The 72,089-nt window shown below is 37.5% G+C and overlaps 1 protein-coding gene, 1 long non-coding RNA gene and 2 other non-coding genes across 5 annotated transcripts; 1 reads left to right on the forward strand and 3 right to left on the reverse strand.

Annotated features, from left to right (window-relative positions):
• Window positions 1–45,463: 45,463 nt before the first annotated feature.
• Window positions 45,464–46,994, reverse strand: LOC141594359 (uncharacterized). Its single transcript, XR_012522147.1, has 2 exons — window positions 46,835–46,994; window positions 45,464–45,864 (listed from the first exon to the last, which is right to left on the reverse strand). It is a non-coding gene; the product is annotated as an uncharacterized LOC141594359 (long non-coding RNA).
• Window positions 46,070–46,167, reverse strand: LOC141598055 (small nucleolar RNA snoR69Y). Its single transcript, XR_012523257.1, has one exon. It is a non-coding gene; the product is annotated as a small nucleolar RNA snoR69Y (small nucleolar RNA).
• On the reverse strand, window positions 46,367–46,462 carry LOC141598057 (small nucleolar RNA snoR69Y). Its single transcript, XR_012523259.1, has one exon. It is a non-coding gene; the product is annotated as a small nucleolar RNA snoR69Y (small nucleolar RNA).
• Window positions 46,995–49,283: 2,289 nt separating the features above from the next.
• Window positions 49,284–56,480, forward strand: LOC141596844 (shaggy-related protein kinase epsilon-like). Of its 2 annotated transcripts, none has more exons than XM_074417099.1 (13): window positions 49,284–49,556; window positions 51,248–51,502; window positions 51,819–51,911; window positions 52,378–52,437; window positions 52,535–52,807; window positions 52,958–53,032; window positions 53,590–53,646; window positions 53,736–53,876; window positions 54,218–54,268; window positions 54,372–54,467; window positions 54,577–54,660; window positions 55,793–55,895; window positions 55,977–56,480. In XM_074417099.1, exons 1-13 carry the CDS (start codon window positions 49,497–49,499, stop codon window positions 56,036–56,038), a joined length of 1,410 nt encoding a protein of 469 aa, XP_074273200.1. In that variant the 5' UTR covers window positions 49,284–49,496; the 3' UTR covers window positions 56,039–56,480. The 2 variants fall into 2 exon arrangements, with proteins under 2 accessions (XP_074273200.1, XP_074273201.1); XM_074417100.1 differs by having other exon boundaries at window positions 51,248–51,397.
• Window positions 56,481–72,089: the final 15,609 nt, after the last annotated feature.

Here is a 72,089-nt window from a genome sequence, read left to right on the forward strand (position 1 = left end):
CACCATGCCTCGACGGACAAGCTGTCACTCTCTTCTTTGGGGAAGATAACATCAACCACCTCGACTATGAGGACATCATCAACATCGCCCTGAAGGACAACCAATTTGACCCAACCGCCTTAATCTCCGACACTAACCCGGAGAAAGTTACACAAGGCTGCAGGAAGACCGTCAAGTGGACCGATCGCCAAGGCCGCATTCTCAAGATCATAATTGGAGAAGGCCCTATGTTCAAGGAGGGAAGTGAAGAAGGATCTGAGTCTGAGTCCGAGTCGGAGTCAGAGTCTGTCATAACTCCTGATGTCCCAGTCAAGGTCATCTTCCCACTGTTTTATCACAAAGTCGTGGCTGATTCAGAGGCTGAATCTACTAGGGTCACCCCCACTCCCATGAAAAGTGACAACCTGGAGCCTGTTCCAAGGGCCACCTCCTCTGTTGTGTCGCCTCTGACTGACCACGAGATGTCTGTCCTCTCCGAGATTTTCGCTCGTGTCAACTTAATGAACGCTAAGTTTGCTTATGACTCATCTCAATTTAACTACAATGCAATTCTGAATGACTATGAGGAATCTGACTTGAGTGACTACCCACCTCACCTAGCCAAAGAACTTGACAAACGGGAAACCAGAACCTCCATCATTGAGGAGACCAAACCTATTAACGTAGGAACCGACAACACACCTCAAGAACTTAGGATAGGGACAACCCTGGACCCCTCGGAAAGACAGAAGTTCATTGATCTCCTCCACGAATACAAGAACGTGTTCGCCTGGTCCTACAAAGATATGCCTGGGATTGACAGGGAAATTGCAGAGCACTGGATACCCATTAAACCCGGAGCTAAACCCGTGAAACAGAAGCAACGTCGGATGCGTTCTGAATGGGCCCTGAAAATCAAGGAAGAAGTGGACAAACAGTTCAAGGCCGGTTTCATCAAAGTGTCTGAATACTCTGATTGGGTGGCCAACATTGTGCCCGTACCAAAGAAAGACGGGAGAATTCGAGTTTGCGTCGACTTCAGGGATCTGAACAAGGCAAGTCCAAAGCACGACTTCCCTTTGCCACATGTTGACATTCTGGTAGACAACACTGCCGAACATGCTCTTCTATCATTCATGGACAGGTATGCCGGGTACAACCAGATTAAAATGGCTGAGGAAGACATGCACAAGACAGCATTCACTACACAGTGGGGTATATATTGCTACACGGTCATGCCCTTCGGCCTCATCAATGCCGGAGCAACCTATCAAAGAACCGCTACTACTCTACTACATGATATGATGCACAAGGAAGTAGAGGTGTACGTCGATGACATGATTGTCAAATACAGAGAACGGGACGGCCACATCAGCGCCCTTCGAAAATTCTTCGCTCGTCTGCGAAAATATAACATGAGACTAAATCCTCAGAAGTGTGCATTCGGGGTCACCTCCGGAAAACTCTTGGGACATGTCATCAGCAAAAGAGGCATTGAGATTGATCCAATCAAAATCAAACCCCTTCAACAAATGCCTCATCCTAAGAATGAGAAGGAGATTCGGGGATTTCTCGGTCAGGTTCAATACATCAGCCGCTTCATTGCAAAGCTCACCATGATTTGTGAGCCAATATTCAAGAAACTGCGCGCCTCCGATCACACCGATTGGGACGACGACTGTCAAAAGGCCTTCGACAGGATAAAGGAAATCCTATCCAAGCCTCCTGTCCTCATACCACCTCAACCGGGGATTCCTCTATCCTTGTACCTGACTGTTACAAACACAACCATGGGAGCAATGCTAGCACAAACAGTCGGCAGCGAGGAACGAGCCATCTACTACATCAGCAAAAAGTTCATTGAGTACGAGACGAGGTATACCCAACTGGAAAAGACATGTCTTGCCCTAGTATGGTCAACAAAGAAGCTGTGGCATTACATGCTCAGCTACACGGCCCACATCTACTCCAAGATGGACTCGGTTAAATACATCTTCGAAAAACCCGTACTAAACGGAAGGCTGTCTATATGGACGCTCATGCTGTCCGAGTTCGATCTCAAGTTTGTACCCCTCAAAGTTATCAAGGGAAGAGCAGTCGCCGATTTCCTAGCTGAAAATCCCGTCAACGAGGATCCAACGACTGACACATGGTCACTTCCTGACGAAGACATCCTTTGTGCCGATTCTGACGCATGGGACCTATACGTCGACGGTGCATCTAATCTGAGAGGCTTCGGGGTAGGAATCCTCCTAATATCACCGGAGGGAGAACATGTTCCGATCTTGGTCAAGCTAGACTTCGCCGTCACCAACAATGCCGCTGAATATGAAGCATGTCTCATCGGCTTACAAGCAGCCATCACACTTGGCATCAAGAGACTGAGGGTCCACGGCGATTCCTCGCTCATCATCAATCAGGTGTCCGGATCATGGAAAATCCGAAGTGACAGCTTAGCTCCCTACCGAGCAAAGATCAACCAAGAGGCCGAGTTCTTCGACCAAGTCGACTACTTTCACTTGCCACGAGAGGAAAATCAATTTGCCGATGCCCTGGCAAAACTTGCCGCGCTCGTCAACATACCTGACGACATGACATCGATGCCCCTATGTGTCGAGAGAAGGAGCGAGCCAGCTCACATTTATGCCATCAACAACGACGAGGAAAGCCATGATGAACCTTGGTACCAAGCCATCCTCAATTGCAAAACCAAAAACGAATTCCCTCCCAACTCTGATCAAAGAGGACAAAGAGTCATCCGTTTACTTGCATCACAATTCATGATAAACAAAAATCAACTATACAAAAGAACACCCCAAGGAATTCTCCTCCTTTGCATTGACCATCACAAAGCCAGAAAAGTCATGGGAGAGGTTCACGACGAAGAATGTGGTCCTCACATGAGCGCAATGATGCTTACCCGGAAAATCATGCGGCTAGGTTACTACAGGACCACCATGGAAGCTGATTGCCGTAACTACGTCAAAAATTGCCACAATTGCCAAATCTTCGCCAACATATAACACATACCACCGTCCCTTTTATACACCATGACATCACCCTGGCCTTTCTCGACCTGGGGCATCGACATCATCGGGAAAGTCAACCCGGTAGGCACCAAGGGGCACTGCTTCGTCCTCGTCGCCATCGACTACTTCACCAAGTGGGTGGAAGCACAGTCATATGCAGTCTTGACCGCCAAACAAGTGGCCAAGTTCATTCAAAATAACATCATCTGCAGATATGGGGTGCCCCATGAAATCATCAGCGATCAAGGCTCTCACTTCCGGGCGGGAACTCAAGCTTTGCTGGACAAATACAAGATCAAGCGACATCGATCATCCCCTTACCGTCCCCAAACCAACGGAGCGGTGGAGGCAGCTAACAAAACTCTTGTCACCATTATCAAGAAAATGCAAGACAACTACCGCGATTGGCCGCGCAAACTCCCATTCGCACTCTGGGGATACCGAACCTCCATTCGAACACCGACAGGCGCCACACCCTTCTACCTAGCATATGGTATGGAGGCGGTTCAACCGGTAGAGTTACAGGTCCCTTCTTTACGCATCCTACTGGAGAGTCAAGTCCCCGAGGCGGAATGGACCCGTCGAAGGTACGAACAACTCACTCTTCTAGACGAACGGCGACTCAACGCCTTGCACAACGTCCAGCTATACCAACGACGTATACAACGGGCATTCAACAAGAAAGTTAAACCCCGAAACATCCAGGAGGGCGACTTGGTCCTCAAGTCAGTTCGAGCACCGCTACCCGTCGATCCGAGGGGAAAATTCAAACCTAACTGGGTCGGGCCATACCTGGTCAAGAAAATACTTTCGGGGGGCGCAGTGAGACTGAGTGACCTAGATGGGGAGGACTTTACAAACCCGACCAACCTAGACCAACTCAAGAAATACTACCCTTGAACCATAGCAACCAACGACCTAACCTAGTTTTACAACTAGCAACCACCTTCGACCCTTTTCAAGTCAAGTTCCTCAACGTGTTCTGATTTGAAATTGCATGTTTTTATCGACTCTAAGCCGCGGCACCTTGCCCGTTTCAAAGGTCCTTTGATCTGTCAAAGGCAACATCCATTTGCACTAAACAAAAAAAAAACCCTGAACTACAAGCATGGTTTGATTTCACCTCTTCAGGTGGATACGTAGGCAGTCCCTCTCATGCCTGAGGGATACAACCACAAAACCCAATCAAAACTTACAAAACTTTTCGAACTACGACCATGGTTTGATTTCACCTTTTCAAGTGAATACGTAGGCAGTCCTTCCTTACACAAGGAGGATACAACCATTCCCACAATCAAAAAACAACCATCCCCACAATCAAAAACAACCATCCCCACAATCAAAAAAACAACCATCCCCAGCTACAAAAAAACATCCCAAAAAAAGAAAAGAAAAGGGAAAACCATTCCCTTTCCCACAAAAATACAAAAGTAGCCTTTCTCCCTTCCTACAAAAATCCCATTTTCCCAAGTGCAAATGTTTAGGACGATTCAAATCAAATTGCCTTTACAAAATGGATGGAAGAAACAAGCGTTCGCAATTTTTGGCACGGGCAATCCTCTTATTTAATTAATAATGGGAGGGATTCAATAACAAATAAAGCTCGACGAGTCTAGAACTTATCGAAGCTAAGGTGTCAACTAAAACACCTCACATAATAAAACTAGCACAAAACACACAATAACTAGCTAGTACAACATAATAAAAACTCACAACAATAATACAACATAATAATAAAACGGGTAATGGAGGTCTTCACTCTTCCATTCTACCCTTGCCTTTTCCCTCGGGGTACATCTTCCCCTTGTTCTTCTTGTTGGCCCACCTAGCATGGATTTTCTCCTCGGAACGGATCCTCAACGGATCTAAGACGGCAACGGCCTCCGGTCTAGCGCAAGACCCCATGTTCGATCCAAAAAGAGCCAATGCACGGCCCACCATGTTCTTGGGACCCGAGATTCTCCTCTTCGGTGGTCTTATCACGTCCGGGCTAGCTCCATCAACATACTCCTCAAAAAAGGCACGGTTGGCCTTGCCAACCTCTCAGTACTTCAAGTCGACAACCTCGTCCTTACGAAACTTGGACCTCTCTTCCAAGGACGGAGCTCGTGACCATTTGACATAAGCGGGAGTCACCTATGTCGTGGCAACGGGGTTGGTACCTCCCAAAGTGGCCGAGTGGCCCACCATCTCTCGAAGACCTCCACAAGCTCGGAGTTCTGAAAAACATTCTCTTGGACAAGAGTATCTTGGGCAGGCATCTTTTGTTGACGCCCCATTTGCCTCATGAGCCTTTCAGGATAAATGAAGGAAACAACCTTCAAACCCACCACCATCAAAGAACGAGGACTAGCACCCGAAGCGGGCAACCCCGTAAAGGACTTCAAGTGCCACCACGGCACCACCCAACGGATGTGAGGACCGCCCTCCTCCGCCAATCTTGCGGCCCAATAAGCCTCGGTGGAAGCAAAACTATTCGGGTACAACTTCTTCCTCATGGTAAGGTGACGGAAGGAATAAGAAGAAGGATTAACCGGAGGCTCTATATACCTTAGCCTCTCCAATAGCCACACTTGAAGGATCTTTGGGGACCCGAATGAAGGAGCTTCACCACAAGAGCCTTCCTTGTCCAAATCTTGGATGATCTCCCCAAGCACCAATCATGACGGATCTCTACCATGCTCCATTTACTCAATCACATGAATAAGGGTCATGCTACCATAGCATTTTGGCCCCTCCTTCTTCAAAACATCAACAAAGAGGTACACATAGACAAGGCAAAATGCAAGAGCCCTTCTCCTAGCCACCTCCGAAACATTGACATCTAATCGGTTTGAAAATATGTTGATAAGAGCCAACATATCCACACCATGTGGAGCAAGAAGGAAGTTGATTTGGCTTGTCGACAAACCCAACATGGAACGGAATTTCTCCTTGTAGCACAACCGAGTCGGAGGAAGCACCGGAACACAACCCGGCCACCCACCAATGGCTCCAACTTCTTCGGCAAGAGGGCAAATTTTGCCTTTCGGGAAAACGAAAACATGGTGTTTCGAATCCCAAAACCGAGAACATGCTTCAAGGAATGAAGGTTGAACCTTGACTTGACGGAGCACCAACAATTGCCCAACTCCCATGCAAATGAGTTGATATTTTTCGGGAGGCGACAAATCCCGGCACCATTGTCGCAACGCATTCTCAAAAGCATCCATAAAATATTTTTGTGGAAGAAGAAGAAGAGGTTTTGTAGAGATGTTTTTGTGTTTCGGATGATGAAACAATAAAGCACAAACGTCCCTATTTATACAAAAATGATCAGCGCATTTCTCAGAAAAAGGGGAAAGCTGGCTTACATCGCCAGGAGGCTCGCGCCTCTTTGGGCCCTCCCCAGGATTCCCGCTGTTGACTTGTCTCTTCCAACTTGTGTTTTCTCCTGACACCTCAAACCTCCCGCCAGGAAGCTCGCGGCTCTTCGGGATGATCCAGGACATTTGTGTTTCCTCACACTCACATTTCCTTATTTTCGCGTTATACGAAGTCCGACACGGTTTCCATGACGCAGCTTTAAACATACGGATTTTTATTTCTTTTTTTAAGGGGGGAAGGGCTAGTCGCCCCGATCCGCGACGGATCGTTTCCTTGTCAGTCGAAATTCCGAAAATTTTTCGCTTTTTCGCAATTTTCCACCAAAATAAAAATCGAAAATTGATTACACGACGTCAGTTTTCTTCAAAATTCAAGCACTCACAAATTCGAGTCTTGATCTCTCAAAAATCAAATATACTCGCAAAAATCCCTTTCTAAAAATTCATCCCTGACGGTTTGAGTTTGAATTTTTCGAGTCACAAATCAATTTCAATAACTTCGATGCAATTTAATTCACGACACGAGTTAATTGCTCAAATGTTCAAATTAATTCCTTTTGGGAGTCCAAACGTGACGACTTATCGCAGATTCTCAGAATTCATTTTTTCAAAAGTCAATTTTTAACTTCGAGTCATCTTGGTTAAATTTTGCTTTTTTTCAATCAAATGCTTTTACGTGTTTGCGTTTGTGTATGCGTGCTACCTGTTGCCTATTTTCTACACTAACGATGCAGGAACTGGTGCGAAACAAAAGGAGAATTGACAGCCGACAACGCTCCTCCGAAACACAACACAAAAAGCCAAAAATCACAAAATAAACCACAATCCAATAACACATATATACAAACCGCCTCACGCAAAATACATCGACACACATTTGATACGGGCAACTGACCGTACAAACAGGATCCAGTACGGACATCTATCATACATACACTAGCCTAAAACAGACATCTATCATACAGACACTGGCCTAAGACTACCGTCTATCATACAGACACTGGCCTAAGACAACGAACTGGGGGCTATCTGCCACCTACCGAACTAAGCACTCCCTACCCTTCCAATCAGAAAAGAAAGGGAGCAACACAAGAAACAGAGGAGCAACAGCGAAAGCAGAGGTGGTTCCTGCTCCACGACAAAAATAAAGACAGTGTCTTGCAGATTTCGGATGATGAGGAGGCCAAGAACCGTGATGCAATGCACCACCCCGGTGCTGACCCCCAATCATCAGCCATCTTGTCTATGAGCCACAATGAAAAGGACAAGCCGGCCATATCAGCCGCCTCTCCTCCTCTACGGAAGCGTCCTCCACCACCGCCTCAAATCCGGCAGCCTCCTCAGTCGTCTTCCCCCCTCCAGGATCGTCTTCCTCCTCCAAGGCCTCCACGGCGGACCCCGTAGGTCCCAAATGGTACCCTGCGATAAAAAAAAAAAAACAGAGAACGTCAGCCAAAATTTCGGCATTATGACGGCATAAAATGGAAAAATCAAAAAAAAAAAACCTGCAAAGCAAAACAAGGGCAATCCCGCCCAAACCCAGCCAAACAAAAACAACTCACAAAACACAAAAAACGGCTCGCTTTTCTTTTCAAGCAAAAGACGAGTCTAAACCACCACAAAAAAAGGGCATCTCAAGACCCATACCAGGTCCGCCAACAAACCAAAATACATTCCCGACACAATGGGGTATTTTTCTACGGCTCAAAAAAGCAATTTATACGCCAATTTGAGCACAAACCGGTCAAAAATTCAAAAAACGACCGCAAAAAGGCAAACGTGATTTTATCACGCCTCAAGGTGACCTAAATTACCGATAAGGTCCATTTCAAGGCAAACTGACTCAATTTAAGCTCAAACAGACGCTTATTTTGTCAGACATAAGACCGTCACAAAAGGCAAAAATTCCAATTTTGCCCATAATACCCAACAAAGGTCCATAATGGCAAAAATGATTTTTCCCAACTACAATGCAACCTAGTGGGACCCACTACCCAAGCAAATAAGCTTGGCATTGCGAAATGAGACGGTCTCTCATCTCACTCACGTTTTTCGAGCATAGGGAGCGGGAACGGGGACCAAAATGCAAACTAAAAGCACCCCTATACTCCTAAACGGGTTTCTAACCTAATGCAATCATCAATTTCACTCAAAATGGGCTCAATCAAAAACGCCCAATTCGATTTTCTAGGGTAAAATTCCGCCCTAATTCAATTAAGCTAAAGATCAACAAATTTAAATGGATTCAAGAGAAAATACATACCTTGAGATGACATTGTTGTTGATGGCACGAATGGAAGCAATCTTAAGGACCAACAATGGCGTTCTTGGGTATATGTTTGTGTCGAAGGTAGAAGACGAATGGGAATGGGATGCAGCCTGAACTCGCGTCTTTTACAGAAAAAAAAAAAAAAGGAAGCCCCTTTGATTCGCAAGAGGGCTCGGGCCTCAATCAGGCGTCCCCTTGCTTTTTCACCGAAATTTGGGCTTTGGCCCAATTTTCCGTATTAAACTTCGAATTTTCGTTGACGGTATTAAAGGTCGTCATTCTCTCAAAGAAAAAAACAAATAGTGAAAATTTAAATTCGCTATTTTCGAAAATTTCAAACAAACGGCGATCAAAACCGCCAATTTCAAAAATAATAATGAAATCAAACTTCACTATTTTCCTTCAAAAATTTCAAAAATAATAGCGAGAATCCAAAATCCGCTATTTCCTCAAATTTCAAACGGCGGCAATAAACCGTCACTTCAATTAATAGTGAAAATTCCAAATTCACTATTTCCATCAAATGTCATTGGCGGCACATAAACCGTCACTTCAATTAATAGTGAAGATTCCAAATTCACTATTTCTTTCAAATGTCAACGGCGGCACATAAATCGTCACTTCAAACGTAATAGAAAATTTTAAAGTTTGCTATTTCCTTCAAAATTCAAATTCAAAGGCGATCGAAACCGCCACTTCAAATTAAAAAAAGAACGACGAATGGTGAAAATTATGTTGGAATATGTGTCCTCCGATAATAATGCGATCACAACTGTTGATCATGATGATCACATGTTTAAATCTCATTTTAAGAATACATGTGGGATGTAATATTTTACAGTCAACAGTTCCACACATATCGGTAATGATTAGCTGACTAGAGTTTGACATTACTGTCGTGCGACGGTGGTGATCAGTTGATCCCCTTAGGTCATACATATAGGGAAATACCCTTAATTGATTATTTAATTAATCGTATACCGATACGAGTTAATTAAATTGCTTAAAATTGACGGATGATTTGTGAGTGAGATTAACGTGTCTTATTATAATTCGATTAAATTAGATACGGTCTAAGTAATCGAATTGTTTTATTACTTAGATAAATTATTGTTTACGAAACAATTGAAATTGAAATTGAATGAATAATTTATTATAAATACCAGACGTTGTAATTTATAATTTGATAAACCGTTTTGGTACAAGTAATTACGAATTACTAGTCGATTTTGTAAATGACATTTTATGAGTATGTTGATTTTTAATATGTTAAAAATACATTACATTGTGACATGTCATGTAACATGTAACATGTGACAAAATTGACAAATGACAAAATAAAATGGACTACCCATTTTATTTTAAGTGTGCCAAAATTATGGAGGGAGTATAAGATTTATATTGTGTTTTTATCTTAAGTGGAAAACACAATGATTAAAACTAGCTAGTAGCCATGCAAACCTAGTTTTTCTTGAGAAGAAAACAAGCTCATGCATTGGCTCCACTCTCCCTTGCCAACCGGTTTTTAGAGGAGAAAATGCCAATGGTTTTTCCTCTAATTATTCTACTACTTCACATAATAATTTCTAGTGTTAGAAATTATTTTTCTCTCTACACATTGTAAAACTTAGAGAAATAAAATCTCCCAAATCCTTCCTCTCTTGGCCGAAATATACAAGAGAGAACAAATTTATTTTGTGACAAAATTTTAAGTAAGACTTGTATTATTTCTAGTACAAAATAATATTAGTTATTATGGGTCTTTCCTTGGGTATAAACTTTTGGGAGGGATTATATTTTGGATCCTTTTGTTCATCCATTATTAAGAAAGCTCAAGAACAAGTGAGAAAGAGAACTCATTTGTGCCCTAATATCCGAAACCTCAATGTAAGATTGACGATTTCTTCTTTTACCTTGCTTTAGTTTGCATGCATAAGATCTAGGATTTATTTTATGACTAAATAAATTTTGAACATATATGAATATGTATAGTAATGGATTTATATAAACCTAACAAGTGGTATCAAGAGTCTTAGGTTGTTTGCATGCAAATCGGTTTATAGTTTTTCCGAGTTATATGATTAACATATAAAACTAATTAATTTGGTTTTATGAAGATAAACCTAAAAATAATATTGCATGTTAAAAGATTCTGGTCCTAAGTGATTTTTAGGACATTTTGGTTTATTTATGGATTTAATTGTTCATTTTATATAATATTGGCATTAAAATGTGATTTTTATGATAAAAATGTCATTTTTGAACGAAAAATAGCTGAACTTTGAATTTTTCAGTGGTTTTTGGATATGTTTTCACATATATTATCTACTGATGACCTGTAAATTTTCATGATAAAATGAGTTGTTTTGCTCGAAATATGGATTTTTAAAGTTAAAATCGTATTTAAATGGGTAAATAGGTTAATATGAGTTATATTTCGAATCTGGTCATGGAAATTTAGTATGTTGTCACATGAAATTTTATAAGATGTGTGTAAAATTTTTGGCTATTATAAAGTCTTTATGCATGATTTATGAATTTTTGATGAAAAATCACATAAATAGTGACTATAATTAGTAATAATGCTAAAACATACTTCATGACTAAAGGAAAAATGTCACATGTTGCATTTTATCATATATTTCAGATCTAAAAGTGAAAAGTTGATGAATATAATTTTTCTCATATTTTTATGGTCATAATTGTTAAAATCGATAAACCGCAACATTGTTTTTCACGATAAATTTTCGAAATTTTTAACCTAAGTTTTGAATATTATGAGTGTCATGGTAATTTTTCCAGAATGTTCATGAGTTTAAATTTCAAATTTTGAAATTATTTGAAATTTTTATGATTTAATTTGAAGTTTATAGCAATTTTGTAATTTTTGTGTCCATTTATGAACAATATTAAGAAATCTAGGTTAATTATTGTCAAATGTTAGTGGAGACTAATTTTGAGTCCTAAGATGGTTAGGGTAATTAACTTGTACATAAATATGAATTTATGTAATTATTGTGATTTTAAAAAGTTAAATCACGCAAATCCGTAAAAACCGATTAATATACGATATTGGCTCTTTAAAGGCGATTTATCATAAAATTGAGCATGTTCATATATATTATAATGCTGCATTTTGTTTATGATTGTCATATTTTAATTTTATGTAATTTTTGAATTATGTAATTTTACTTAGTATGGCCTTAGTTTTAATTGATATTACCCGAAATGTATGGGAATATCGATTCGGTTGTAATTATTGTGATCTCGTATCACCGTTTTGTAATTTAATAGATTTATTTTTATTTTAATTACAAATGTATAATAAGAAATTATGTAATTCATTTTGTAATTTAATTATTCCGGAGTTCCTTGAAGACGGTGCCATTCGAGAAGGCGATCCATCAAAGAAAGTGTTACCTTGAAATGCGTGCCAAGACCGAAGTTCAAGGGACCAAAGGAGTTGGTTTCCGAATTTGTAATAGTTTATTAGATTTACTTTTTTAGGAAGGTCATACTAGGATTTTATTTTTATGCTTTGCATTTTATTTATATGTTGCTTGCATCGCTAAATCGCCATAACTAAACATGCATTTTTAAATCGAGTTTATCGACCGTGTCAATTACAATTATCGTAGTTCACCGCTTTAGTTCACTTAAAACGTGATAGATAATAAATTGACATGACCTCTCGCTAAAATAAACAATTGAGACTTAGCCTTACCAAAAAGTAGAAACCGTGAAAACCTATTTCATGAGGGAGTGCGATCGGCCCTACCGGGGTACAAACCTCGTTACGTAGGGGAAGTGGGTGATAAATGTCTACCCACCGAATTTATAAAGATAAGGGTTGTATTCGGCTTTACCGATGCCCAAGTTGATGTAAATTTGGATCATGGACACATTTATTCAAAATTTGGGTTGAACTCAACGAAAGTATTCTCGACGGTTGCCGGATATGTTTCGGGCTAAAGATAAATATTAATGTAATTTTATCGACCAAGAGTTCTAAAAGTAGAATCGATTAAAGAGTTAATCCACCGAGTTATATTGATGAGGGTTGTATTCGGCTTTACCGATGCCCAAGTTAATATGAATTTGGATCTTGGAATCATTTATCATAGTTGGGTAGAGGTCACTATGTAAATGCTTTACTTGTTATTTCCAAGTATTAATAAAACGATAAATGTTAAGTTTTCCACTATTCTGTTATCATATTGTTCTATTTCTTTACCACAATTCATATACGATATCATTTCGATTTTTGATTCAAATCTCCATTAAAACATCGTAACTAAAGACAAATATGAATTTGCTTCTAAAACCTCATATGAACCATTGCTAAAGATCTTTTTGTGAAAAGTGCAGATAGAAGTTATTCATTATCAAAAAAGCTTTTGATTATTGACTAACATGTCTAATTACAATGGATAGTTATTCATATACTTAATTGAATTAAGTACTTTGAAACGTTAAATTGTTTTGGTAATTAGATTTGTAAGAAATCGTAATTGACCAAAATAACGCAACCACTTCAATGAAAATTTTAAGACTAAAAGAATAAATTGAAGAGTAGTCTTCATGAAATTAAATTTTTGCTTCTCTAAGCAAAGATTCATTGAAATGAGTGGGAGCATTCTCTTAATTGTTAAGAAAGGACGAGGTTCAGGAAGTAAAGATTGGAAAGGAATTGACAAGATAAGGCAAAAGTAAAGTTATTGGGAATAACATTATTAAACCTATCAATTTCGACCGATAAAAGTTCCCATTTTGGAAGTGTTGGACACTAGAAAGGAAACTACCCCAAGTTGTTAAAGAATAAGCAAGTTAGTTGTGGGACATCTAATAAGACTTAGTTCTTTATTTATTTGATTGACATAAGTTTTGCTAGTACCATTTCGTCAATATTAGAAACCGATGGTGGTTTTCATCATTGTATGCGATACATAGGATGATTAGAATATGACGAATAGCATCAGATAATGTCGAGAGATAGCGTCATTGTGTACTCAATCTAGTTTTGGGTTTAAAGTTGTACCTTAATTAGGAATATTAAGTACATGGACCCTAAATAAGAATATAATTTTGTTAAGATACAAAAGAGGTTTCACTTTTTGTGACCCAATACACTGCGATTTGATTTATGGCTAGCCCAAAATCAAGGTGATTACATTCTAAACCAAGCTAGAATGAGATAGCATGTAGATGATGCAAGACTCATATTGGTAACCCAGATTTAATCTAAATTCTGGAATGATAAACGCAAAGAGTTACCGAGTACTCTTGGAACCATTAGATTGTTAATCTTATGGTATATGCGTATCTTGTATTCAAAGCAAGATTTCTCGTGCCTTTTGGTAGAAAAGGAGATTGAGGATGCAAATCATTAATCCAGAAATGTTGATCATTTTCTTTTACCGACGATTAAGTTGATAGTGTTCACTTGATAAGGTGCAAAGAGAAGTCTATGAAGAAGTACAAAGAGTTCAAAGACGCACGATTTAAGCCAAAGGAAGTGTGATATAGTATCACAAATTAATCTCTCTTAACACGCATTATGGGATAAGGTTTGAAAAACTCTATTCGATATGGTTTGGACATTGATCAAGTTACTTTGAGTTACTTGATCTTATTTTTGGGATATTATCATTTTGTATAAGGTGTTTTTTCCACTAAATCTAAACTATTCATATGAGATATGGAATGGTAGTGTACCATGCTCGTAAGTTTTTCAAAAGAAACAAGCGCTGTTTTTCTTTACAATAATCACGAGTACAACGGGTTTGTGGCTCGTGAAACTGTCTTACTAGAAAACAAGTTTATTTCTAGAAGACAGAGTGGGAGAAAATATTCAAGAGCCACAAAAGAATTGTATGTCGAGAGCCACAAAAGAATTGTATGTCGCAAGAAACTGGTCTTTCTTGGCTACATAAGACATTTTGTGTAAGACGTTGCGTTGTTTCTTCAAAACCTAGGAGGTTAAACTCATCACTTGTTGAAGATGATGAATTAGTGTTACTTTTAGAAAGTAAAAAGCTTACAACTTACAAAGCAATTAATTGACTCATGTTACTTCTAGAAAGTAATGAACATATGACTTACATGAGAATGTTTAAGTCACAACTCAATACAAGGCTTAGAGCCATGAAAATCCGAAATAAAAGGCTTGATTAGTGACAAAATATTTTGCACTAATAAAGAGAGATTTCAAAGCTTGATTGGTAGCAAAGGGTTTTGCACTAGTTGAGAAGCTTAAGTCTAAGGATTGTATTTCATTATGATAAGATATATAGCGAGTGAATCCAAAAACCCACTTCTTCAAGGAAGAAATGTATTCGATACATGTTATGAGTTTTTTGCAATCCTAAGATAATGTGAAACTTAAGAGATGGTCTTGAGTAGGACATCAATGAGTTGGAATCAATGATTTGATCATGGTATAAAAATTTTCCCGATAAGTCGAGAAGTTGTGTTTATACATGAAGTTTAGTGGGAGTTACGAAAATTTTAGTAGTCTTATATGTGGATGACATATTGATCATTGCGAATGATTTAAAACTTTGGAGAAATATAGTACATCTTTAATATCCGGATTTATGGAGATAAATCTACATGATATTAATGTCAAATAAGGAGTCTTATGTTGATTAGATTCATGACTAGTTCAATAGAATTGAACATATTTGATTGATTCCATTTGCTTCCGCTGTCGAATCAATTAAATAGGAAATGATGTATAACACTTCATATACTTTGAGTATGCTGAATTGTTTCAAATTGAATTTAAGTAATATTTACCAAGTAAGCCATAAAGATTACTCTTAAGTGCTTGCAGAAGCATTAAGGATGTAATGCAAAGTGTTTTTGATGCAATTTTATGTAAGGGTGTTACACAAATGACAATTGACAATTGAGATTGCGCATGGTTTCTGACAAAACCATAATCAAAACACATCAGGATGGTTAAGATACCATTGTGGCTATGTTATTTAAGAAATAAATTTTTTAGAATCGTTCTAGGCAATAAAGAACAATGAGAAATATTTACAAGGGAAATTGAGTACACTTACAATCATGGTATGTGCAAGAGGGATGAGTCCCGCACACTGTGAAAACAGTGGGAGCTATTTTAGGGCAATAAAGCCTATGTCTAGATTGGATCTAGACACATACTCATAAAGTTTTGTAATGCAAATGTATACATTACGAAAGGAAAACAAGTATGTAGCAAGGTTAAGCAGGGAGTTGTTAAGACCTACTTACAATGTCTATTCATAGGCTTAACATAATGAGTCATGTCATTTCAATTGGATTGAGATGAACAACTACATACAAGATCAAATTAGATTATAGAATATGAAATAATAATCAGGCATTGACTATTCATATGTGATAATCGCATTTGTCGTTCGAGTTTTACTTTAAAACTCTTTTATTATACCTTGTTACATCCAAACGGGTTGTAGAGACAATTGAACCCCGTTAAAGTGAACACGGATTAACATAGTATTCGCCCACAATCACTTATATGAGGTGACGTCTCGAAGTGACTAGAGTGTGATGCGATTGATATGGCAAGTTCAAGTGCCATAGAGTCATATGAGATGACTAGTCGATCACATAGGCAGACTGTTGGGAACACTTTGTCGGGCTAATGACCGCTTATAGAGTTCTGGCAAATTTATATAGCCTGGTCGTGGCGAGAGCTACTATAGTATTCTAATGAGTCGATTCTTTTGACTAAAGACTGTTCGCCTAAGGTGGCACAGTTTCAGATTAACTTTGATTTATGTTACTACAACCTTCGTAAATGGGGTCAAATGGGCATATTTTGGGTTATGATGGTTGTGGCTAGTCTAAGGGAATAAGTGCGATAGGAATTGTCCACCCCTTGTCAGGGTTATAACAATATCTCAGGGCCACTCGAGGAGTAATAAACTGGAAATGCGTGGCCACGCTCGGAAGGTATCTATGGTAGATAAATCCGGTCAATCAGTTATTCTCCAGATCGAGGAAACCACTCTCGATATGATCACTTGCAAGTACGACCTGAAAGACACCTTGCATTGAGTGGGAGATAGTAATAGGACAAGAGAATTGGTGACGCACACTTGTCGAGGACAAGTGGGAGATTGTTGGAATATGTGTCCTCCGACAATAATGCGATCACAAATGTTGATCATGATGATCCATGTATAAATCTCATTTTAAGAATACATGTGGGATGTAATATTTTACAGTCAACTGGTCCACACATATCGGTAATGATTGGCTGACTAGAGTTTGACATTACTGTCGTGCGACGGTGGTGATCAGTTGATCCCCTTAGGTCATACCTATAGGGAAATACCCATAATTTATTATTTAATTAATCGTATGCCGATACGAGTTAATTAAATTGCTTAAAATTGACGGATGATTTGTGAGTGATATTAACGTGTCTTATTATAATTCGATTAAATTAGATACGGTCTAAGTAATCGAATTGTTTTATTACTTAGATAAAATTATTGTTTACGAAACAATTGAAATTGAAATTGAATGAATAATTTATTATAAATACAAGACGTTGTAATTTATAATTTGATAAACCGTTTTGGTACAAGTTGTAGACACCTCGTTTCTGCACCTCCCGCAAACCACCCGGTGATGATTGGGCCGCATGTTTGATTCGCGGAACGATTTGTGACAGTTCGTAAGATTATCGTCAAGTGATTGCTCAAAAATTAATGTCAACCTCTTAGTTGTCATCTACGCGCCGATACGGTCGTTTTGGCAGTAATTAGAGTACATTTGGAGTCCGGGTCAAAAACCGTCTTCATTTCCTAAAACCGTCAAAACCCGAGTCAAAGCAATGTCCTTGTCTACCTAAGGTTAGGATGTCATAAAATGTTGAGATTATATCTCATTTTGAGTCTCATGTCACTTTATTAGGCTAAACATAAAGTTTACATTACAAAATGTGCATTTCATTTAGCTAAAATGACAACCCGAACTTTAGGCCCGTTTTACGAGGTCATAACGATTTTTGTGGGTCAGGCCTATTTCACATAAAGTTCTAGATCTTTCTTTTAGCTTTCCAACGCCACCGAAATCACCTTATTCCGAGTCTTGTAGAGAAAGTTATGCCTAAAATACGACAGGCTGTCAAACGCGTTTTCTACGCGCAGAGGAACCTACCCGGGAAAGGGCGCAGCAGGTGCCGCGCCTCTTCCAAGGGACGCAGTGCCTGCTGCGCCTCTTCCCCAGGGTTTTCTTTTTGTCCAAGTTTCCGCGTTTAACCTAAGTCGGTTGTTTCCGGATCTTTCTTTCCGTGTCCTAGTCTTACCATAATTCCTCCGCGTGATTAGTATAAATAGGAGCTTTCGTTCCTCATATTTCTCACGCGAGTGTCCGCCCTTCTCTTCTCCCTTTGCATTCTAGACTTTGTTCTTACTAATTGGCGCCTACGTGCTTGGACTTCCGACCACGTAAGCTCGGATCCTTCCGGGTACCAGCCTCTCCGTTGCATGACCGACCAATTTGACCAACTACACAATAATCAATCTAATTAATCAATCTTGTTAAATCGTTTTCCTCTTTCGAGGGCACTCTTTCCTTGCATTCGCGTCGAGCATCACTAATCGATCTTCTTAGTTCTTCTCGTTCCGTCAACATGTAAGTCTGAGGATGTATTTAATTTCTCTTTATTTATTGTATTTTAATTTTCGTATCACGAATGTAAGGTTTATGTCGAAAGTACCTCATTAAAACCGATTTCTAAAACCGTCTTTAAAACCCTGTTTTCGCGGATTTCCAGAGATGAGACGTCGAGAAAAGACGCAAAGAATCGCCGCGCCTCTTCGAAGGAGCGCGCGCCGCGCGCCTCTTCGTGAGGCCGCCGCAGCTCTCGCTTCTTTTCTTCTTCTCCGTCCTCTCGTAATTCGTATCAAATTTGTCTCTTTTGTTTTGTTCGTCTGTTAATTCTTCATCATGATAGTTTAATAATTCATATGTATATTAACCATCATCATTAACATGTTTTAATTCATCATAAATCCGACTCAAATCCCTTATAATTCATATTTGCGGGTTTTCGTCATTAAATTCAATTCGAGTTTTAGGGATTCAATTCGTTCATATTGAGTTTCTGGAATTCATTGTTGATAAATTTGCACCTGTTTATTTATTGTTAGTCACTAATTCGTCATCATTCATCGTGTTTAATCTAATTAACTCGGTTCGTTAGTTTAATTAATCGTTCATTAACATCGACCCTTCACATAAATAATCCGTTTAATTCCGTCTCATCCATGTTTTACTGTTTTATGACCTCAATCATATGTAAATAATCCATTAATCACTTTCATCCGAGTCTAAATAATAATCAATCCATTAATTTATCAATCAACGTTAACAATCTGCAGTTCCGGCTTCACAGCCAGAACTCACCCTTGGAACTGACGCAGCAACTGCTGCGCCTCTTCCAAAGGGCGCAGTGTCTGCTGCGCCTGTTCCAGGATGAATTCTGTCTCTGAACTCCTTTTCTGCCTTGACTTAGTTTAATTAGTTTACGTATTAATCAACTAATATCCCTATTATCACGCTAATTCCTGTTCGTTTATTCTTTTGTTCGTTTTCCCAAATTGTCCGTTTTAAAGGTATTTTCGACATAAATCGCCTATCTCAATGTAATTAATGTAATTTTCCATTATTGTAATTTATAGTTATTGTATCGCTTTTATTATTTGTATGTTTCCACATGTAAATTGACATTAAATCCAACTTCGACATCAATTGTTTGCTAATTAATTGTCTACCGACTTAGTCTTAATTCACATGTTAGGATTAATCAATGGATGTTGCATTGCATGCATATAGCCGACGATATATCGAGTATAAATAAACTTCCCTAATCATTAGTAGAGGCCGCTATCGAGGCGGGCGGGATTAGGTGTTCGATCAAAAGAGCTTCCTAATACGTACCCTCACCCCTTACTCCAGATCTCCGTGAGCACCCGTGTTCATTGGCATCCACGAGAGTCATTCTAGACATAGAATGCTAAGGGTAACGATTGCTTAGTGTTCATGTCACTACTTTGTGTCTTGACATGACACGAGGTATTCGAACGGTTCCAATTTCCCATAAAAATTGGTGGCGACTCCATACAAAATGCAAACGCTTGTTTTCGAGCCCCTTCGCTCCAAGCGCCCCCGTGGGCGGCCCGCTGTCCACAGTTTGGCGACTCCGCTGGGGATCATACACTTGTGTGTAGCTAGGGTGAAACTTGAACAAGGTTAGGGAATAATTTGTACAAGACAATTGTCGGTTTTCATAACTCGGTCTTCCTAGACCGTTTATTCGGCCTTCCTAGGCCCAACCCAACCCATTCGACCAATCGTCCCGTCTAAACGGTCCTAATTCTTATTTGGGCCTAAGGATGGATAGCGATTGACGTCATCCATACCGTGATGCTTACTCTTGTTTGTATCAAGGGCCTTCACTACTTGAGGAAATGGACTAGGAATCGGCCTTACTCTTGTTTGGCACGAGCCTCTCCACAGACTTCGGGTTTGATGGTTCGGTATGGCAACCCACCCTTTAAACCAAAACCCTTTAAAATGCACTCAGCATCCCGTTATAATGCTTGTATAAATGTGTAAACCTTACGTGATCACCATTTCTAAACAAAACCATGACGAATTTTCAAAAAAAATCAAAACCCTTTTTTCAAACAAGAATTTCGAAATAGGGCCTTTAATTAGTACAAAATCCGGTCAAAACTCTGTCCAAATGTCGAGTCAAACTCCGGGCCTAATACCCATTTCAAAACTAAAAACAAAAAAAGAAAAAAGAAAAAAAAAAAGCAAAAAAAAGGTCCAAAAAAAAAAAAACAAAAAAGGTCCGAAAAAAAAAAAAACAAAAAGAATGTTTTAATCAAAATATTTTCAAACCATGTAAATATGTAAATTCAATTGGGCTAAGTTAGAGTCAAAGTTCAAACCGGCTATGTCCTAGTCGAAACTCCGTCGAGTCATGAACCCGTCTTCCATTACATTTTGGGTCTTTTCAAATTCAAGTCAAGTCCTAAGGCGTCGCGCCGTCATTTTGGACCCCATACCCCAATTCAGTTAGGATCTAAACACTCGAGTCACACGTTCCGAGGCTCAACACACGAGTCTCAATGGGCCTCATATTTGAGTCTAAACTACAAGAGTCTTCCTAACACCTATAAGCAAACTCGAGTCCAGAATCAACATGTGTCATCAATCCCGTCAATAAGTTCAATCATATAAGGGTCACTCTGTCAAAGTCAACACTCGAGTCTAAAGGTCAAGGTCAAACACCGTGAATTCGAACACGAGAAGTCGCTCACGACATTTCACGAGTTCACAAGTCAAGTCTAGATGTGTCATCTCATCCCTTCCTTTGTTTGTTGCTCTAGTATGCGTAATCCCATGTCAAATCAAGTTGTAACGCACATCATTTTCTTCTCGGTAGGAGTTCCGCAATTTCCAATGAAAGTGTTCAAGAACGTTTATCTGTCGACGTCAAGGAACTAAGTGTTGCAATCATTAAGCTTCAGGCCACCATTGAAGACTTGAGCGTTCGTGTCATCAATATGGAAAACAAAATAGGCATGATGAAACCTTTACCATCTTCTCATACCCCAAGGCCAAGTTTTAGCTTCAACACGACTCACCCATCTAAGAAGGCCAATGAAGGCAAGGGAGTCAACCTCTTGGAAACTCCACCCAGAAGGCCGGGACGAGCCCATAGGGAATTCGTTGACCTCGGAACCACATATGAAGTAGCTCTACGAAGACCGGTTTCCCAGGGAAAACTTCATCCAATCGGTCCAACCCCAGACCCTGAAAAGATATTCCCTAGATGGAAGGGCGATTCATATTGTCAGTACCATCAAGGTAGGGGACACGATACGGAGGAATGCTTTTGTCTAAAGCATATTATTCAGGATATGATCGAGGATCGCAAGCTTCCTGTGCCACCTTCCGCCAAGAAATCCAAGAAGACCGACCCTCTTGGGTCCAATATCATTAAACATGATAAAGAATCATTCCTGGATTGTTCTCATCTCCTCAATCATCATGATGATAAAGAAATCAATGTCCTCGAAGACGAAGATATCCAAGATGGAATGCTCATGCTTTCCAGGGCCTTTGACAATAAATTCTCCAAAATAGAGGGAGCTATTGATAGCCTAAACTCTCGACTTTCCAAGATGGAGAATCAATTTGCTGAAATGGGTAAGAAGCTTGATGCCCAACCTTTCAAGATAAAGAATGTCCGGACAAACCCTCAACCTCATGGTCTCGAGGAGAAAGCAATAAGTGAGCGACCTGTTCCTGGTTCTTCTCATCCAAGAATCGGAATCTACAAAGGCAACCTCATGGATCCTTCGTCAAAGAAACCTAACAACCCTCCAAGGTCAGTTACAAAGGCTTCCGAAAATAAAGGCACATCTCCTAGGAAATTTACCAACCTTGGTATTACATACACGGATGCCCTTCATAGACTCATGGAGCGAAGAATATTGAAACCTGTCGGTCCTACACCTGATCCAGAAAAGAAGTCTAGGTTCTGGGATGAGAACGTCTATTGCCGGTATCACATGGGCAAAGGACACGATACTGAGATGTGCTTTAAGCTCAAGCATGTGATCCAAGATATGATTGAAAGCGGGAGGTTGTCCCTATCAACCTTTAACCCACAAGGTAGCTTAGGCAATCCTCATGGATATACCAAATATCAAGAAACTCTTCTTGACTGTTATCCTTCCAACGTTCCCAATAATGAGGACGGGGTGCTCAAATGGGTGAATGCTCAAAACCAAATGCCAAAGCCAGTTGCTGGAAGGGAAAATGTTCAAGCATGGGCCGATGATTACGACTCTAGTTCTAGGATCGAGTCAAAATCCGAGTCCGAGTCCGAGTCTTAGGCTTTCTATCTCATATTTGTTCTAGTATCTTTCTTCATTTCCATTCCTAGTGGCAACCTGGGGGCTGTCCCACGAGTCACGTGTCTTCTCGAGTCTATGTTAAATATATTTATTATCCATTTCAATAAAAATATAATTTTCAATCCACATATTCTATCATATCTCTTATCTTCTACCCTTTTCCTGTGACAACAAGAATTGGTTTGAGACATTTTTTTAATAAAATGACAACAACAACGCATGTCAGTCGATGTGAGTACACTTAGGTGATGTTCCGTTCAAAGTTGTAGAGGACCTGAAACTCCGTGTTCTTTTCTTTACCTATTCCATGTCTGGCAATAGAAACCACAATATAACCCTAGTTTAGGACGAGCCTATCTCAAGAGATTCTAGGACGAATCCAAACCGTCTCCCTTGTTAACAATCCATGACAGAAGGCAAGCCCATTCCCCACAATAAAAAACCGTGTTACTAAAGACCAACCCGTTTCACACAAAAGGTGCTAGTCTGACCCAAATCCATGGTAGCAAGCGAATCCAAGACGATACGAGCCATGATCAAAGACAAAGGCTCAATCAAGAGAAGTACCCAAAATCAATATCCAAAGCTGTAGTTATGCCTATAGCCCAAGACAAAAGAAAAAGGCTCAATCAAACAAGTTAATATCCAAAGTCAAAGTCATCCTCAAAAACCTGAATCAAGAATCTGACCAAGAATCCGAGTCTGAATCAAGAACGGGCCTGAAATCAAGTGCTGGATGGAATAATGCCGAAGTCTATATAGAATCAAGACATCAATGAAGATGGTCAGCTAGCACCTTCACTTAGCCTTTTACACATCACACACCCTAAGTCCTTCTCGAGACCGTTACAGGGAGATAGTTAGGAATTTTGAGAATCCTCTCAAGCTCGTCAAATATACCCATCCTTTAGGGCCAGGACATGGAAACTTGATCCTACATCATTTTAACCTACCCTTTATGTGCTCAGGCTACATCAAGCCAAGAGACTCCATTTCCAAGCCACATTACAAGCCATAATCCCATCGAGCCTTAACACCACAAAATCAAAACTCCAGAGATTTGTTCATCAAAGCCTCTTATTACCGAGCTCCACATTCCAAATATCCAATCCAGTTTTACCTTGACCCATACACGGAGTCTTCAAATACTTTGCTACCTAGAACGGGACATACCCATATCATCCTTAGGGTCCACTTTTAGGTGTGCTCACGTGACAAGGAAACTTTTACAAACCAAGTTATACCTCTTTGGTCTATGATCATAGGGAGTTATCTCAAATCAGTTCTTCGAGTCACCAAAGGAATATTACCCTTGTGACCCCTGCACTTTAAGGTCCTAACAACTTGGCTTAGGCACACACTTGAACTACGATCTGGTTTGATTTCACCTCCTCAAGGTGAATACGTAGGCAGTCCTCAGGGACACAACCATCCCCACTTCTAACTTTCAATCTCAATTATCAACCACCTCAACCATCAACTTTCAACCTCTATTTCAACCTTCCAACTTTCAATCTCAATTAACATCCCTTCTATAATCAACACCTCTATACTGGGGGCTCCTTATTGTCGCCCAGTCTCCTTGTTTACCAAATTCCAAAGTCATCTTCTCATCCTGGGGGCTTCTCTTCCAAGATGCCACCCTTTCTTTATTCCTTTAAGTCTAGCTAGCACTCGGTCCGGACAATGACGAAGGTCTTAGATCAATTCTCCAAGTCATCGTGCCTCAAGAGGGGTCTCTTTTACAGCAAACGGTGGTGAAAGAAGTCCTAGTAGACAGCTGATCCATGGCTCATGCCTTGCTTTTATATGCCCCCATCATTCTTACAATTCTTATACCTTTGGAACTGATACGCATTGTCACCCGTACTTGGCTAGGGGTTGCGCATACTTAAGCAAAGTCTGTCAAGGTCATCCTTGTGTCGCGTCAAATCTAAGTTAGTGTCGTGTCAGTCAAACTTAAGTCTACATTTCACGTCACGTCCATATGAGGTCTGCGTCATGTCAAGTCATGTGTCTAAAGCCCATTTGAATATGCATAACGCATTACAAATGACAAACTTCTTTGAACAAATTTTAAACGACTTTTAAAAAAGAAACAAGTTTTGCAAAACCTATGTGTTTCCTCATTCGAGGTCCATGTGATAATTGCTTACGTGCACATATTAGATTGCATCCTTGTGTGGCTACTAACCATGCAGGTAAGTATCAGAAGCAGTGCTCGCTCAAACTGGGGGCTTCGCTCAAGTCTCCATTCTCCCAAAGGTCAGCAAAGATTTTTGCGATTGCTCAAATTGTTATGTCCAAATAGCAGATATTTTGCAAAGATATTGCTCAAATTATTATGTCCAGTAAAGAAAGATTTTTGCGATTGCTCACCAAGGGTTCTTCCATGACGATCAAGATGTTCCTAATCATCATTTCTCTCCAGCGCAGCGGTATTTTGCAGTATTGCTCACCCAACGAGAGTTTGCTTGAGGACAGAGACAGGCAGATTCCCCAAAGTCATCATTTCATCACCCAATGAGAGTTTGCTTGAGGACAGAGACAGGCAGATTCCCCAAAGTCATCATTTCATTCCCCAGTGAGAGTTTGCTTGAGGACAGAGACAGGCAGATTCCCCAAAGTCATCATTTCATTCCCCAGTGAGAGTTTGCTTGAGGACAGAGACAGGCAGATTCCCCAAAGTCATCATTTCATTCCCCAGCGAGAGTTTGCTTGAGGACAGAGACAGGCAGATTCCCCCCAGTTAGGTTCCCTTTCAATCCTTTAGAGAGAAGTATCCTTCAGCCTTCCCTTTAGAGTGAATTATCCTTCATCCTTCCTCCAGTGAGAGGTAGCCTTCAGAGTTTAGCCTTCAGAAGTGTTAAGAAGTTTCTTCAGAATCCCTGTGACCCCTAATGCCTTCAGACACCAAGTTATCTTCAGATCAAAGAGTTTTGCCGAAGCGTCTTCAGTCCCGTTTCACCCAGGGGTATCTCAGGTATGGTTTCTTCTTATGGCTGGCGAGCTTCCTTACGTAGTCTAATGGACTTTAAACGACCCTCCCCGATAGTCGACAGACTCTAAAATGTTCCCGACGACAGGTCCTTGGCTCAGACCCCTTGAGCCGCCTCGCGTCGCCATAGTCGTCAGGTTGTAATCTTCGATTGACCTGATGGCTATACTTTGACTTTCGCCTTGTCCAAGCCTCAGTCAAAGTGGGGGCTCTGTAGACACCTCGTTTCTGCACCTCCCGCAAACCACCCGGTGATGATTGGGCCGCATGTTTGATTCGCGGAACGATTTGTGACAGTTCGTAAGATTATCGTCAAGTGATTGCTCAAAAATTAATGTCAACCTCTTAGTTGTCATCTACGCGCCGATACGGTCGTTTTGGCAGTAATTAGAGTACATTTGGAGTCCGGGTCAAAAACCGTCTTCATTTCCTAAAACCGTCAAAACCCGAGTCAAAGCAATGTCCTTGTCTACCTAAGGTTAGGATGTCATAAAATGTTGAGATTATATCTCATTTTGAGTCTCATGTCACTTTATTAGGCTAAACATAAAGTTTACATTACAAAATGTGCATTTCATTTAGCTAAAATGACAACCCGAACTTTAGGCCCGTTTTACGAGGTCATAACGATTTTTGTGGGTCAGGCCTATTTCACATAAAGTTCTAGATCTTTCTCTTAGCTTTCCAACGCCACCGAAATCACCTTATTCCGAGTCTTGTAGAGAAAGTTATGCCTAAAATACGACAGTCATCAAACGCGTTTTCTACGCGCGAGGAACCTACCCCGGAAAGGGCGCAGCAGGTGCCGCGCCTCTTCCAAGGGACGCAGTGCTGCTGCGCCTCTTCCCCAGGGTTTTCTTTTTGTCCAAGTTTCCGCGTTTAACCTAAGTCGGTTGTTTCCGGATCTTTCTTTCCGTGTCCTAGTCTTACCATAATTCCTCCGCGTGATTAGTATAAATAGGAGCTTTCGTTCCTCATATTTCTCACGCGAGTGTCCGCCCTTCTCTTCTCCCTTTGCATTCTAGACTTTGTTCTTACTAATTGGCGCCTACGTGCTTGGACTTCCGACCACGTAAGCTCGAATCCTTCCGGGTACCAGCCTCTCCGTTGCATGACCGACCAATTTGACCAACTACACAATAATCAATCTAATTAATCAATCTTGTTAAATCGTTTTCCTCTTTCGAGGGCACTCTTTCCTTGCATTCGCGTCGAGCATCACTAATCGATCTTCTTAGTTCTTCTCGTTCCGTCAACATGTAAGTCTGAGGATGTATTTAATTTCTCTTTATTTATTGTATTTTAATTTTCGTATCACGAATGTAAGGTTTATGTCGAAAGTACCTCATTAAAACCGATTTCTAAAACCGTCTTTAAAACCCTGTTTTCGCGGATTTCCAGTAGACAGACGTCGAGAAAAGACGCAGCAACTGCTGCGCCTCTTCGAAGGAGCGCGCAGCGCCTCGCCGCGCCTCTTCGTGAGGGGCGCCGCAGCTTCTCGCTTTTTCTTCTTCCTCCGTCCTCTGTAATTCGTATCAAATTTGTCTCTTTTGTTTTGTTCGTCTGTTAATTCTTCATCATGATAGTTTAATAATTCATATGTATATTAACCATCATCATTAACATGTTTTAATTCATCATAAATCCGACTCAAATCCCTTATAATTCATATTTGCGGGTTTTCGTCATTAAATTCAATTCGAGTTTTAGGGATTCAATTCGTTCATATTGAGTTTCTGGAATTCATTGTTGATAAATTTGCACCTGTTTATTTATTGTTAGTCACTAATTCGTCATCATTCATCGTGTTTAATCTAATTAACTCGGTTCGTTAGTTTAATTAATCGTTCATTAACATCGACCCTTTACATAAATAATCCGTTTAATTCCGTCTCATCCATGTTTTACTGTTTTATGACCTCAATCATATGTAAATAATCCATTAATCACTTTCATCCGAGTCTAAATAATAATCAATCCATTAATTTATCAATCAACGTTAACAATCATAGCTTAAAACTCACAAAGAACTCACCCTTGGAATGACGCAAAGAATCGCAGCCTTTCTTCCAAAGGGCGCAGTGTCTGCTGCGCCTGTTCCAGGATGAATTCTGTCTCTGAACTCCTTTTCTGCCTTGACTTAGTTTAATTAGTTTACGTATTAATCAACTAATATCCCTATTATCACGCTAATTCCTGTTCGTTTATTCTTTTGTTCGTTTTCCCAAATTGTCCGTTTTAAAGGTATTTTCGACATAAATCGCCTATCTCAATGTAATTAATGTAATTTTCCATTATTGTAATTTATAGTTATTGTATCGCTTTTATTATTTGTATGTTTCCACATGTAAATTGACATTAAATCCAACTTCGACATCAATTGTTTGCTAATTAATTGTCTACCGACTTAGTCTTAATTCACATGTTAGGATTAATCAATGGATGTTGCATTGCATGCATATAGCCGACGATATATCGAGTATAAATAAACTTCCCTAATCATTAGTAGAGGCCGCTATCGAGGCGGGCGGGATTAGGTGTTCGATCAAAAGAGCTTCCTAATACGTACCCTCACCCCTTACTCCAGATCTCCGTGAGCACCCGTGTTCATTGGCATCCACGAGAGTCATTCTAGACATAGAATGCTAAGGGTAACGATTGCTTAGTGTTCATGTCACTACTTTGTGTCTTGACATGACACGAGGTATTCGAACGGTTCCAATTTCCCATAAAAATTGGTGGCGACTCCATACAAAATGCAAACGCTTGTTTTCGAGCCCCTTCGCTCCAAGCGCCCCCGTGGGCGGCCCGCTGTCCACACAAGTAATTACGAATTACTAGTCGATTTTGTAAATGACATATTTTATGAGTATGTTGATTTTTAATATGTTAAAAATACATTAAATTGTGACATGTCATGTAACATGTAACATATGACAAAATTGACAAATGACAAAATAAAATGGATTACCCATTTTATTTTAAGTGTGCCGAAATTATGGAGGGAGTATAAGATTTATATTGTGTTTTTATCTTTAGTGGAAAACACAATAATTAAAACTAGCTAGTAGCCATGCAAACCTAGTTTTTCTTGAGAAGAAAAACAAGCTCATGCATTGGCTCCACTCTCCCTTGCCAACCGGTTTTTAGAGGAGAAAATGCCAATGGTTTTTCCTCTAATTATTCTACTACTTCACATAATAATTTCTAGTGTTATAAATTATTTTTCTCTCTACACATTGTAAAACTTAGAGAAATAAAATCTCCCAAATCCTTCCTCTCTTGGCCGAAATATACAAGAGAGAACAAATTTATTTTGCGTCAAAATTTTAAGTAAGACTTGTATTATTTCTAGTACAAAATAATATTAGTTATTAGGTATCTTTCCTTGGGTATAAACATTTGGGAGGGATTCTATTTTGGATCCTTCTGTTCATCCATTATTAGGAAAGCTCAAGAATAAGTGAGAAGGAGAACTCATTTGTGCCCTAATATCCGAAACCTCAATGTAAGATTGACGATTTCTTCTTTTACCTTGCTTTAGTTTGCATGCATAAGATCTAGGATTTATTTTTTGACTAAATAAATTTTGAACATATATGAATATGTATAGTAAAGGATTTATAGAAACCTAACAGATTCCAAATTCACTATTCCTTCAAATACCAGCAGGGGGCTTCCTCACGGAACCCGCTCATTTCAAAAACAGTGATAGTGAAAATTCAAATTCACTATTTCCACAGCGGCATCATGAGTTCGCTACTTTCAAAACAAGCCCATTTGACGCGGCTATGCTCACGGTCCGTTAACCGACCGCCATGGCTGACGAGCCTTACTACGCGCCATGACTGGCGAGCCTTAATACGCGCCATGGCTGGCGAGCCTTTGTCCGCAAACACTCAAGGACACATCCTGAAGATGCCTCGGGTACATTTCCTTATCATGGCTGGCGAGCCTTCTACGCACCACAGCTGGCGAGCCTTTGTCCGCAAACACTCAAGGACACATCCCGAAGATGCCTCGAGTACATTTCCTTATCACAGCTGGCGAGCCTTTGTCCGCAAACATGCAATGACGTATCCGAAGATGCCTCGGGTATGATTCCTTATTGTGGCTGGCGAGCCTTTGTACGTAGTCTAATGGACTTTAAACGACCCGCACAGGAAGTCGACAGACTCTAAACTGTTCTGACGACAGGTCCTTGGCTCGTACCCTCGAGTCGCCTTGGCGTCGCCCTTCCCGACGGCAGGTCCTTGGCCCGAATCCTTTCGAGCCGCCTCGACGTCGCTTGGGTCTCCAGATTGTAATCTTCGATTGACCTGGGGGCTCTACTTTGACTTTCGCCCTGTCCAAGCCTCAGTCAAAGGGGGAGCTCTGTAGATACCCGGTATCTGCTGAGACTTCGACAAACACCCGATAATTATCGGACTATAACATGTTTTGGAATCGCGGCGTTTGATCGACAGTTTGTGTACAACTTTACGTCGGAAAACTTAAAACGATTTCGAAAATAAAACATTTCAAAAATACCTGGAGTGTTTAATGCACGACGACGGGTTCGCAATGTCACTAACTAGAGTCAAAACCGACACCGGACCAAAAACCGACTCAAAAATTCAAATCCCGACTCCAACAACGAGTCAAACCGAGTCAACCACCAAAAACAAAACATTTCAAACCTTCTACCTTAAGTTTTCCCGGATTCATGTTTGGTCAAGTACCAAACATGTGACTACAAAACCTAGGATAGAACAAATCATGATTGCGTTTGTTGTGAAAATGACAAGACAACTCGAAGAACCGCGACGTGGCTCGCGCCTCTTTGAGCAGCGCAAGTGGCCACGTCACTCAAAACTCACACAACCACTCATTTTCCTATAAATACCCCTCAAATGCCCCTCATTTGAGACTTACGCGAGTGTCCACCCCTTCTTTTCTACCTTAAAATTTTCGACTCGACTTCTTAAGTCACAATCCGACGCGTATTTACGACCTACCGATCGTAAATACAAGCCTTACACATTCTTTGGTACCGTCATCGTGCATTAAATCACTTGACCGACCATTTCAACCACTACTCCATCACTAATCTTAAAACACTCTTTATACTTACCAAAACGGTTTTAAACCGAGTTTTTTCCGACCAAGCGAGTTGTTACACTTACGTCGGTCACTCGCCATAACCAAACATGTAAGTATGAGGGTGTATAAATCCTCTTTTATCATGTCTTTGTTTATTTCATGACTATAACATGCTAAAACATGCATAACATGGTCCAAAATATGGGATAAACGAGCCAAAACTGAGTTTTGGTCTTGGTCTAAGACAGAAGCCCCTTAGGTTGCAGGCTTACCCGCGCCTAAATGGGGTGTCCGGACCAGAACTCAACCGTGTTTGTCTCGTCTTTCCCCTTTAATTTATTTTCATATTTGTAATTGGTTTTCACTATTTCGAATATTTTCGAATCTTTTTCATTTTATTTGTTTTAACCATAAAACATATTTCACCCTTGGTTCCTTATACCATGACGGTTAAATCCGTGTTTCGGTGATGATATTTGGTTAATAACATTCAAAAGGTATTTTAAAGCCTTTTATTTTATTTTTTAGAGGTATTTTAAAGCCTTTCATCATTTCTTTACATTTTCGAAACAAACATATTAGTCCCCAACACAAAGTCATCCTTGGTTCTATATACCATGCCGGATTTTAACCCGGGTACAATGATGAGTATCAACTAATTACATTCAAATGAACTTAAAACAATTAGTTCATAATTATTTTCAAAACTAATCCTGTCAAGCTTGTCAAGTCGAACCCGACACCGAATTTTATCAAAATAATGATGACCATTTGAGTCCCGTTCCTCAAATCAACAAATACGGTCTAAACGACCCTTTCAAACCAAATCGGGTTCAAATACCCATTTTCAACACGTTTTATAACGTTTTCTAAAAGTCAGACCACGGCACATAAACTGTGGGCTGACCCGCGCCTAAACAGGCCCTCTATTTCTCATCTTCAAAACCAGGGGGAGGCCCCTTATACCGCCGGCTGGCTCGCGCCTCATGCAGCCGTCTGGTGTAGGGCCTGTGCCCTTTCCAGCATTGGTCAAGGACGATCCCAACCTGGTTAGCCCGGATATAGGACGGATCAGATGACTAGTCGATTATTCAAAATCATATTTGCAAAATGCCTTACTAAGACAAATGGATCACGTTATGCACCATAAACCTAATACGGTAAATGGATGTTTAATTTTCGTCTTGTATGCAAATCAACCGTAAATCCAACTCGACATCTTATACTTGATTCTTGGATTAAATCAACCAACTTAGAAAGCTCTCACATGTTAGGTTTAAATTATTGGATGCGCATTCATGCATTTTAACCGTTTTATCAACTTTTGCATTCAACCAACCAAGATCGATCAGTAGAGGCCGCTACCGCGGGCGGAATTGGGTGTCTGATTAAAGGGCTTCCCAATACGTACCTTCACCTCTTACTCAGAAACGTTGGATAGTGGACGACCTTATCCAGGGCGTACGAGAGTCATTCTAGAGATAGGATGCTAAAGAGGGACGATTTCCTTATCTTTAGTACCTATGTCAAACGCTGCTTTGTGCTCCGATTTGACCGAGGTATAAAGTGGATTTCGAACGGGTTCCAAGAATCCCACAAATGCTTGGTGGCGACTCCGAACATCTCTAATCATTTCGAGACCCTTACCGAGATGAAACCGACCGATCTAAAACGATCCGGTCGAAAGCATTTTTACGCCGCCGAGCGTGGCTTTCAAAAGACCGCTGCATGTCCACATATTGGCTTGGCGTGCAGGTGGCCTGTGACTACGGACCGGTAGGTGGCCCCAAATCCACAGACCGAGACGTGGCCCATGCCCACAGTATGCGGCTACACTCCATTACCAGATGGCTTACAAGGTCTAAAATCATGCCATGGACCTCAGCATCCCCAAAGATACAGATGATGCTTTTCTCATCCAGATGGAGTCACAGCACAGCCCTTCATGTATTCATATACCCAGACAGATCCCAAAAAGTGAGTTGATCAAACTACTTCTTGAATCTTGGGTGACCAATTATGATAAACAACATGAAAATACAACTCCAATACAATCTGTAGACTCAACAATAGACAGAAAAAACAAATGACCACAGTGGAAATATCTTTCAAAAGGGAACCATCTAAAAAGCCTCATCCATCCATTTTTTTCCACAGAAATCAACCTCAAAACTACACTAAATATCCCAACCAAACCCCAAGATGTCTATCTTGAAAATGTTGCAATTGAGTCTTTCAATTCTCTTGGTGACCCAATATATCCATTCGCGGATGAGTCTGGGCACAAATTTTTCGATGTCTACGACTTTGAAAGATGTCTGATGGCAAGCTCAGATGAAGAAGATGTTCCAAAAATAAGGAAAGGGAAGAAGAAATATATGCAACAAGAGCTCAGAGAAAGCTATGAAGCAGGTCATCCCTAACTTGGTCTCTTAGGAGAACCGTCTGGGAAATCTTTCGAATACTACGTTAGATATCCAAGAAGAAAATCACCTTCCCCCAAAAGAGAAATGTCAAACTGTTATATGTTTGGACCATCTACCTCAAAAGAAGATGATTTTACTCCAATAGAGTTTGAAAAAGAAAATTCCACACATTCTTGGAAAATCAAGAATCCAGATGGTTCAACAAGACAGATCAGTGCTGCAGAGGCAACACTAAACTGGCAATCGGAGAACGCACAAATCCAAAATAATTTCCTGAAAAGTATTGACAAGAAGGTGACAGTCATGGACCGTGCAATCAAAGAAATCAACCAGAAGATCTCTTCGTTACATCACGAACTCCTCAAGTTGGCGACTACTGCGTGCACAACTTCACCATTCATATTAGAAAAGGAGTCTGAATTAAAATATCTAAAAGCACAATTACACTCCTTACAAAACAAACCAACCTCACCATCTCACATGCCATATGATATATTCACCCCTTATCCAATATATACCACACAACGTCACCACCACTAATAACTAGTCCCCAACCTATTTCTCAACTACCCCAAGATCCAAGCCCTTTCGGAGCATCCTCGTTCTTACCAACAAGGGTGCTTGAAGAACAACATGTCTCGAAAAAGATACAGTCTACAACAAAGGATGGAAAAAGAGCATCAACAGTAACCCAATCAGAACCATCAGACACTCTACCCTCAGAAAGTGGTTCACAGTTCATGGTTGAATAAAATAACCCTATTTCTTCCATATTGAAAGAGATAGCGAACCCGAAAAAGGATAAAGAGATCTTTCAAGACCTGGAAAAAGAAAAAAGGTCACTAAAGGATTCTAGTGATGAGGATAGGATCCTTGAATTCATGATGGTGATGTCATCCACTGGTGAAGAAGAAGTTGAAAGTGAAACGGAGAACCCATCAAATGCAGGACAAGGACAACCCATAACGTACCCTCCACCAGATTGGCATCCCAAAACCCACACTGAACCTGGACATGGTTTTTCGTTTGATAATATTCCTCCTTCCAAATGGAGAGACAAAGTCTACGAAATGCACGCATGGTGCACGGAACAAATGTTACACCCAGAAAGCAGTCTGTACTCACTAATTGATAGGCCGGTATCAAGGTTTTATGAGAGACTACGGCAATGGTGGATCTGTCTTGTTGCTTACAGGCAACTTCAGATGCGGCAATCCCCAATTGTGGGCATATCCATAATAAATTCTTAGGTGCTTGGGATCATTACACCACACAAGCACGAGAAGAATTCCTCAGCATGAAGTGTTGCTCTTTTAAACACAAAGATCTGGAGCGCCACTATGAGAGAATGTCAAAGAGATTTTATGCTCTTGGTGGCATGGATGACGTAAATCTGAAAGTTTTCCCTTCTAGAACCTCTGGGGAATGAAACATCTAGGCAGTTTTCTCTCAAGAACATTTCTCTCAGCAATGCTACCTTTGGAGAAATATATCAAACCTCCCTTGCGGCTCTAGAAAAGCTATGTAATCACCAAAAGTTTTTCAAACAACTACAAGAATAAGGGAAACTTTTTGGTAGAGCGTGTGACCATCCAGAACTCTCTATAAAATGCAAATCAAAGAAGTGTGGTTGTTCGTCTTTCATGGGAGAGAAAAAGTACAAGAAAAGATGGAAGAAGCGTTTCCCAAAATTATCAGGAGACAAAAAATGGAAATTCTTCAAGAAGAAAAAGCGGAGAGGTTTTAAAAAGTCTGATCATTGTTACATCTGCAAAAAGAAAATGCACTACGCAAAACAATGTCCAAATAAGAAGAAAAGAGATAATCTTATTGGTTATCTTGCCCGTGTTAGAGACATTGATGATGCGGATATCGAATCCGTCTTTTCTCTTGATGATGAACCTACAGATGATACCATTTTTGCAATGGTAATAGAAACCATCAGCGATTCATCAGATTCAGATGATGATTCAGATGGAAAAGAAAGTGCAGATGAACAATTCATGTTGTTTGATGCATACACCATCGATATCTGCAAGGCTTGATTATCCCATGGGCCAAGCCTGAATCGACCTGAATTGATCGAAAATACCTGAATCGACACCTGACCGTACACCCGAAAGGTATAACTGTACTTCACCCCGAAACCTGAATCGACCTGAATTGATTCAAAATCGAACCGAATTTGTAATATCCGAAATAGACCCAAAATCGAATCACTACAACAAATAAGGTAATTGGCGACCATATAAGGCGACTGAGAACAGTCGCCATTAAGAATAAAGCGACTAAGGCCCGTCGCCCGCACTTCGTAGCTAGATTTAGTCGCTTTTGGCGACAGACTTAAATCGCCAATTTTGGCGACGGAATTTTTTTTAAAGCGGGCGACCGAAATTCGTCGCCAAAATTGGCGACTGTCATTAGTCGCCTTTTTAACGACTGTCATTAGTCGCCTTTTTACTATCCACGTCATCTCCAAATCTTCAGAATTGGCGACTGATTTTGATCGCCATTTTGGCGACTGATTTTGGTCGCCAATTGCCCAGTATCCGTCGCCAATGACCCTAAAATTAATTCATGATCAGAAACTTAGCGACGGTTTCCCGTCGCCAATTGCCCAGTATCCGTCGCCAATTTTACATTTTTTTTAGCCTAAAAATCGTTTTTGACCTAGCCAAATACGTAAAAACCTGCAAATAAACCAACACTTCCAGCAGAGAACACATGGGAAGCCAACACAACCAAACTTGATAAAGAAAATCATGTTCCATACACACAACTACGAGTTTTGGTCATCTAACATTATCCGGGAATAACATGTTCTATAAAAACCTACATAACAGGGAAACTTGCTCCCGCTCCACTACCACCTCCATAATTAGGATCTCTAGGATCCTTTGGTTGCGGGCGCCACCCAGTGTTGCAATTGGCGAAGAAGGAGTTCATCCGGTCCATTTCCTCCTTCATCCTCCGAATTTCTCCATCTCTCTCGGCATCCCGCCTCTCCCTCTCGGCATCCTGCCTCTCCCTGGCGGCTAATTGAGCTTGGAGCACACTTACGACACTTGGGGTATAAGGTTGTTGTTGGGAGGAAATTGACCCTCTTCTTCTTGTAGGAGGGTAGAAAATCTCCTTTGCCGACCCGGCTCCATACACATCTCCTCTTTGGAACCCCTCAACAAGATCAAACCATAGCTCATTGTCATCAATTTCCGGGTTGTTCTTCATACGGACAAAGAATTGTTCCTAAAAAATTGATAAAACATTAATGGTTAGAGGTTACTTATCTAAAAATTGATAAAACATATACTTTAAAAAGCTAAGAAATAATATTTTTTGACACTTACATATAACTGTTGATCTTTTTCCTTCGCGAAGATCAACTTGCCCTTGCTTGTCTTCTTTGCGTGAGTGTCAACAAAGAGATCAACAATCGTGGGTACCTTGCCCTTATTCTTCTTGGTCTTCCGGAAAAAAAAAACAAGGAAATTGTTACTCAAACATGATAATTAATGAGACAAATTAAATTAGAAAACTATTAAATTAAAAGCTAAGACAAATAACTTACATCTAACACCACACGATCATGAAAAGATTGAGACCCTCCATAATGAGTAGGCTCAACTTCCGCGTCCTTATCTCCTTCTTTCCTGTTGATCTTGTTCCGGGCCGATGCTTCCTTGAACTCAGGACTGTTCCGGTACTTGGTATATTCCTCACATGACGAACCTATAATCAATAAAATATCAATTATTAATTAATATAGTTTCAAAATATGTAATGAATTTTAACTAATTACGGGTATTAAAAGAAACTAAATACCTTTCATGAAAGATGGCGCCTTCTTCCTCTTAGACACCTTATACATGTTGTTCCTTAGCCTCTTCTTGCCAATGTCATTATACCTTTGCCAAACTAGGCGCTCAAGGTCGGCTGGCCAATAGAACACACGCTACAAAAAGTAAACACATGGATGAGAAACAAATTAATAATAAGGTAATTAGAATAAATAAATTATATTTAATAATATATATTTTATAAATAGATACCCGGAAGTTGTTGAACCACATCTCCTTATCTTCATCACTAGCGTTACTCCAACAAGTAACGCCGTGTGTCATGTTCTCTTGGGTGCTATTAGTCACACCACGAAACAACCTTTTGACTTCTAAACCTGAAATCAAACATGTTAAAAACATAATTATATAGGAAAACAAAAATAATGTATAATTAACATATGTCTAAAAAAAGTCATTTATTACTAAATAAAAAAATTACAAACTAGAATGAATAAAAAATTACCAAAGACCATTCGGATCAAGGATCATCCTGCCGTCAGTCGATCGGGGTATAGCAACCTCCTCCTCCTCCTCACTCACGTAGTAGAACGGTCAACGTCCTCCTCCTGCTCTCGGGAGCTGATATCGTGGAGGAACATAAATCTCTAAAAAATTGACTTATTTCTGTAACTGCATTCCAAACTGTAGTCGGGAGTAAATTTTTAAAAGCCACGGGTAATAAGCGCTCCATGAAAACATGACAATCATGACTTTTCAACTCTTTCAACTTCAGTTCCTTCAAATCAACACAACGGCTCAAATCGGATGCATATCCATCGGGAAACTTCAAGTTTCCTATCCAATCGCACAATACCTTTCTTTGAGCTTTGTCAAGAGTAAATATGGCTTTTGGTTTAGCCCTATCCTTACGAATATGAAGTTTAGGACGATCACAAAATTTCTTCAATTCTATTCTTGAATTAATATCATCACGTGTCTTTCCTTTTACATCCATAATCGTATGAATAAGTAACTCAAATAAGTTCTTCTCTATGTGCATCACATCCAAATTGTGTCTGATCAACATTGTTTTCCAAAGAGGGAAGCTCCCAAAAATACTTCTTTTAAACCAACCATTTTTTTTTTTTTCAACTCTTTAAACTCTTCTTCTTTCCCATCGACGCTTGATGGCAAATCACGACAAATTGACCTCCCATATCTCATCTCCTTGAGTCGAACCGAGCATTGTCACGCACCTCCTTACCTTTTAAGAAAGATTTCTTGTTCTCTCTATGAATATGTCCATCCGGTAATAAACATCTATGACAATCAAACCAACTAATTTTTTGGAATTAGGAAGATAAAATGCTTTACTCCTATCCATGCAATAAGGACATGCCTTTCGCCCGGTTTGCCCATCCCGATAGCATACCATATGCGGGAAAATCATTTATAGTCCATAACAATGAAGCTCTTAGTTGAAAATTTTGCTTCTTCGACACATCAAATGTTTCTACACCAACTTCCCACAAATACTTCAGTTCCTCCACCAACGGTTGTAAATAAACATCCAGATGGTTTTTTGGGTTATCGGGACCGGAATAAGTAAAGAGAGGAAAATAAATTGTCTTTTCGCACAAAGCCAAGGAGGTAAGTTGTACGGCGTGGTCATTACGGGCCAACACGAGTAGTTTCTACCAAACTGACCAAAAGGGTCAAACCCATCCGTACACAAGCCAAGTCTCACATTGCGAGGTTCCTCGGCAAAATCGGGATATAACCTATCAAAACGCTTCCACTCCTCCCCGTCACTCGGATGACACATCTTTCCTGGTGTACGAGGATTTTCTTTGTGCCATCTCATTTGGTTGGCAAGATTTTTCGTGGCATACATTCTTTGAAGTCTAGGAGCTAATGGAAAATAAATTAATGTGTTTTCTGATATTGGTTTCTTTCTCTTTCCACTCCTTTTATTACCCTTCTTCCCCTTCAAAACAATATTTCCTTCACTTGTCTCATATCTATCCCTTTGACATTTCTTACATTTGTCAAGCAAAGCATCATCTTTCCAAAAAAGCATACATCCTTTAGGACATGCATCAATCTTTTCATGTGGAAGTTGAAGACCTTTGACCACTTTCTTGGTATTATAGAAATTTCTGGTCATAACATTATTATCGGGTATAACATCCTCAACCAACGTAGCAATACTATCAACGGCTTTAAATGGCATATTATACTCACATTTTAAAGAAACTATCCTGGATGCAACTTGTAACAATGTCATTCTACTCCCCTCATATAAGGTTTTTTCGGAAGCACTTAGCATGTCAAAAAAGGCTTTTGCTCTTGGGTTTGGTTGTTCTTCATCAATCATTGGTACACGGTCGTCATTAATGAAATCATTAGACTGAAAGGCATCAAGTACCATTTCTCTATATGGGTTCTCATTTTGTTGGATTTGAGGCTCTTCGGGATAATATTTTTCTCCATGGGAGATCCAATTGTAGTAGTTTAGAAAAAAACCATTTGTAACAAGATGCTCTTCTACTTCAATGTCAAATAAATATTTTAAGTTTTTACATTTAGTACAAGGACACCTAAGTTTATGTTGTTCCAAATCATATGAATCTTGACATCTAGCAAATTCAATAAATCCACGAACTCCCTTTACAAATCTAGCGATAGGACGTTTCTTCTTATCTACTCTTTCTTCGTACATCCAAATACGTTCGATCTCTTCATTTTAATCTATAAGCAATATATAGCAAACTAACCATTTTAAATAATAATATTTAATTTCAACAAAAAAAAACAATGGTTATCTCATCCTCCATTTTATGCTAATTTCAAGATTTCAATTGGGTCCTTATCACTCCAACCTAAACCCATCAATGTACGTTTCAAGTCACTAGCAAACACACATTTGTGAATTATTAATGAGAAAAAATTCGGCAAAGAATTCCCTTAGTTCTCCAAATACACAATGTGGAAAAGATACATATTCCACATATGTATTCAGAGAACATTGGAGAAAATTGCAACCAAATTCTTTTCTCATTAATAAAATCACAACTATGTGTTTACTACCTAAGTGACTTGAAACGCATAAAGACAAATCCCAAAATGGGGACTATTCAAGAATTGCTCCTAATGAGTAATTCTTGAACGGGTACTAGGTCATTATATATTAAACAAGTTGTCAAAATTATAAGGCAAATTTATACAATCCCCTAATCAAATGACATTACTAATTTAACAAATTTATACATCATGCTCATTCTAACTTAATTTCGTTAATTATAAGGCAAATTTATACAATCCTAACATTATACTACCTTCATAAAACTATACTACCTTCAACAATACTACTTCAATATTACTAAAACTAAGTTACTACCTTCAATAATACTAATATTATCAAGATAACCTTCAATTACATCCCCTAATCAAATCACATTACTAATTTAACAAAAACCCCAATTTCTAACCCTAACTCAAATTAATTAACAAAAATGCTAATTAAATTACAACTACATACATTAATAAGCATCACTAATGTATAAATTACAACTAGATAGTAAATAAGCATCACAACTTAAACAAAATATGAAGGATTGAAGTAATTAAATCGATTTGAGTCGAAAACAAACCTTTATTAAAAAGAAAAACAAAGGGTTGGTAGTGATGTGGTGATGTAGTGTGCGGATGGCGGCGGCGAGTGGTGGCGTCCGGTGGTCGTTGTAGTTGGTGGTGGCGTCGGGTCGTCGGGTTTCTTGACGATTTTTTTTTTTGTTGATGATAGAATGAATGAAGGGGACGGGGTGAAGAAACTGGCAAAAAAAAAATAAACAGGCGATTAGCGACCGTTTTTGGTCGCCAAATTGGCGACGGGTATTGGTCGCCAAATTTGGCGACTGTTTTCGGTCGCCAAATTGGATAATATTCGGTCGCCCTTGGATTTCATACGGATTTTTGGATAAAAAGGTATAGTCGCCAAATTGGCGACGGGTATTGGTCGCCCGAGTTTTTTTTTCTGTCGCCAAATTGGCGACTGTAGCATGTCTGTCGCCTTTGTCCTGTTTTCTTGTAGTGAATGAACCTGAACTGTTTCAACCTGAATTGTTTTAATCCGAACCGATATATACCGGAACCGATTTCAACCGGTACATTGATGACAGAAACCCAACATTGAAACCCTAAATGACCCGAATGTACCTAGGCGTCACATCTAGGGTGTCTTTTTATACATGAGTGTCACCCATTTGATGACAATGAAGTAATATTATATTGTAGTTATACAAAAAAACATTATTTATTAATTTTTTTTTAAAAAATTATTCGTATTATATCCAATGTTTGGAATAAAGACCTAATCCCTTGACATCCGATCCGATTATGACCTGACTCGAATCTCATCTGCTATGATATTAACCCGACTCGAACTTTATTTGCACCGATATTGACCCAACTCGAACCTGAACTGATCCGAAATATCTACAACCGATTAAAAGTGAAAACTGAATCCAACCTGAGTTGAACCGAACTGAAATCGAAAAAAAAAAATAAACCGAAATAACCCGATCCGAAAGAACCCGAACCAAAACTGATCCGATTGACCCGTTTGCCACTTCTAATCTACATCCAGCTTTTCCCAGGATACATGATAAAATCCAAAGTATTTGAACCGGAAAGGATTTCATACTGGGATTTGATGTTCTTTACAGCCTCAAAAGGGTGTCCTGGCATCCAAAAGGTCTTAAACATAAAAATCATTTGTTGCCCTAGACAAAGGTCTCGCATATTTATTCTCTGGAGGTTCTTAATCCTATCAAAGAAAGTCATCATCTCATGTACTGATTCTCATTCCGAGTTCCTTAAAAAATGCAACTCACCTTTATAGCAAAATCCAGAATTTTTCATTAGTCTACCCTTCAAGAAAAATGAAGAAATAAACCCCACAAAAGCCAATCATATGGGAATGAATCCAGATCATTACACTCTGGCTCTTCAAGAGGTGGAACAACTCCAGAAGGAGGGACTCATTGAACCAACAAAATCACCTTGGGCTTGCGAAACATTTTATGTCAACAAAAAGGCGAAACAAGTTCGTGGAAAATTAAGGTTAGTAATCAACTACCAACCACTGAATAATTTCCTTGCTAATGATAAATCCCCCTTACCAAAAAGAGAAGTGTTGTTCATCAAATTACCTCAAGCCCAAATCTTCTCAAAATCTATCTATATTATTAAAGGAAGCTTTTTCCGAGCGATTATAGAGAGTCCAAGTATAAATAACTACTAAATATGTAAAAAATAATTACAAGACCCAATGTATAGTTAGTATTCTTAGGAGTCGTTTGGTTGCATGCAGGAATTTCCATTGCCTAGGAAGTGAAAAATCACATGAAGTTAGAATTCATGTGAATTAGAAAATGTTGTTTGGTTGCATATAGGAATTGCAATTCATGTAGGCATTCCCACTTACCTAGGGGGACCTAGGTAAGCAACTTCCTCCATTATGGAGGAATTAGAATTCATGGGAAGTTCCAATTCATGTGAATTGAGGTAATCAAACAAGTTACCCATTTTGCAATTCACATGAATTGTACTTCTTGTGTTTTTTAGTGGGTAACCAAACGACCCCTTATACTACAAAAACTCTCACCTAAATATTTATCTTGTGCACTAATAAACAATAATAGAAATAAGAGTTTTAATGGAGTTCAAACAACTTCCAAGTGGTTCATATATATACTCCATGTATATGACTTCATAATATGTAACAACTAGCAATCAATCTTTTTATTGCCTACGTTTAAATAATTGCATGCCAAGATAAATTTTATATATGTGCTTTAACTTCTGTTATGTTGATCGAGTACAATTCATGCATTATTGATTACATGCCCCAGCATATATAAATGATATATGATGTAAAACAATTTTTACATGTTTTCTTCTTCTACAGTTATAATCATGATTATTGGAGGATCTAGCAATAACAAAGGTTAAAGAAGGTCATTTTTTTTCCATCGAGTATAAATCGGTGTGCCTATTTTTTTTTTTTTTTTTTTTTTTTTTTTTTTTTTTTTTTTTTTACCTTTATTCTTTTGTACTCTGTTATGTATCATTCGATTGCTACACAATGTCTATATCTATATATAAATGCTTCGCACAGGATTACAGGAAGCTCACGGTGGATTTTTCCTTCAATAACACAATTTTTTTTGGTCTTTGCTACTTATTAATCTCAAGCTTTATATTACGTATACGAGGTATTCGCTACAATGTTTTTACTTTTTACTAATGAATTTCCTTTGTTATGTTGATAGGACAAACCATGAAGACGTCAACTATGGTTTATAAAAACGTGATCAATCAATATATTGTAAGTGAATAATTGATCTGCCCTATGCGATTCATTCACCTTTTATAATATTACATTATGTACGATACGATTTTGACGTTGTATTGATGATACAACCACGTTATTTTTGTTTCATTGGGGAAGGTAAATAATCACAAATCAATTCATATGGCTAATAGTGTACCATCAAAGCTTTCTTAATACAAATATTAAGATCTCTATTGACATAACAAAACTCACATAAAGATAGGAATTGAAAAATTTCACGAGCTAATGGTACCTTAAAGTCTCCTACTAAATTTTTCGTTCAAACTAGAATTTACGTGAGTTGAGTTTAATTGTATCATTATTAATCATTTAGCAAAGTTGTCACGAGTCTATTACATTGTGTGTAATTATATGGCGTTGAGTTTTGTTAGTAATAGGATAGCTTTTTTAATGTCTATATAAATATATTGTATCATCATAATTATTGTATCTCTTCACTCCCTTTTCCCGTCAAATTCCTTGACCTACAAAGGGTAATCATTATAATTTATTGTAGGGGTAATAGTAGTAGTTCACTCATTTATCATACTAAATTCAGAGTTAAGACAATTAACTTGGAATGAAATTTGGAGAAAAAGAGGGACAATAAAAGTGAAATGAAGGGAATATAATACTATACTAGCTAATAATATCGGTACACTTCGAGTGCTCTCATTCAAAGTTGAGTTTACAACTAAGCACATGTGAATTTAGTGTATTCTCATGCAAAATGAAATAGCAAAATTGAATCACAGATTTACAACCACAATATAGTCAAGTAAATGACATAAATACAAAGCCAAATCAAATCAAACTCTAAAATTATTTGGACACCGTTTTGTGAGTTCATTGTTTTAAATATGAGATGGACAACGGCATCTTCACCGATATCAAGCATAACCATATACTCCGTGCTTTTTTTTACTAAGCCATCTTTAAGGCTGAGTTAGTCGACAACGTTTTAATATAATTAAAAATATTACGATAAGATATATCAAACGGCCCGTGCATCGCACGGGCATTAAATCTAGTTTGATCTTAAAGCCGGGTTTTGGCAGTTAGGCATTAAGCCCGACGAAAGACCAAAAACAGGTTTTTGCATACTAGATCACCATTACCAATGGAAAGTCATGCCATTTGGTTTAAAGATAGCCCCATCCTTATTAGTTATTCCTAAAGGCAATGATAAAGATTTTTGAGGCGGTCCTCGCAAATGCTTTGATCTACATTGATGATATCCTTCTGTTTTCTCCCAACATTGACTCTCACACTACATTATTAGAGAAGTTCCATAAGATGTCCCACAATATCACCCCAACTCTCCTCTTCCATTAAAACATTTTGGGTATCGATGTTACACCTGGGACGGAGATTGCCACTGGTACCAAGAATTGTTGTCGATTGCTTCTCGTGAATTATTATATATTGTTCTCTTTCTATTCCTCTCCATTAGAATACCTTTATGGAATTAGTTGTCAATAAATGTTTCAAGATAAAGAACAATCTTCTAATTTCGGTGACTTTAACGAGCAATTACATCATTTTTGTGGAATTGACGTTTAATTTTTGTATTTCACATTCAAAAAGCCAAAATTGGCATTTAAATATGATGATGGTCATCTGGTTGAGTTTGTGCTAAGAATAATGGTTGAGGTTTGAATGGAAGATGAGAGTTAGGGTGGAGTATTGTGTTTGATGGTGGTAGGAGAGGTGGTAGGAGATGTGGTAATAGAAGTAATTTCAAGTAATTTTAAAATTGTGTCGATTTGCACATAATCTCAAATGTTTGAGGATAATTTACACATATAAACTTTTGGGGTAAAACGTACATAGCCCCAACCGTTTGAGGAAAATATTTTAAAAAAAAAAAACTCAGTTTTATGGGCCGACCCACGTGCAAGGCTTGATTATCCCATGGGCCAAGCACAGCCCGAACACAAAAATTGGCGTGCCAGGAGCAGGCCGTGGCAGCCTGGCAGGGGTTGGGGTGAGTGGGCCAAGCACGGCACGGCAAGCCAATATCCGTGCATGGACGGGGCCATTTTTTGGGGAAGGCACAATAGGCCGGCACACACAGCCGAAAGCCAACTCTAGATGGAATGAGATGAATATGAGGCTTAAAGAATTGACGATAATGTCATAATGTCCCGGTGACTGAAGAATTGAAGAGCATGGATGTACAAAAAATAATGATGCATGAAATCGAAAGGCAACTTGGCAAAAATCCAAAAATGAGGTCAGTAAGGTCATACTATGGAAAATCTACAATGTAAACGAGTTTCATGATCTACATCTTCTTGAAAGCGCTTGTTTTTCAAGTCATCTCACGGTGGAGATGTTTAACCACAACCCATCGACACAATTTAAACTGAACACTAATAAACAACAAAAGATGTGTCACACGTTCACAATTGAACTCGATCTGGATTTGCGTCAAGCTTCAGCTCTTGTACATAGAGCCAGAGTCAAGCATGAATTGCTATACATTACACGGCATCAACAGTAACGCTACCTTACTACCACATGGTCACAACTCAGCTCGCAACAGTAGCTTCCATAAAAAATGAGCCCTCACCTGCCTATTACAACAATTCCCAAAATTACATACTGGAGTTACCAGTTTACAGAATGTCCCGATATCAAATCAAAACGCACAAACTCATGACAAAAGATCTACCATAAGACTTTTTAAATTTATACATGTTGAACAGCAGTTAAATCCGAAGAAGCAAACATACAAGACATACACGCAGAAATAAAGCATAGGACAAAAAATCAATTAAGAAACGAGCTCAGTCAAATATACTTGAGTTTTGTCCCTGACCTCGCGTTAACGAGACCTCATAGAGCTGGGATTAGTATTTGTCATCATTGATTCACGAGAAAAATAAAACAGTACCCAAATAAAAAACAACAGACAGAGAATTGTGCACTACGGCAGCAGGCATAAGAATCAATGACCGCGATAAAAATAGCCTGTCCCGGTAAATGTAAATGATTTAGGGTCGACTAACATGAATCATATCAAAATCGATACAACCATTATTAATTAAAACGGGGGAGATGGGGATATGAAACAGAAGATAAGCTCAGGCAAATATTCGTATATCTTGTCCTCGACCTCGTAACAAATACGAGATCTCATAGAGCTGGGATTATACATTTGTCATCATAGCTTGAAAATACGGTATAACAAACATCCAACAAAATAACAAATCGATAATTCAACATCATGTGACTCAATTAAGCGAATATGAACAATAGTAGAAACTTGCTCACTGTGCCGTACCAATCATTTGTTTACATGATCGGGACGGATACAGTAAGTTTTACAAGCAAATCTCAAAAAACAACCCAAAATCTGTCAAGAAATACCAAGGTTTATGCAATTAACATACAAAACAACAATAAAATCAAATCACAGAAAACAGAAACAGACAGAAACTTGAGTTATACTACCAGTATAATCAAGGATGTGAAAACTCTGAATATAAGAAATTAAGAGATTAATTTGAAGAGGCTAGAGTAAAGAAGGAAAAGAAATTCAACCCAGGATAAAAGCTAGTTAATTAGCTTCAAGTGTGACATGAACGAAATCGTATGCATTTATAACCCTAGAATTGAGATTTTGGGGATAAACCCTAGCCGCAATGGTGAGGATTAGGGATGATTCTTTCGGCTAGGTTATTTACGTCCGGACGATATATGGGCTGGCTTAATGGTCCGATTGAATTTGTGCGGTTGTTTATAATCTAGACCGGTTCAGTAAAGGAGGCCGGTCTCCAGGTTCACAAAATCACGGTAACGATATCCAGTCTGGAGCAGAAAAAAAAATCAGATTATTCTTTAAAGTTTAACAGGTCTCGTTCAAACCTCGAAAAAAACAGATATAAAAGATTCTGGTCTGGTTCAGATTTCCTCTTAACCGTCCCGGACTCCGTTAGGGTAAGTGGTCGTCCGATTCACGGGGCTTTTCCGTCCGACCGGTGAACACTCCTACTAAGTACTAACGCTAACGTTCCTAGTACATATTTTACTCATTGTAAAACGCATTTGAAAATTTTACCCGTCGCTTTTCCCGCTTATGTACTACGTTCAAAGGGAGAAAAAAAGGAAAACAAACAAAAAACACCCAGAACTTTGTACAGTACACACCAATACCCCATAACACCCCACCTCCAATTCCACACCACCACCGCCCAGCCCACTATTAGATATTCGTAGTTGCCGACTACCGCGCGCTCTGCCACCATACTCAGACCAACCTCTCCCTGATCATGATCTACCTTCTTCTCATCGTTGTCCACTCCCGATTTTTACCTCAGGCGGACCACTGTCATCATATTGTCGTTCAACCTCGCCGCCACCGGTTTATATTATTTAGGACCTACCCGTAAATCTTAAAATAATAATTCAAAATTTATTACTTTTATATCTCGAATCACAAAAAATAATTAACTATAACTTTTGTATCATTTGATAATAAAATAATTATTAAAACAATTTAATTTTTATAAATGTTTTAACATAAATACGGTTGTAATAAACAAGATTATTATATTAATATTGAGTATGATTATTTTTAAAAATTATACCTTTTTGCCTTGAAAAATGGTAAAAAAAATTAATAGTTGTCAAAAATTAATTTTAAACACCTTCCTAACCTTAACCTGATTTGTATAACCCGCCCTGCCCAAAGGGTCTGCTCTAATCGTAATTCGTATATCACAAATGGGAAGGACACTAGCACATAAACCTGTCAAACGAGTCAGGTCGAAACATGGGTAAGATCAAATATAGGTTAGGTAAAAAATACGGGTCAGAACAAAACCTTAATATAGATTGATCTTGGGGTAAGTAGAAAATACACCCCAAACGGGTACACCTATGTGTAATATAGCCCCCGAATGTTTCACTATGTGCAATTTGGCTTCATAGGTTTGATTTAGTGTGCAACTAAGTCCAATTAACTATTTTCCTATCAATTGCTCACGGGAAAAGACGAAGGAAACATCAGAGAGAGATTAATATGATTATTGGTGATTACCTTGTTAACCAATGAGGATCCTTTGTCTCATTTTTGTGTCTTATCTCCTCGTCACACGCTTCCTTTTGACACATAGACATAAAAACCACATATATGGTATATTTATTATTTTCTATGTTGATGTGTCAAACAAAGAGTATCATGGGATAGGAGATGGGACACCATATGGGACGATGATCCTCACTGCTTGTTGAACTATTTAACGACTTTATCCTACCTTCAACATCACACAAAAACCGTTACCACCATTATTCCTCTCAAACTCAACAGTCACAGAATGCCACTGTGTACATTTCCCCTACCTCCTCAACTCCCACTTCCAATATGACTCGAGCCATCCCCACAATCAAAATCTCATTTCACATATTTTACAAACGCATGATAAAATACGCGACTTTAATAAATCTTTGTTGATTTTTATTTATTTATTATAATGATGATGTGTAACACCCCAAGTTATTGAGAGTAAGCTTGTCCCACATCTTAATCAAGAGGTTGTGATATGTTTATAAGAGATTCCACCCACCACTTAATAACAAGCGCCTTGTCTTTTGGGGCTTTTGAGGACAAAAGAATGGCCCAAAGGTACATATCCCATCTTATTGGGTTGTGTTACGGTCGTGGTGGGTCGGGTTGTTATATGATGTTTATGTATTAATAATCACGCACATGAATAAATCTTTGCTAATTTGCACATATTGAAACATTCGGGGCTAAGTTGCACCAGCTCGTCTTGCTTGTGAGTTGTGACGGTTACAAGTGAAACCTTATGTCACTAATCCAAATTTATCTTCAACTTATAGGATTGCGAGTCAAAAATTCAGATCTTAACTAAAAAAATGGATCAACCGAGTCAGATTTTGCAAATCTAAGCAACAAGACACGATTGATTACGTAGAAATTTATTTATTTATTTATGGATATAGATAAGACCCCCACATACTAATCTCTGACCTTTGACTGAGCAAACGACAGACAAATCCAGGAATAAAATACTCGATACAAAAATAAGTTTATCCTTTCTTCTGTTTCTCCCAAATATATTTCTTTCCCCTCTTTCGTCTTCATCAATTGAAATTCTTCCCTCCCTCCTTCGAATTTCTGGGTTCGAAAAAGGGGGGAAGAAATTGTCGATTAATTTAATCAATTACGGAGGATTAAACCATGAATGTTATGCGACGTATCAAAAGTATTTCTGCTGCCAGACCTTCTCTTTCTGATTCCGTATGAATTTTCAATTCCCCCTTTTTTTATTGCAGTTTTTGATTATTTTTGTTGTTTTTATTGAGTTTCAAATTGAATTTAATCGGAAAGTGTTAATTCAACGACCTGCTGAAGTTTGCATTGTTATGTTATGTTATGTTGATGATTATGAGGTTTTATATTTTTGATCGATATTTCTGGAAGTTTCTATCGTTGCCCTTACCTTGCAATTTGCGGGAGTCATTGAGGCACCGGGATAATGTCGTCATTGTTGCTATATTTTTTTGATGATTTGGGAAGTTGATAATGTTGTTGATATTTTTTGATGAGTAATCGATAAAATGGGACGTAAGGCGAATTAGACGATTTTAGATTGATTAGTGGTTTTGCATTTGGTGTAAAATGATCATCTTAGAATTGAAGGAATTGTATGAAAGTTGTGGGATAATAGTTTATTCTATTTGGTGGCTTTAATCATGGGATTAGATGTCGGCAACCACAGAGCGTCATTGGAAGTGTTTATTACGCAACGACACGAGGTCAAGAAAACGGATTTAGTGAACAAGAGTACAACTAATATTTACTACCAGGAATTTAATAGATCATGGGATATTGAATAGACTAGTTTCAAAAAAGGAAAATATGAAAATACAATTATGATGGAAGGCTACAATCCATTTGACTGTGTTCTAATAATAACGCTGATACTATGAGGATCGTGGTGGGGTTATGCTAAGATGTTTGACTACTGATTTTGCGAAACTCTGTAGCTTTATAACTGGTCTTTAGATATTATGGCGATTTATGGCTGATATTGCTTCTATATTGGTAAGGGTATCTTATAATGGCGAGGTTGAAGTTGAAAAAATTCGATAATTTGGAAAGACATTTTCATAATTTGGAAAAATCGGTAAGGGTATCTTATAAATCTCTCTGAACAACCTTGGTTAATTTTTTTCATTGGAGTTGTCTTCGTTAATCTTGTACCTCTCAGTCTAATACCGATAGTTAATAGGCGGTATTTTGATACTCGTAAATTCAGAATTCTCGGTAAGTGGTTGTTTACGTAGAAGAGTTGCTATAAGTCTTTTAGCGGTGTCCTTTGTAATGATGGATTATTGTCAGGATGACAATAGAGTGCTCTCTTTTCCTTGTTCAATGTGCTCGTTTCTTCTTGTAATTAGAGACCACTTACATTTTATGGAGAAAATATGTATTGAAGAAGGTCACATCTGTTTCACATAATGTGAAAAGCAGACCCGCGGTGGCCACTCTAGCTTGAAGGGTTTTGAAATAGGAAAGTCTTGGAACAATAGCAGTCTCTCTTAAAATTTTGAAGGCCCAAACTATTGTGATTTCCTGGTACTTCTGCTGTTGAATGGCATACAAGGATTTCTTTTCTAAATTCAAAGACCACCCTTAAACCCTAATTTATAAATTCCTCGTAATGCTTTGTTCAAATTATATCAGACCAGCAGCAAACATTAAGATATAAGTTTCTCGTTGTCCTATTCCGTTTTCACGTGGCTCAGTCTTCATTTTCTTTGAACCTTCTGTTCATCAGAATAGTTCTTTTCCTCCAGGAAGGTTGCTTAGAAATTAAAATGCAGGAAACATGGGTCTTATTCTTTTCTGATACTAGAGTGTGATTTACTTTAAAGCACCTTCATATCTTGCAGTTTTGACTGTAAAATCCAATTTATCTGTATTAGGGTGGGGACTGTTGCACAAAGGAGGTGAAGGTTGGCCAAGAAAGTGAAGGAAAGCCCTTCAATGATTTGCTTCCAGATGATAGATGTTCTACAGGAGGAGAGCAGGTCGTGCCTTCAACTTCTATTTTGGCTGTGGCTAGCACGTCTGATGTAAGTTTTGCTGATATGATGAAGAAAACTGATTATGATAAACTTCCTAAGGAAATGCATGGGATGAAAATCCAGGATAGTAAAGCTGATTGCCTTGACGAAAAGGTAAAATTTAAGGCGGAATGGCAAAGTAAATCTGTTGGGTTGAACACGTTTTTTTAATCTCAACATCGATTGTCGGAGTAGCAATTTTTTATTTGACTTTTGCCCGGGAGCAGATTAATCTTTTGTGATTTTCCCAAGTATTGCGGATGCAATTTGGTTCAGATAATGACTTTTGGCTTTGTTAATTAATATTGACCTAGGTGACAATGGAGCTAAAGCATATAGTTTACGTTTTGAAATTCCTGCTTTTTTTTTTATCTACTTACTTTTAATATTTTTAAGTATTGACTCCTCTATCCTGCTTGCAATTGATTAGGACATGGAGGCAGCTTTTGTGAGTGGGAATGGCACTGAAACTGGCCAGATAATTACGACAACAATAGGTGGTAAAAATGGGATGCCAAAACAGGTGATTCCCATTTTCCTCTTTGGTTTTGCACGCTTCCTTTATAAGTGATCCATTTGGTGGCAAGGATTGGCTTTGCATCTTATATTTCATTGATTGGCTTCTTCCTGATTGTCATAATTCTGTTTAGAAGCAAACATATTCTTCTTTTTCGCTTTCTTATAATTTTGTATTTTCTCCTTTTATCCGGAGAAGTTTGTATGTAACTCTCGATGTAAGTTGATTTTGTACCAATGTGTCGACACTTCTTGGCTATTGTGTTTAATAGCAGACTTATGATTCTTTCTTGATTTCTTATTATTCTGTATTCACCTTTTATCTGGAGAAGTGTGTTTATAACTCTCTGAAGTTTTGGTACATGAATCTGATGTAACCTTTCTGGTTTTCATCATCATTCATTACTCTGTTTTCATTTTAATTGAGGCGTCATGCAAATTCCTTCTTAACACTACACACATCTTTGTTCCAGACAGTTTCTTACTTGGCAGAACGTGTGGTTGGCACTGGTTCCTTTGGTGTAGTTTTCCAGGTAATTGACAATTGGTTTACCTGATGTCCCTGAGGTTGCTTGAATTTTTAAGCAGATATCGAGTTATTCATGTCCCTTATTTTCTTTTTCCTCACAGGCTAAGTGCTTGGAAAGTGGGGAGCAAGTTGCAATAAAAAAGGTTTTACAAGATAAGCGATACAAGAACAGAGAACTCCAGATCATGTGCTTATTAGAGAATCCCAGTGTCGTTCAAATGAAGCACTATTTCTATTCGACAACAGAAAAAGACGAAGTGTACCTGAATCTTGTTCTCGAATATGTTCCAGAAACAGTCTACCGAGTTCTGAAGCACTATAGTAGGATGAATCAACATATGCCTATTATATATGTGAAGTTGTATATCTACCAGGTGAGCTTATGATTGCTAACACGAATATAAATTTTGTCCCGAGCTTTTAAGAGACTGGTTTAATTTACCTGATAATTCGAATAATTATTCTCTCTTAGAGAAGTAAACACGGCTGTTGTGTTTCAGTAATACTCTTCTGCTTTTTTGTAGATTTGTCGGGCATTAAATTATATTCACAATGTTATTGGCGTGTGCCATCGTGACATCAAGCCCCAAAATTTACTGGTGAGTGTTTTGTACTTTGTTTTCGCTGTTGTTGAGTTCGAGTGTTATTTCTTGCATCTTTTGTTAATTTCTTTATTTCAATTTAATGCTCATATCACTGATTGTCTTTCACTTGTATCAAGTGGCCATGGATTTTTCGATGAATGTGGCTCAATAGTATATTTAGACAGCTACTAAGTGGCCAAGGATTGTAAAACTTCCCAGAAAAATATGGCTTTTGAGTAGGAAATCATTAAGCAGCACTGACCAGCTTCATTTCTTACAGTGAGTTGGCTATCCAAACACTTAAAAATATCCTCTGCGTGGCACTGTCATTTACAACATAGATTTCATTTTGTCACAATGTCAGTTCTCAATTATTTGGGCACTTCCAGTGACCAAGAAGCAAATTTGAACGAGTCCCTGTCTTCGTTTTGTCTTAGGAACATCCTGATTCCTCGGAGTCTTGAGTAGGATCGTGGCTTGTGAGGGTGTTGTATTAATGCTGTTGTCATCGAGATCACATTGTTGTCCAATATCCATAATAAGACCAATTTTTCGTTGATTTCGATCTGCAGGTTAATCCACACACACATGAAGTAAAGCTGTGTGATTTTGGGAGTGCAAAGATATTGGTATGTTTTTTTTGCCTTGGAGCTAGAAGTATTGTCATGAAGTTGTTTCGTTTTAGTTTGATTTGAACTAAAATCTAAATGCACTGCAGGTTCCAGGTGAACCAAACATATCATATATTTGTTCTCGGTATTATCGAGCACCTGAATTAATATTTGGAGCTACAGAGTATACAACTGCTATTGATATGTGGTCTGTCGGCTGTGTTATGGCTGAGCTTCTTCATGGACAGGTTTTCTTCGTTCTATTTCACTTTTAATTCTATGCATCATTTGCATCTTCTGATTTATCTCCATCTTTTTCTTTCTGCTGCTCTGTAATGCCTGAGGCTTTGGTGGGTTGGAATGGGACGGAATGGATTTGATCTATTCTAGTGTTTGGTTGGATGACTTGGATCGTTTTGGAATGGAGTTAGTAACTTGAAGGTTTCTAACTCCATTGCCCCTTAGGATCCCATAACCCCCCATTCCCTCAAGTTTCAAACTTAATTCCCCCTCCTTACAACTCTAGAGTGAACCAAACGCCCGCTGATTGTATGTGGGATTTCTCATGCTTTGTGTGGTTTTTTTGCAGCCACTATTTCCTGGTGATAGTGGTGTTGATCAACTGGTGCAGATTGTTAAGGTAAACCTTCCAAAGTCTCAACTCAGTGGTCACATGAAAATGTGAAAGTGGTTGCATTTTGACCTTGCAATATGTTCAACTGTATGGCTATGTGGTATGGCAGGTTCTTGGAACACCAACCAGAGAAGAAATAAGGTGTATGAATCCAAATTCCAGCGAATTTAAGTTTCCGCAAATCAAGGCTCATCCGTGGCACAAGGTTTGTTAACTTTACCCATTTACCTTCTTCAGTTGCAGAATTTCTCATCGCATTGTAATTTTGTTTCGCTTTTCTAAGCTGCTGTATGACTAATAAATTTTTGTTTTAGGTGTTCCACAAGCGTATGCCCCATGAAGCTGTGGATCTGGTGTCGCGGTTGCTTCAGTATTCTCCAAATCTCCGTTGCACAGCTGTGAGAATCCTTTCTTTTGCTTCAAGCAAATCAAATTCGTTATATACCCCAGCCTTTTTTTTTTTTGCGTTTATTATACTGACCAGTTCTGATAGCATGAGTGAGTTGTGGTGACATGTTTCAGGCTTCTAATATTGACTTTTATCTGCCATAAGTTTATTTTATATGATACTTTTCTTGTTTGAATCTTGCCTTATTGGCCTTTGAAAAAATTGTGGGCAAGTGATCTCACTTATTTAAGGATTTAGGTCGCCACCTTTGTGCTTGGTGCTATGTGATTTTAAGGCCTATCGGTATCATTTCTGAAGAATTAGGTAGATTATTAACACCTACTCTTCTTTTTAAATAGGTCGAGTGAGGTTTCCTTAGTCACTCTTTTCTTCACCTTCACTTTATTGGACTACAGATTCCTGTTCATCTCATTTCAAATGTCCACGGAACAACCTTTACCACAAATGTACTTTGATAATATGATTGTTTCCTAGTGTGCCGATCTGTGCTTGTCGTCCATTATCTGCAAATGGTAAAAGTATTTACCCTCTTTTGGACTAAAAAGTTATAGCATTATATCAGTGGGTCTTGTATGAAGAAGTGCTTGGTCGATTATTAGCTCCTACTCTTCTTTTAAAAGGGCGAGTCAGTTCTCTTAGTAACTCTTTTCTTCACCTTCACTTTATTGGATTAAAGGTCCCTGTTCATCTCATTCCAAATACCCATGGAATACCCTTTTACCACAAAATGTACTTTGATGATTTGATTGTTTCCTGGTTTGCTGATCTGTGCTTGGTCGTTGTTCATTATCTGCAACTTGTGATTTAAGTATCTACCCTCTTTCCCGACTAAAATGTCATAGCATTATATCGGTGAGTCTTCTATGAGACGGCCTCACATATGAGGCCACCATATGCAATTTTTTTTATATTTATATATATAATCCGTTTTACTTTTATCCAATTATGTCTTGATGTAATTAAGAACCCTTTTTGTTTCATTAAAGTTTACCTTTTTTTCTTTTCATTATTTACCTCTCAACGACGGTTCCACATAATGATCCATGTCAGTTGACCCTAAAATCATTATACGATCAAGGCTCTGTTGTTAACCTTTGACCTTATTCCAACCATTCTTTCAGTTGGAGGCTTGTGCGCATAATTTCTTTGATGATCTGAGGGAACCCAATGTATGCTTGCCTAATGGCAAACCCCTTCCACCTTTGCTCAACTTTACACCTCAAGGTATCTCTAGTCTCATTTTGGCTCTTCCACATTGATATTTTTGTAATCCATGTCCTCACTCTAACCGACCTTGGGTTGCAGAGCTAGCCCATGTGTCCCCCGAGCTACGTGCACGTCTTGTGCCGGAGCATGTGAAGAAGTGATCGTAACATCAAGGCTTTCAAATCTAGGATATGGTACTTTTTTTTTGTGCTCGGTTTTGGCCCCAAAGTTTTGTGATGACTACTTTAGAAACTCCTTATTCTTGTATTATACCAATACGGATGGGTAGAAATGACAGGCGATGGCATTGTCAGTCAAAGTCGCGACTTCTTTCAACCGGTAAGAAATTGATGATGGACTGAGTTTGTTGAAGGGTATTCTTGGCTTCTACCACGACTCTCGACTTCTTGATGTAGGTGGATTGTCGTCGCACCTCTGTACATGTAAAGCTTGTAATCTGTGTATGTCAAACATGTAGGTGAAGAGTATCTACTCTTTCCCATCATTGTATCTCTTGTATTTAACGTGTTTCGTCTGTATCCACTTATTTAAACTTTACATTTTCACCCTTGTGCCTAATTTCATATTCAGAGCCTTGTATTTTCATCTCCTGTGAGCTCAAGCTGATTGTGATTTGTGATGTTCTGTTTCAACTTCCATGCTATATAAACTATTACTATTTGAGATGGTATGTGAGAGATCAGTTTTGTAAATAGAGACACAAATCATACTCCGTAGACCATACACGGTCTTGAAGAATACGAATTAGTCCGTATGATCTAGTGAAACTTTGATATGATTGAAGTAAGAAATAATTCCTCTGTCCCGGTCATTTGTTTACCTATTTCATTTGGGGATCTTAGTTAATTGTAACTTTTTTATTTTGGAAATGCTTTTAATGGGCAGTTTGATTGTATCACACAAAATTTGGTCTACTTGTCAACTAATAATTGTCCCCTTTTATTTCGTTGTTTTTTGTGCTAAAATCAAAGATAAACAAATGTTGGGGACGAAGAGATTTTTGTTCTATGCTATAGCAGCTTAAATTTCAAACAAATTTATTAATGATCCATCCAATATTAATGCGAGTATATTGAAAGTAAATTTTTTTTACGATGGCATCCATTTTTTTTTTTTTGAAATTGTCATCTCATTAATAATCAACTAGGCGTAGGTTACAATGAAGATAACAAATAGACAAAGGAAAATCAAGATTGCTAACGTAAAAAATACATTCAAAATAACTATCTAAATACGTAAGAATGCATACGCGCTCCAAAATCATAAATTTCTTGAATCTATGAGTAATCGATGTCTTTGCATCCTTCTTGATGGAGGGAAACAGTGTAGCCGTCTTGATGTATTCATCCACGAAACAAATCTGATAATCTCCCCGTCGATTAAAACTTATTATATTGATAACAATCCCACGAAAAAATGGAAAAACCCCGAAAGAAGGGACGGAACAACAGATCTCACCAAAAGGGAGACTATTATTGAAAATAAGATAGATCTGCATAATATTAGTTGTTTAAGAAAGCTTTTGTGGGGCTTACCATAGATGGATGATCGATGGAAGCCCCCGAATAATAATGGAGGCTAGGTTTTTAGAGAGGGTTTTTTAGAGAGAGCTTTTTAAGAAAACCTACGTATCTTGTAGGGAATGTATGGATTCCTATGTTAATTAAGGAAAGAATTTGCTCTAATCCTTATTTTTGATGGCATCCATTTAGTTTAGTGCGAATTCGGGATAGGTAGGATCATGAGAGAGGTAAAAATCTGTGTCACAAGTTGTAAGTTCTAACCTTGAATTATATTCTCACAATTCAAACTCAACACCTCGCATATCAATACTCTACATCTGTACATATATTATCGGCTGACCGCTAAAAGTGCTAAACCTGAATTATTCTTGACAACATAATAATTTAGCAAAAATGACGTGGCAGCCTATGGTAAAACTAACATACGATATCCTGGCAAATATGATATAGGCAAATATGGTAAAAATATGATAGTATATTTCCTATATATATTTCGGTGTATATTTCCTATATTCATAAATTTCATATATATTTTGAATCTCTCTCCCATTCTTACACAATATATCTTTAAAAAAACATATAAAATATCTTTAAAAAATATATAAAATATTTCATATATATATTTTGGTATATATTTCATATATATTTTGAAATTCTCTCACATCCTTACACATTATATCTTTAAAATTAAAAATTAAAAAACATAAAAATTCTTACACAATATATCTTTAAAAACCATATAATCTTTGCGTATTATAAAAACATATAAAGTAAATAATAAATATAAATATAATATCTAAGCAAAAATAGATTATAAACTAATTTACTATAGGTCTATAGCTATATGATATTCTTTCAACAAAATTACGAAATATATTTATATAAGCAAAATTACTGAATATATGATTCTAAAACTAATTTTTAACCGAAATTACGGAATATATTTTAAATTCCTATATTGTTGTTACTCTTAACAAAAACAAACGTACTCCTAACCATGTTAAATCTACAAATTACAGTAATGGTAAAAAAAAAAAAAAATACTCCATCAGCTATTGTGGTTGTCATTAATTATTAACTTAAGACGGTCTTATACTATGAAACTGTTCTATAATGTGTAAAGACAACTTATTTGTTAGCATTAAATGATTTTTTTTTTATATAAAAATAGACCGTCTCATGGTGTGAGACCCTTTTATTTTATAATTTCTAACTCATTAAATTAAAAAAACAATTTTTTTTATTAATTTAATAATAAAACTGAACGTTTTTTATTTACAAAAATGGACAGTTTCATAGTTGATGTTGTCTTAACCTATAAGTTATGAATAAGTTTTACAAGCATTATTTTTTTTTTCCGATGACTTTTTAATGTGTATACGAGGGTAGAAGGGCGGGCTTCATTTGATATTATTTTTCCGATAATTTTTTACACCATTTAAGTGGGGTTATATATCCTTTATGTTGTCTATATATCTCAAACGGGTTGGGCGGGTCGGAACAAACAAGTCGGGGTACGGTGGGTTCAAATACGGGTTATTGGTCAGGTTATTAGGGACAAAGTGCTGGGCAACAATTAGTATCTAACGCCTTTTATAGATCGGAAAAATATTTTTTAAAAACTAAAGTATATTTAATATTAAAATTTTAATCATATTCAATGTTTAGTTTTTTAATTATTTTTTCAAATATATTATATAATACAATAAATATTAATATTTTTATTAAAATTATTTTAGTTTATCTTTGACTCAACGGGTCGACGTGTTCGTGTCGGGTTTCACTTAAATTAACGGGTCATTTCGGGTTTCATATCGAACGGGTTTCTGCTCGAGATTTTCGGGTTTTAACCCTGAAAAAAATGGATGAAGTCGCGTTGGGTCGAAATTTGACAGGCTTATATCTTAGTCATGTCTTAAACTCATAACTTATCATTTAGTTAAAATAATAACATGGATACGAATTATACAAACAACCAACTCTAATTTGTTGTATTCTACATTTATGTAATATCGACTTTCGTATGACTTTAAGTTGATTAACAATATATGGAGTATTAGCTTAAAGATAATCATTTAATTACAGAGTATAAAACAACCCGTGAGTTTCGCGGGTTTAAAACTAGTACGGCCGTAATCTTGAAACCTTGATAACTCAGTCGGTATTTTATCTACCGGGTTTAACGAAATGTTGAACTTCTTACTATGCATTGTTGAAGAATTACATTACTAGGAAAATATTTAATATTGTTTGAGAATTAGCTTAGCATCGGAGAAATTTGTAGCTTGACAATATTAATTTATAAATGTGATGTGGGAGGGATGGCAGTGGGTCGGAGACCCGACCCAGATCCTGAGGGTCGGACCCTAATGGGTCGGGTATGAGTCTCATTTTTTCAGATCCAATGGGTATGGGCCGGGTATGGGCCAGGTATGGGTCTTAAGAAAATATTTCGGGTCCAGGTCCGGGTCTAAGTTATGAGACCCATACCCGACCCTTAGACCCTTTATTAAAAAAAAGAAAAAAAATCACAACTTCTCTGAATTCATACTGGCAGACCGTAGAAACCAAAGCAACTAAAATCTTTTTCTCTTCCCTTCATCCCATAAAGTGCTAAAACCCAACCAAACTCTTCTGACAATACCACTACTCCACCACTGACACAAGGAAACCACCACCACATCACTGATACGCGGCTGGCAACCATCTCTCTAATAGGCGGCGACCGACAACCACCATTAACGGCAGCCAACGACGGCCAGATGGAGACGGCTATCAAGTACGGTATTAATTTTAGGGTTCCGAGTTTGATTCTTTCACATGTATTTGGAGGTAAAATTAATTTAGGTCTTCTTTGTCTTTCTTAATCTCTTTGGTATGTATATTGGATTTGGTAGTGTACAATAGAGATTAATAAACTCATAATGTTAAAGTACTATGATTTTTTTTTTAATATTATAGACCCCATAGCTGTTAATCCTGTAATTAAAGTGGCTGAAACTCGGACCCGCGGGTAGACCCGACCCTTACCCATATGGTCCGGGTATGGGTCCTCAAATTTTAGACCCTTGAGGGCCTGGGTCGGGTACGGGTCCAAAGGGAAAATCTCGGGTCCGGGTCTGGGTAGACCCTACCCATTGCCATCCCTAGATGTGGGCATGTGCAACTCCAAGCTAGTAAAATTTTGGCTTAGCATTGGAGTTGCTCTTATTGCTAACATCTTAATTATCGACAACTACTTGCTCATGTTTTATTCAGAAATAAATATTGTACAAGTGCTGATTTTCGCAGTTCACGTTTTACTCATCGCAGTATATTGTTGACAATTATACCCTTACACTTTCCCTCCATTCTATCTCTAAATTTCTCTCTAACTATTCTCTCTAAATTTACCCAAATAATTACGTATTGTATTCAAACGCATATTACATTGAAATTTTTTCCGGAAAAACTCAACCAATTGGATTAGCGTCACTAATTCACACTATATACTACATACTAAATTGAAAAACTCCATCAATTTCTACATACAAAGGTAGTAGGCGTACAGTACACTGAAGAAAAAAGAAAAATAAATCAAATTAGGTTCTAGTGTACAACAACGCTTATATTTACTCTGCTACTTAACTACCTCCAACGGCGACGTGATACACCGATGACCTTCTCGCCGGCAACGACTTCCCGTGTCGCCGGTGACATCTGGCTACACCAATATCCCCATCATCCCACATCAAATAAAAATAATTTATTTGAACATAAATCCTAATTAAAAAAAAATACAAAACTATAAAGAGTCAATTTGATTAGTAATAATTGATTACTGAGTTAAATATTTGTTCTATATTCAAATCATTATCATAATTGAATAATTTGAAGGAGATTGAAGATTGTTAAGGATGTAATAATAGAGAGAACGTAGTGAAAATTAGGTTTGATGTTTTTTTAGCAAGGGTACAGAAATGGAAATTTTGATGCTAAAAATACTTAGATAAGTAAAATTTGTAATGCGAATATAAATTACGAATACAATATATTTAGATATTTTATTGATAAATAACTAGTTTAGATCTCGCGCAATAAATGCGCGGTATTTATAGAGTTGCTAATATAGACCTCGTGCAATATACACGGTATTTATAGAGTTTTACTTTTTAGTGTATTATTTATAGAATTTAAATTGACAATTTACTTATTTTTCATGTTTCTCCTTAATGTATTTTGATTAGAGAAATAAATAAAAGTTTAAATCGTAAGAAGTAATAAATGAGTATTTTTTTTGAATTTTTTTTGTTTTTCACCGAGAAATTAATGATGTTAATTTACAAATATTTACTAATACAACATATTTTTTAGCTTCAAATTTTTATCATAAAAAATCAATGAATTTTAATAAATATTTAGTAATACCATACTCTCTCTCATCCACTCCAAAGGTAACATGGACCCACTTTTTGTGAGAAAAGTGGGTTCATGTTACCTTTGGAGTTGATGGGGGATGAAGTATTTTTAAGCCGCAACTTTTTATCATAAAAAGTTAATAAATTTTTATCAATAAGTTCTTTAAAAAAAGAATTTCCTTATCCTAAAAAGACCGGAGATAAATTTGTGTAGAATGTGAAATGTTAAATGTTATAAATATTTAAATACAAAATATTATATTCATTTATAACTTATCATGTCCACACATATAGTATATGCTAAAAATACCAAACATTATTCTAGGAAATATTTTTAGACGGAAAAAGTTAAAGTTTCGCCTATTCATTTAGTAAATAGGGGATAATATTAATGAGTGCGCTCATTAACAGGAGGAAGGGGCCCAACTTGACAACAACAAGCATGATCATCAAGGCAAGTACCGTTTTCCCATCCTCCTAAATGTGCAGCACAATATTGCACGCACGTTATCTTGTTACATTCTGGAAGATGAATCGGAGTGTCCGGTCTAATGCAACCATACTCATAAGCTACACTTCCTGCTAGTGTTTTAATCAACAAAAACACATTAGAGTTGAAAAACTTAGCTATATAATGTATAACAAACGAGAAATTTTGAAATACATTCGATATAGGAAATAACTTTTAGGTAAAAAAGCTACATACCGTGGAGCAAAACCAAGGACATGATAATGAAGAAGACGAGAGAAACCTTGTTCATGATTGTAATTTTCTATGAATTTTTTTATTTTTCACAATGTGAGAATAGTTTTTTGGAAAAATAATTTAATCTACTTTTCATATGGTTGTGGACTAAGTATACTTTTATAATAACGATAGAGTTATAAATGGTAAAATATGATATAAATCTTACCTTATAATATTGCTTGTGATTTCCTTCCTTTGTAATGTATACTAAACATGCATAGTAATCTCCAAAACGATTTGGATATACAAAGTAGACCTCATGATTAGGCCAAACTACAATTTATTTTGTCTGGTCGGTAAATTAGGTTATTTGACTTATTTCGATATTTGATAACATATGCTCCGTAATTCATTTATTTTCTGGTAAAAGAGACGCACTTGCGCCTTATCCCCTTAAGACCCAATCGCCTCACTCTGTCGCGCACCTTCTCAAACTTATCATACATCAACTTTTCTATGAGACCGTCCTATGTCATATGACTGACTCAATAGTAGAATAACCCACACTTAATATTTAATTTTGTTTACATTTTAATTTATTTTGATAACCCGAAATCTTAAGATAAATAAGTACATATTAAAATGTGTAATTTATCAAATTATAATATTATGTTATTAATATAAATAAAAATTGTACAACTATATTAACTATTTTATTCGAATTTTTGGTTATTAGTTCATAGATTGGCCCTATAAAACAATATGTGAATCGTGTAACCTCGTAACAAAATGATCCGGCCAAAATATATAATCATGTATGAGTGTGAAACAACCAATCCCAAACTAACCCGACCCCAATTCTTTTTCAATACATACTCATGTATGTATTACGAAACAACTCAATCCTGAAGTAACCCATCTATATCTATATCTATATCTATATCTATATCTATATCTATCATACTATATTACTATATATTAATCTTCTAACTCACCGCTGACATGGCACTCTATATAGCAAGTTGAATTGACATGGCAATCAGAGAATTGCGGAGGGAAAAAAATTATTGCTAAACAAATCTTTTTATATAAGGAAATAAATATTTGTTAATTATCAACAATATATTAATATTAATTGGCAATTAAAGGCATATGAGTAATTATGGAAAATAAATTATTACTACATTTATTTTATATTCAATTATCATACATTACATTCAAATATTCAATTATCATACATTTTTAATGAGAATTAAGACGTTGAAAAGATTTTTCTAGATAGTAGAATAATAAAATATTACAATTCTATTGTTTATCTGTGGCTGAAGTTTATCCTTTTTTTATTGATAAATGAATATTTAAATTAAATAAAGGAAAAAAAGTAAGAAAAACCAAATTCATATAATTAATATATCATAGTTCATTGTTAACAGTATGACCATACATATTACTTCAATCTAAACCATCAACTAACAAAATTTAATATTTTCTGATGTAACTTGACAAAAGAGAAACAATAGCTAATAGAAGAGTAAAATTTTATTCAATGAGCATGAATCAAATCCCTAATTTTTGTACACACAAGAAGTTGATAAATTAAGATTCTCAATGGTTTTTCAATATATATATATATATATATATATATATATATATATATATATATATATATATATATATATATATATATATATATATATATATATATATATATATATATATATATAAATATATGAAGCAAATAAACAGTTTTATTAAACTTTAATAAAATAATCAATTTAATAGATTAACGGGTAAGTGGGTATAAAACAGGAACAAAAACTCCATCCTCTCCCACCACCAATAACGGGTACAATATTTAATAACCATAATTGTTCCACCGACAACTCTATATAGCTTTTACGATAGTTGGCAAATATATAACTATTGTATGCAATACAAATATATTTTAAAAATCATTTTTATATATCATAGATGATAACAACCCGTGAATTTTCCGGGTTTAAACCTAGTTATACTTAATCATAAAATATCACATATACTAGTTGGAAAGCCCGTGCGATGCACGGTGTTCCCAATAGGATTATATATTTATATGTAAAAACATACACTACGCCAAATATGGCAATCAATAAGGAGTGTATCACAACGGTTTAATGCATTTAATAATGCCACTTAGAATACCGTTTTCCAAATATTGGCGGAAACCTAGACCGCGCTAATAGGAATAACGGTTTCCCTCGAAAACCGTTGTTATTATAATTTGACAACGGCTGCTTAACAAACCGTTGTCAAAAACTTTTAACGGTTTCCAAAAACTCGTTATAGAATCACTTTTATCAACGGTTGTTAGACAACCGTTACCAGTTTAAGAAAACGGCATTTCGAAAACCGTTACTAAATTAGCACCAGCAACGGTTTGTGGTACCCGTTGTTATGTTATAGATACGGGTTTCTTGTAACCGTTATCATTTTTAATTATGAAAGAACGGTTTTTCAATTCAAGCGTTGTCACTATTTGATTAGATTTCTCAGTTTGACCACTGCATGCAAAACTTTATCAGAACTTTAATAAATATTCAATTTGACCAAAATAATTCTATAAATATGTCTTCATAATGTTTTAGGTCAAAATCTAAATTATCAAACATTTACTCTTTAATTTCTCTCTAAATTTCTTTGTAAAAAAAATATGGCTGGTGTATCAGAGCTACAATCACGTAATCGTTACGCACAGCCTTTTACTTGCATTCTCCATAATCTCCCGGTTCGTTATGATGGGAATGGAAAGGGTTTAAACCCTAATTTTGGGTGGTTGACGCAAATGCTTCATGACTCCGGTTTCACTGCGGTTAAAAAAGTATACCCTGTGTCTACAAACAAGCAAGGTTTTGTAGGCTTCGCTTTTATCGAGTTTGACGAAGCCAACTGCCATGATAGTTTTCGTCAGGCAAGAACATTAGGGGCTAAATTTGCGGGGAAAGATGCGGGGAAAGAGGACTTCTATTCGGATGCTAAACAAAATGGCCCTTATCTATGGGTTGCGACCCATGTTGATCATCGTCTGCTGACAAATTACAGGAGGCATCATATTCCTGCCACCGTGCCTATGTCATGGGAGAAAGAGGCCATTCCACCTGCGCTGCCCGCTGATGATGAAGAGTCGATCTACGACTTGATCTATGCCGAAATTGGGCATGAAGACTATTCTAATTCTTCATCAGATTCTAATTAAGTCTTTAATTATTATCTGACATTATGAGTTGTATTTTGATTATGGTGGTTATTTTAATTAAAGTTTAATTATTTATGTTATTTGTTACTACGTTTTAATTAAGTCCTTACACTCAAATGCAATCCACCAAATAAAATATTATAATGACTAACTTTCTACTTATAATAATAAAAAAGAATGGAAACGACATAATAAGATAATAAGAATTGGAACCGTTATAATAATAATAAGACAAAATGATAACGGTTCATTGTTAAGCCGTTATCATATTACATATATCAATAACGGTTACTTTAAAACCGTTGTCATATTACACCGATTAACAACGGTCCTACGGATAAGAAGTGGTCAGTTGTTCTATCTTGCCATCGCCGAATTCCAGATGATGAAGTCGTCGAATTTGAAGGACTTGATCACAGTCCTATATCGTAATTTGGTAATGATGTTGAAAGTGTTAACATTCCAAACATATATACACGGGATGATCATGATGAAGGTATTTGGGTTAATGAAGAGACAATCAAATCCATTGGATAACATTTCCGACAGCCGTGAAAATATCAACAATCCAATCAAGATATCTTACGTCATGTGTAATTATTGTCTTGCTGTTATATATCAAACTGCTGTTGTAAACTTTTTCTGCTGTTGCAGCGGGAGGGTTAGGGAAAAATCGTATCAAACAAAATGAATTATTAAATAAAACGGTTATACCTAAACCGTTGTTCAGGACGTGTACAGTTATAACGGTTCAGGCCGTTGTTATCTATATGAAAATGATGCTTTATTTCTTGGCAGTAAAATCAAACACAATGAAATATAATGTAAAACGGTTATACCCAAACCGTTGTTCAGGACGTGTACAGTTATAACGGTTCAGGCCGTTGTTATGTATATAAAAATGATACTTTATTTCTTGGCGGAAAAATCAAACAACATTAAAATATTAGAGACAACGGTTATTTCAAACCCGTTGTTAATAGTACTAATCAATTACGGTTTCAAACAAAACCGTTGTCTGTTTGGGAACAACATACAACGGTTTTTCTTCTGCCGTGTTTATTACTTTCCAATAAACAAGGTCTTGCAAGTGTTGTATTATTCACACATATATACTCTGAGCTTCCCCTCCCCCACATAATATCCTCAAACATTGAGCTTCCCCTCAACCACCAGACTACCCCATCGTCGTCGCAGTCAGCGTCATCGTCGCCATTGCCGCCGCCAGATCAATCCGGATTCTCCTCTTTAAATTAGTAATAAACTCTCCTCTCTAGAGATTTGTTTGTTATTATAAGTATGCATTGTTATTATTTGTTTATTAATTTCTGCTTTAGATATGGTCCAAAAGCGAAAAATAAACGATGGAAATGCGTCAGGCGATGACTCAGGTGATGAGAATAATTTGCAACATACTGCGGGTCTAATGCGCCACAGGGTTTCCCTAGAAGCAATAAATTCAAAGATACATAATCCTTTACAGTGGGATAAAGATACGGGGCTGCCATATGGTGAGTATGCCGGGTATTTTGTGAGTTGGATTGGTTGTTGTGTAAGACAGTATGTGCCTCTCGGTACGCCGCGTATTAGTGAACTGAGTAAAATACGGAACATCATGCCAATAAACAGAATAAAGGTATGTATATACAATAATAAATGTTTTAGCTGAAATTAAGTTACTACTTGATATGTCTATTAGCCGAAACACTTGTACCAACGACGCTCATCATATATGCAGTTAGCTTACGTTGTCCCTGAAATGTATGATAAGTACCTAAAAAAAAAGATAGGGGAAGCCCTCAGATCTTGTAAGTTAAAGATTGCTGAGAACCACTTGTTCAACAAGGAAATCGGGGAGATGAACAAGAACCCACCAAAAAAAGAAGTATCCGTATGTCAGTCAGGACCATTGGGATAGCTATATCACTTATAGGCAGTCTGACAAGTTTAAGGTAACTTAATAATAATAAGTAAAGAAGTAAACTTAGTTTAGTGTTTGGTCATGCTTACGTTTCTTGATACAATTTATTTAATGAAGGCTATGAGTGAGAGGAACAAGGCGAACATTTCAAAGAAAAAGACCGTCTTTTACGGCTCCCGAGGTGGTTATAGATTGATTAAGAAGAAACTTGTAAGTACATAATTCTTATAGTATTAGACTATTAGGTGATGAATGTTATATATGTTCATAGTAATCATAAATATTTTGAGAGGATATCAATGTGATGAATGAATTGTAGGCAAATCTTGGAAAATTCAGTCGTCACGATGCTTGGGTGGAAGGTCACACTCCTAAGAATGGAAAGACGGAAACTGAATATGATAAGGACATCAAAGAGAAAATTGTAAGTTTGAATAAATATGTCACTCCTACCACTGCTAGTCGGAGTTATATAATTGTGAGTTGCTTAATGGTTTTATGTGTATGTAGAAGATCTGTGAGAAGAAGGTACATGAAGGAAAATAGAAGCCTGAAGGACGTGATGACATTCTTGCTGTAGATACCTCATTTATGCATCTCCCGCAAACCAAACGGTGATGATTGGGCCGCATGTTTGGTACGCGGAACGATTTGTGACAGTTCGTAAGTGTATCTTCAAGTGATTGCTCAAACACTGGTGTCCACCTCTTAATTTTCATCTACGCGCCGATACGGTCGTTTTGACAGTAATTAGAGTACATTTGGAGTCCGAGCCTAAAATCGTCTTCATTTTCTGATAACCGCTAAAATCCCGAGTCAGAATGTTCTGGAATGTTCCGGATATTTCTATTCCATATTTCACAACCTTTTAATCTTTGGTAAAGAATTTCCCGTAATATTCATACAAAATATTAAGGAAAATAAGATTAATCCGTTATTCCATAAATTAAACACGGAAATCTTTCTTCCGCAGGAGGAAACCACTTGGGAATAGATGCAGCAGGTGCTGCGCCTCTTCCAAGAGACGTAGTGACTGCTGCGCCTCTTCCCAAGTCCTTTTCTGCGTATTTTTCGTATCTTTTCATATCTTTTCGAGATTCACTTCCAAAGTTTCTCTGAAAACCCTAATTCCTTCACGTGATTAGTATAAATAGGAGCCTTCGCTCCTCATATTTCTCACGCGAGTGTCCGCCCTTCTCTTTTCCCTTTGCATTCTAGACCACGTTCTTACTTTTTGGCGCCTACGTGCTTGAACTTTCGACCACGTAAGCTCGGATCTTTCTGAGTACCAGCCTCGTTTTGCATGACCGACCAATTTGACCAACTCCACCATAATCAACTTTAATTAATCTTAATCGTTTTCCTCTTACGAGGGCACTTTCGTCTACATTCGAGTCGAGCATCACTAAAACATAAACTTAGTCAATCTCGTTTCGTCAAACATGTAAGTCTGAGGGTGTAAATCCTTCTTTTATTTATTGTTATTCACTTTTTGTAATTATCATGTAAGAGTTATGTCGAAAATACAATAAAAACCGATTTCTAAAACCCTTTGTTTAAATCCTTTTTTACGGATTAACAGAAGACAGACGTCGAGAAGGGACGCAGCAACTGCTGCGCCTCTTGGAAAGGACGCGACACTTGTTGCGCCTCTTCTTGAGGTTGCCGCCGTTCCTGCTTCTCTTCTTCTTCCTTCGTCCTCTGTTAGTTTCGTTTCTTTGTTTTCTTTCATCATTGTTTGCTCTTGTTTCGTTCACATAATAGTTTTGCATATTATTAATCAATGTTAGTATATAATTCATCATTAAATCCCGACTTAAATCCCTTATAACCAATATTTGCGGGTTTTCGTCATTAAAATCAATCCGGGTTGTAGAGATTCGATTCATTCATATTGAGTCTCTGGAATTCGATCTTTGATATATTCCCATCTGTTTATCCGTCATTAGTTCTTCATTAATTCGTCATATTTAACCTAATTAGTTCACTCATGTCATTAATCAATCTTTCATTCATGTAATTAATTCTTTTACATTCGTTTCATCCATGTTTTATCGTTTTTATGACTCATTCACATGTAATTAATGTATTAAATCACTTTCATCCGAGTCGAATATCGTAATCAATCATTAAATTCACCCACGAATACTAACGATTTGCAGTTCCGGCTTCACGGATGAACTCGACCTTGAATGACGCAAAGAATCGCCGCGCTCTTCTAGAGGGCGCAGCTGCTGCTGCTGTTCCAGTTGATTGCCTCAACTCTTTCTGTTCCTTGACCTAGTTTAATTAGTTTACATATTTAATTAACTATTACTCGTATTATCACCCTAATTCTTGTTCGTCTATTTATTCTTTCTCAAATTATCCGTTTTAAAAGTATTTTCGACATAAATCATTAATCCGATGTAATTATTGTAATTTTCATTATTGTATTATTGTATTTCTTTTATCGCATTGTTTGTATGCCTTCACATGTAATTGAATCTAAATCCCTACTTCGACTCAAATGTATGTTAAATTACTTGTTCACCGACTTAGTCTAATTCTCACATGTTAGGATTAATTTATTGGATGTTGCATTGCATGCATATAATCGACAATATATCAAGTATAGACGATTTTCCCTAATCATTAGTAGAAGCCGCTATCGAGGCGGGCGGGATTAGGTGTTCGATCAAAAGAGCTTCCTAATATGTACCCTCACCCCTTACTCCAGATCTCTGTGAACATCCGTGTTCATTGACATCCACGAGAGTCATTCTAGACATAGAATGCTAAGGGTAACGAGTTCTTGGTATTCATGTCACTACTTTGTGTCTTGACATGGCACGAGGTATTCGAACGATTTTCAATTTTCCACAATAAATTGGTGGCGACTCCACAAATGCAAACGCTTGTTTCCCAAGCGCCCCCGTGGCCCATGTCCACACTTGCTAGGGCAATCGGCAAAGCAGAGCATCCAGGTCGTGTGAGAGGGGTAGGAACGCATGTTGGTATCACTAAGTATTTTGGGAAAACTACTCGACGTGGTGATGATTCCAAGAAGGTAATCTATAAATACCGTATTTGAACCAACGTAATTAATTTACAACTATATATGCTGACATTAATTTCTATTACACAGCTACAGAAAATAGCCAGGTTGATGGTGAGAATGTTGGAAACTAGGGAAAAGTCATCAGAAAAGGAGTTGGATATGGTTTAACAAGTCATAAAGGAAGCAGAGGAGGCGGAGGAGGAGGAGGAGGAGGAGGAGGAAAAAGTGGTAGGAGGAGGAGGAAAAAGAGGTAATAATATATATATATATATATATATATATATATATATATATATATATATATATATATATATATATATATTATTACCTCTCTCCTCCTACAATCATAGGGTAAGTAGCATGCATGCAGGCTTGTCAATCAACCGTCAAACACGTTACTTTTCCTTCCCCCTCTGTCTCATTTCACTTCTATTTTCAAACTCAAACCACCCTCATAATTAAAGCTTGATCAAAATAAACTTCCCCCAAATTTTCAATAAAACAGGAACTTTATTGTCTTCTCCGTTTTCTTCAATCAGTTACCAGTTGCGATTGTTGTCTTCTCACTAAAGAAACTCGTTATTGTCCATTTTCGCCATTTTCGCTTATCAAGGTAATCATTTACTGGTTTTTATAGTTTTGTGTATTATTATTTACATCTTGTCATTGCCATTGTTGTCTTATTACTCACTAAAGAAACTCGTTTTATATTTTTTCGATTATTGCCCATTGTTATGTTCATATTAATTTATTTTACCCAGATTGTTTATCATATTTTCATACCCATAGTTTGTCCCTTTTGAAATTTGATTTATGTTCGTCAATCATTTCAATTATGTTCATCAACCATTTCGTCTTTCAATGTAATGGTCTTTTGCCATTTTATGCTTTTATGTTCATTTATTTTGATTATTCATTCTCACTAATTACTCACTTTGTAGCGTTAGTTTATTTTGTATTGTTTTGTTATTATGTGCAATAGTTTTAATTATTATTAGTAGCCATTTTTTGTAGTTTAATTGTAGTTTCATACATTTTGAATTTTATATATCTGCACATTTTTTTGATTAGGGCAAAATAGATCAACACATTTTTTTGATATATCTGCCAATCGATGAAATTACACTTTTCTCTACAAAAATTACACTTTTGTGTGTGCTGAAATGACAGTCTTTCTGTGTTACAGTTACATTCTCTTGACATATTGCTGAAATTACACTTTTGTTTTTTAAAATTACACTTTTTGTTGTTAGAATTACACTTTTTATCATTACAGTTATATATTGCTGAAATTACACTTGTGGTTGTTAAAATTACACTTTTTGTTGTTAGAATTACACTTTTTATCATTACAGTTATATATTGCTGAAATTACACTTTTGGTTGTTAA

Source organism: Silene latifolia, chromosome 8 (genome assembly GCF_048544455.1).
Source record: "Silene latifolia isolate original U9 population chromosome 8, ASM4854445v1, whole genome shotgun sequence".
NCBI classification, from domain to species: domain Eukaryota; kingdom Viridiplantae; phylum Streptophyta; class Magnoliopsida; order Caryophyllales; family Caryophyllaceae; genus Silene; species Silene latifolia.

Excerpts from the sequence above, each read along its gene's own strand:
- LOC141596844 (XM_074417099.1), top strand. The coding sequence starts at position 49,497 with ATGAATGTTATGCGACGTATCAAAAGTATTTCTGCTGCCAGACCTTCT. Across the intron at positions 52,808-52,957 it reads TGAAGTTGTATATCTACCAG|ATTTGTCGGGCATTAAATTA; the intron begins GTGAGCTTATGA and ends GCTTTTTTGTAG. Across the intron at positions 54,661-55,792 it reads CAAATCTCCGTTGCACAGCT|TTGGAGGCTTGTGCGCATAA; the intron begins GTGAGAATCCTT and ends CCATTCTTTCAG.